The sequence below is a fragment of the Gymnodraco acuticeps genome, unplaced genomic scaffold (assembly GCF_902827175.1).
Source record: "Gymnodraco acuticeps unplaced genomic scaffold, fGymAcu1.1, whole genome shotgun sequence".
Classification (NCBI taxonomy): Eukaryota; Metazoa; Chordata; class Actinopteri; order Perciformes; family Bathydraconidae; genus Gymnodraco; species Gymnodraco acuticeps.
Window position 1 is genome coordinate 1,912,181 of NW_022990889.1, and position 60,948 is coordinate 1,973,128.

Consider the following 60,948-nt stretch of genomic DNA (forward strand, 5'->3'; position numbering starts at 1 on the left):
CAAATATCACAGATTTCGGTGGATAGGTTCAGTGTGTCTTGGGGAATAGGCACAACAAACAATGTTCATTTCGGACAATAGGGGGCCCCAAAAACACAACTAATTTATATCTCAAGAACCGATGGACTAAAAAAATATATGTTGTCATAGACATACTGGCAGGGTGAGTATAAACTGAGATTTAAAGGGTCGCAACCAATGAAAAATGTGGGCATGTCCTATTCAGTTTTTTCTAGCAATCGAAGGGTTAAAAAATGTACCGAGCCATAAGTAGGGGGAAAAATGAGTTACAGCCTTTAAATTCGGAACGCATGTCACAGCCCACAACCTTTTCCAGACTGTAGAAAATTATCGTACGTTTTAGCAGATATGGCTCAGTAGCGCCCCCTATTGTGCGGTAGTCAAATATAGTTTCTTCGAACTACCCAAAACTTGGCACAGAGATTCCTCATGGAAATGCGGACATATTTCAAAATGGCTTCCATTATCCCCGCCCCCTATTAAGTCGGCCATTTTGAAATATGTCCATTTTAAGCGCATTTTCGCATACTTCTCCTAGGAAAATGATCGTAAAAATTCCAAACCACGACAAGATCAGCCCATATCCAATGTGATGCTAAATTACGAATGAATAATCGACTGCTCAAACGGGGAGCTCGTAAGCTAACAGAACATGTACCAATTCTGACGATTTAAATGCCACAAAATCGCTAAAATGACTTTCGGACGCAAAACTTGGAACACACGTCACAACCCACGTCTTTTTCTAGACTGTACAAAAAAAACGTACATTTTTGTACACCAGCTCAGTAGCGCCCCTTGTGCGATAGTCACATATAGTTTATCCAAACTACCCCAATCTTGCCACAGACATTACTGATGGAATTGCGGACATATTTCAAAATAGCTTCCATTAGCCCCGCCCCCCAGAAAGTCGGCCATTTTGAAAAATCGGCGTTATTCATGCATTTCAGCGCATTTTCGCAAACACCTCCTCTGGAAAAGATCGGAAAAATTCCAGTCCAGGACAAGTTAAGCCCATATCCAATATCATGTTCAATTGCAAATAAAACAGTTGCTAGCTCAATCGGGGCGAACGTAAGCTAACGATTTACATGTTTTAAATGACTCCAAACTACTCGCATATAGTTTTCCAGATATTCACGAAACGCTGTATACACATTGCTATTATGATGGCACACACATTTACCAGCAACAGCTCTGCCTATTAATTTCCCACATGAACCATAAACACCCAATACATATAAAAGTCCAAAACAATGTATGGTGAAATGTTTTCCATCTTTGTTTTTCTATCTACGACTACAAACAGTCTTTCCACTACAAGCAGAACAGTAACACATCTTTCTATGCAATACAATGGGCTAGTTGCACAAGATGGCGTCTACCAACTTCCGGCGGCTGGGTGTGCGGTTGTAAACTTCCGGTCTACAGTAGAGTGGTAGAGGGAAGAGCGATAGATAGCGTATAGATAGCGAGAGAGATAGCGTATTATATAGGCACTATTTTACACTCGATGTCTCCAAGACCTACCGAAGGTTAACATCAGTGATGTACATCGGCTGGTACAAGCGACAGGCTCAGCTCCGAGGAGCAAAAGAGAAAAGGGGTTCAAGATGTAGCTACATATCCAGCTACGTCGACAATTATGAAGGTAAGTGACAAACAAAGCTGTAGTTGCTGGCTAACTTTGACAAATGTACAGTCTTGATACAGTGTAAAGCGTTTTAATGATGTAGCCTACTATTACATTTTTTTGGATAACATGAATGATATCCAATTCCCCACAGTTTCAAACAAACATCTACCTTCAGGGAGAGTGAGCATTACAGTTACAGGTCCATGAGAAAGCATGAAAAGCCTCACGATCTCAGAGTAGGGAGGAAAATAAAAAGTGTTAATCGGTTCAAAGCCTCAATCAGGTTCATGTTCTGGGGTTTTGATGTGGCAAGAGTAGGTAACCTGTGATTTAGGATTCAAATAAACCCAGCTAGCTGACGTGTTGCAACAGATTACATAGTGACAATACATTTGCTCACATCAACTGGTAGCTAGCTACACTGAACACAAATATAAACGCAACACTTTTGTTTTTGCTCCCATTTTTCATGAGATGAACTCAAAGATCTAAAACATTTTCTATATACACAAAATAACCATTTCTCTCAAATATTGTTCACAAATCTGAAAAAATCTGTGATAGTGAGCACTTCTCCTTTGCCGAGATAATCCATCCCACCTCACAGTTGTCGAGGTGTGGCAGCATATCAAGATGCTGATTAGACAGCATGATTATTGCACAGGTGTGCCTTAGGCTGGCCACAATAAAAGGCCACTCTGAAACGTGCATTTTTGCTTTATTGGGGGGGTCCGAAAACTAGTCAGTATCTGGTGTGAGGGGTAGGGTTAGGGTAATGTTGTGAATCGAGTGGCCTGTGTTCGTCGTCCATAACATACGCCTGCCCATACCATAACCCCACCACCACCATGGGCCACTCGTTTCACAACATTACCCTAACCCTAACAAGAACCAAGCTAAGTACAGTATGTGTTCACAACCAATCCACGATTTAATGAGTATTTCCTTTGTGCCAAGAGCTGATTTAGTATGTTGCATCAACGACCTTTTCAATTAAATTGACAATTATTTTGTGTAATTAATAGGGTGTGAAACCAGGCAGAGTGAGTGACATGGTGTTCATTTCCACTATGCCAAAGCAGTTTACAGTTGCTGACGGTGTAAGGTAATATATATTGTCCTAAGTAATTGTATGTAGCCTGCTACAACTTTGTGATTGTTGTCTGAGTGTAAAATTGTTCTTAAAGTCCTAATTATCATATAAACATTCAAAAACACGTGTTCAAAACACGTTACAAGGCCGTGTGGGGGGAGCTGCCACACCCAGATGTCCTCAAAGTCAGCGAGGTATACAAGGACTTCTCAGCAGACATCGCACCACGAAAAAAACACGAATGGCTCACTACTCAACTCAACGACTAACACTCTTTCAGAGGATATGTTGGAAATGCACACATTATATATATTTTTTGCATCTACTTTCTGGATATTGTACATCTGTTCATCTGTTATATAAACTAGCATTACTTAAATATGCAGACTAATTGAAATGTTTAAATATGTATTTTTCCCCCCTATATAACATCAACCTATGTTTTGTAAAAGTTTATTAAATTAATCTGTAAAATGTTATCATATTGTGGATTTATTAAATTATGTATTTTCCTTTGTTATTTGTGTGTGCGTTTGTTTTGAGGATATAATTCATTAGTACCTAAACATAGTATGGTATAACTGCTTTTTGTAATGAAATACACAATTGGTTTGGGAGCAAGAAATCTTTTAATCGTTGTTGCCCAGGCTTGCCATAATGAATGGAAACGTATCTCCCGATTATAACATTGTGTAACTTGCTGCTGTTAAATACCGTCAAACTATGTGCAATATGTGCTTTATGTGCAATATATACTTTATATACATATGCCATCTTTAATAACTGTAATATATATACCGGGCTGCTAAATCCTAAGAACTGCTACAGGATTTGATTTGTAGATTTGATTTGTTTTGTATCTGTATTTTTGAAAATTATGTAACTTTTTATCTTTTTTTTTAGCATATTGTTTATTATATTATAACTTAGTACTTTTTTAGCATATTGTTTATTATATTGTAACTTAGTACTTTTTTAGCATATTGTTTATTATATTATAACTTAGTACTTTTTAACGCATGTAAGATATTCAACACTAAGTTGTCTGTGGCTCTTTCCTGCTGTAACGCTGCAAATTTCCCCTCTGTGGGACTAATAAAGGTATTCTGATTCTGATAACGGGACGAATTTGTACAAAGGGGCACACAGCAATGTAGTGCCGACTTTCTTACACGGAAGGCCAATCGCTTTTTTTTACCCCGAAATTCTTGCTCTCAGTGTGACATAAACTGTCAAGCTCTCAAAGTTCTGTACTCAAACCGGAAGTACTCAGCCGCCGGAAGTTGATAGACCCCATCTTGTGCACAGAGCCTATAGAACACATAATTTAAACCAGCAGGATGTAAACAGAGGAGAACAGCCGGTCTGATTTAGTGTGATTATCCTGTAATGAGTAACATACACGGTGTTGATCAGCTATACAAACAGTTCATTTATTGTCTCGATACATGTGTTGTGTAAGACATTTGAATCAATTTGATACGTCAATATTAAATGTACCTTTATTTTGAAAAACGTTATTGTGAAGGACAAACCAGATGTCACATTTCCGGTATTTCCGGTTTAGAGAGAGACTTAATTCAGGTAGCTTGCCTTGGCTGTGTGTGTGCGCGGAGGTTTTGTCGTCAACAGACTCATTAAACTACCCACTTCTCGGTACATAGAAACCCTGCTCCACTTTGTCAAACGTGAGTAATATAGCAATTGGTGTGTTATACTGAAATGTGTTGACGTTGTATGCTTTTCATTGGAACACGCGGTGGGTGTGTGCATTGCTAATGCTAGTTAAGCTAATGAAGCATGTCCATGCTACCTCACGCAGATAGCAATGCCATTGAAGACCAGTTTAGACCAGACAAAGAGGAAGGTACGCTATGTTAGCCTAGCGCATAGTACCTAGCGCCACTTGTTTTGATGTACGTTTTTGTTGATAACCTCGCGAATTTGTATCTTTCAGTGTTGAGGTGGGCACCGTTATATTCTGTGTCTTTACTGTCATAAACAATGTGTTGGGTGTGGAGCTAGGATAAGTAATAAGGGAGCTAAGAGTGATTTTCGGTGCAGTAATAGGTTAGCATTTTTCGCTCGGGGCTAATTCAGAGGCTCACTGTTAGCATTGTGTGTTTTTAAAAAAAAATAAAAATGAAAAAGATCAGTTAAATGAGTTTTTCCCGTTCTATGGATATAAAATATTCATAGTTTATTCAATATGAAGGTTCCTTAGACGTTGTTTCCTGCAAATGACGCGATTTCGGGTCCGTGGGGCCTAAGAGGATAAGAGTATGTTTTTATTTTTTATTTTTATTTTTTTTACAACAGTTGTATTTGGATGGAATGAATATCTATAGTGATAATTCAAAGTAATACAATTATTTTTACAGTGAAAACGTTCAAATGGAACTGATGGTTCCCAAATTACCCAGAGGTGAGTCCGCCTGGACTTTATTTTTCTAAACCTCTCTAAAAAGGTAACATTTCACTTGTTTTGCTTCAATCTTGATACAGGGTAGTTATTATATGTTATAGTTTGGATTCCTAAAGCTTTTAGTCTACTAACCCATCATTCAAGGGTGGTTTTCACTATAAGTAATGTTTTTTTTTTAGGCGGACATTAGAATTTACATGTTTTTACTATGTTCCATCTGAATTTACTTTAAAATAAAAACATCTATATTGTACGGTGGCCCTGAAGTGCAAGACACCACAGCATTTCACAAAACACCACAGCATTTCACAAAACACCACAGCATTTCACAAAACACAACAGTATTTCAGAAAACACAACAGCATTTCAGAAAACACAACAGCATTTCAGAAAACACAACAGCATTTCACAAAACGCCACAGCATTTCACAAAACGCAACAGCATTTCACAAAACGCCACAGCATTTCACAAAACACCTAAGCATTTCACAAAACACTGCAGCATTTCACAAAACACAGCAGCATTTCACAAAACACCGCAGCATTTCACATTGGACGGAAAGGGTATTCCTTAAGGACAACACTTATTGTTTGTGATTGGACAGAGCCAGCCAGAGAAGCACTGCTGTGATTGGTTGTTTTTGCTGCCAATCAAGAAATGACTTCGTGATTGGCCCAACACATCAGCCGTTAGCTGTTAGCACACACTCAGAGCTCACAGCTCCTCATATCTGTTCAGAAACTGGACAAAAGTTAAAGATATGCAAAACACAGACTGTCTATGTCATGGCGAATACAGTCGCTGCTTTATTTATGTCTGTATGATGTTGTTGTGAGTGTGGACGGGGCAGCTACAGGTTAGTTTAGCCTGATGGATCCGATTCCGATAGGATTTACATGGAGATACGCCCCGCCCCCTCTCCAGCGTCTTTTTTGAATGACAGGAGTAAACACAGAATTAATGCTTTATTAATTCATGGTTTTTAAGGGGCTTATCTCCATGTAAATACTATGGTAGACTACCCAATATTCGCATCGCTCTAATCGCTCGAGTTTCACCGCGGCTGTCAGCTGTGTTTACTCCTGTCATTCAAACAAGACACGCTGGAGAGGGGGCGGGAAGTATCTCCATGTAAATCCTATGGGAGATACCAACTACAACAAAATGAACATATTTGACCGTGATTTAATTGTAATACACGTTTCAAAGTGATGCCGAAGTAACTACATACTGATAACGGTTAGTAAAAACCATGAATTAATGCTTTGACAAGTCTGCAGACAAGACGGCAGGTGAAAAGCTTTTAAAATGCGTGTTTTCAGAATGGAATCGGATCCATCAGGCTAAACTAACCTGTAGCTGCTCCGTCCACACTCACAACAACGTCATACAGACATAAATAAAGCAGCGACTGTATTCGCCATGACATAGACAGACTGTGGTTTGTACATGTTTAACTTTTGTCCAGTTTCTGAACAGATATGAGGAGCTGTGAGCTCTGAGTGTGTGCTAACGGCTGATGTGTTGGGAGGGACCGGTTGGGACATATTGCGCTGTCGGACGTTGACCAATCACGAAGCGTCATTTCTTCAATGGCAGCAAAAACAACCAATCACAGCAGTGCTTCTCTGGCTGGCTCTGTCCAATCATAACAAGAAGTGTTCTCCCTAAAGGAATACCCTTTCCGTCCAATGTGAAATGCTGTGGTGTTTTCTGAAATGCTGCGGCGTTTTCTGAAATGCTGTTGTGTTTTGTGAAATACTGTGGCGTTTTGTGAAATGCTGTGGCGTTTTCTGAAATGTTGTCGTGTTTTCTGAAATGCTGTAGCGTTTTCTGAAATGCTGTGGCGTTTTGTGAAATGCTATTTTAAGTCATACGCTAATATTAACCAATACACAGCTTCAATCATTACTTTACTTACCTTGACCACATAACAGCTGTATTGAAGGTTTGCTTTTTGATCAATAAACACAACAACAAAAAGCAAACTCCACTGGTATGGAACATACATGGCCTAATATCCAGAGGAGATGCGTTTATTGAGTAAACAAACGGTCAAGGGCAGAACGTCTGCACAACCCACTGCACCGCACGCCACGGTTAAGGCTCCTCCAGACAGCCTCCGCGATAATCGATCGTCGGCGAGCCTTTACAGAAAGGTGTTTTCCTTCGAGGCGGCGAGCCCACATACGTTTCCCGGTCGCTGCCGGAAGACCTGGGAGTCCGGGACCCGAACGTTTGAGAAATGACGAATGGCTAATTTCGGAGGACACGCGCGCGTCTGCTTGACGCCGGGACGACCGGCGACCTTCCCCTACAGGCGCTCGGACGCGAAGGCCCGCCCACAACTGCGTGCACGTCTGTGACCGCAGTTTTAATTACAATTGATTCAGTGATTTATACATTTTAAAATCATACTCGTGTCTGTAACTTTCCCAAATGCATATGTGACCATTATGTGTTCAGAAAACATAAACTAAAAATAATAATAAGTGCACAACTGTCACATCCAAAGAAAAAGAAAAAAGTATAATCTATATCTCATCTTTAACTTCATACATATTGTGAGACTCCTATTCGGCATTTAATGATATCGTTTTAATGAAGTGACTGTTATTTTGTATATATTGATTGTTGTGCTTTTATCTTAATGTGTGCATATGTATGAATGTGTCTGTTGATTGTGTATATATAGGATATACATATTTGTATTGTATATGTACACACAAACTGAAAGATTGACAATAAAGTTGACTTTGAGTAAGAAAATATAAGGGAACTTTTGTTGCATCCTATAACTGGTGAATAAACAGTTGTGAATGCATGTGAATGGGAGCTGGTACTCAACTATTTTATATGTATATTATAGATATGTAATAATGTAAACTTGATGTCACATTTGTATTCACATAGTTCTAAAAACGTTAAACGCCCCTGAGAATGATGACATTGAATGATGTGCATACTGTACACAGAAAAGGCATTACAATTGTTCGCAAATAAATACATGATTTAAAAGTGCTTCATCATAGTTATATCCCTCATGTACAATATGTACAATGTGTTATTAAAGGTTTATATATATACAGTACTGTATAGGAGTTATTAACATGTTAGTTAAGTTAAGTTAATGTAACAAGGTGAAAAAGCTGGTTTTCAAATGAACTGTTCAGACACTGTAAGAAGTTGTTGCCTTGACCAGTAATAGAAATCTCGTTATATAAGACTGAACACAATAAAAAAATGTAATCCTGTAGGAAATTATTGTGATGAAGAAAAAAGTATAAAGTGTTACTAGAGTGCCTAACCAAATAACAATAAAAAGTATGATATATTGTTTAAAGTATGATTGGTGATAATATTGAAACTGATACTGGCAGTGATACGGAAAAAGTATTGTACAAATAGCTCACTATGAGGCTCACCTGCTCCTCCTGCTGGACCACTAGATGGCAGCGTCAGGTCATCGGGAGCCGCTGTGTGGTCAGGATCATTATTAGCACATGATGAGGCTGCACTTCTTCAGAGAAGCAAATGCAGGCTACTGGATGAATATTTAAGAGGGATAAAGGAGACAAACTCAGTAGCAACTAATTCAACACACGTGGACATCCAAGGTCATTGTGAATAAAAAAAACAAAAACGCTCTGGGCTCAGCAGCAGCAGCCGCTTTTATATTCAACATGGATTAAATTATAGATGGTTTTAAGGTGTGTTATGAATGCTGTTCATTATAACCACATTACATCTTATATCCAAAGGAAATGTCTCTACCAGTTTGTTGTGACCCCCTTCTTAACTTCTGCAATTTCCGTTATGTCCAAATGTTTTTCAGGTGATGACACCTAAAGGGTTTGGACATGCTTAAATCACAGGACATAAAAAGCTGCAATACTGTTAGAAGTGGGTAATGATAAATAATACACATATATTTTTAAATAATCTTGCTGAAAAAAATGGTATTCCAGCTGTGCAGGTTTGACCAACACACTTGTAAAATCACCTGCTGAGATTTAAAAATGTTATTTTCTTTATACAAATACTAATAAAAATGGAGGTCACTGAGGAGAAAAAGCAGTAATCAAAAGCAGAAAGGCTTATTCAAGAAATAAAGCATGCAGCATCTGTTATGAACTGTAACAGTGCAGCAGCATTGGGTTGTTCATTTCTTTAACAAATATTGTCACATTTACTGTTCATTATCTCTTACTTTAGATAAACATGCTTGTCCAGCCAAACTAACGTTGTTGAGTGAATGATTGTTGATTATATTACACACATGATTTTGACTTTGGTTTAAACAAATAAAGGCAACCATATATCAGCAGCGCAAAATGCAAATTTGAGCTACATGCCACAGTACTGTGTGTACTGAGGCAGCCAGGAAGAGCATGTGGGGAAACCAATAAGTATACAAGTTCCTGGCAATGAGCTGGATTTTCTCCTTAATGATCATTTCCATATGACACTTTGATGACAGCAGAGGATTCATTTCCTGGTAGTTGTGACACAAATACATTAGGGGTGAAGGTGGGAAAAACACAAACAAAAACACACACCCAGAGAAATGCATTTCCACATAATACTGCAGCCAAAAAGGGAGAGAAAAGGGGGTATTAAAGATCACAACCTCAAATATCAACTCTGCACAGTGTTGCCAAGTCTTGTTGCTATGGAGATTGCATCCTACTGCAGGTGTGAGTAACGATAGAGGAAGTCAACTGTGCTTCCCTCTCTGTGTCTCTTTCTGCTGCTCTCTATCTTACATGGTCCTCACGGCATGTGTGAGCGCATGTGAGTGTGTGTGTGTGCGCGTATATGTTTGTGTTTCCACACTCAGACACGCTAATAATCAGCCTTGAGGATGAACCTTGATCATAAATTAATATGCACTTTTTAAACTTTCAATGATCTCTCTGTGTTCGACAACATGAGATAAAGGATTCATTATCTTCAAATTTGAACATATTGTCTCATTGTGACAATGGAGGACCTCTGAACTGTGCAAATGTAATTAGCCCTCAGGCAGGGTGTGCTGTAGGTTGAAACAGATGCATGCGTCCAAACACTGCTAGGGAGATCTCCAATGAACGAGAAGGCATTGCTTTGCGTCAACGCTGTTGGAATAAATCCAGTCTGAAAACCCAAAAAAGATTTGATCTGGCAATATGTCATATAAATATTTCCAAATGTTTTTATAAAATAGTTTGGCACTTGTTTTTAGGATGTTTATGTACTGAAATGCACAAAATATTTGACAGTTTATTGATTTGTTTGCAGGGATCCGTCCAGTGTATCTCTTCTCCTGCTTGAGTAATCAATGCATTAGCTGTAGATGTATTGCTTTGTTGATCAACAGAAAATTCATCAGGATTTGTTTAATATAACATTATCATAAATGTCATATTTGAAGCGAAATAAAACCAACATTCACTCAGTTTTGAAGACTGCTTAAGTGATGTATGTACTGTTTTCTTCACTGTTGATTGGACATTGAAGGCATCATAAACTTCTAAAATAATTGTGTGCATTTTTACACCATTTATTAACACTTCAAATGATTGATCAACTAATCAAAAATAACAAAGAAAAATGAATCTGTTGTCACCCTTCAACTATTCAGAATAGTCTAGTTTTAGTCATGCACAAAAACATTACATTTAAATGGAAACAGTGTTTTTTTCTCCTCAAGAATTACACCCTCACATTGAGTTGTCCAACTCTATCAGATTTGGAGCTGTTGTTATGCACTGCAGGCGGCTGCTGCTCGGCTTCCTAGTGGCTTTGTGGCTTTGAGTCTAACCGAGGCAGACTGAGAGAGGCTTATTAATCCCAGGGCTGCAGTTTCACTCTGAAGGCCACAATCAGGAGAAAAAAATCACTCACTGTGTGACATAAATAGACTTCGAATGTTGATCATCTAAATATACAGGATGAAGTGCAGACGTTAAGATCCCGCATACTTGATCCAGCATTGTTATTAATAGGGGCTGACATTTTCACAGTTCACAGCTCAATCACTTTGTGCAAGCCTTGGTGAGCCTGCACATTTGTATTACGATGCATAAAAGCTCACCCAAGTGTCCACATTTGTTCATGACTGCATTTTGAAGTACAGATACAAGCTAAAGATAACTGTCTCCAGTGAGAGAGCACAGGGAGGTTTCTGCTTCCACGATTACTGCTGCTAAAACCAAACACAAAATAATGGTTCATTTTCAGTTTTTCATCATTATGACAAAGAAATAGGTTTTAGGCCTACATGGGTGTGAAAATAAAGTGACAAATAAATGACAAACTGAACACCTTGTATCTCATTAGCAGCAGATAGGAAAGGGCATAAGTATGATAAACAAATATCAACCAGAGATGGCAGGCCAATGCTTTTGGCAGGTATCATTTTACTCAGAGGAGTTTGATGTTAGACGGTCATCACCATTTTGCTAGTTAGCTATAGTTGTAGAATCACGAAAACTAACCCCAGTCGTCTGGAGCCAGCACACTCCACAGGAAGAACACTCGAGAACGATTAATTTACATTTAGTGACCAAATAACATGACATAAATGCCTACATACATCAGATGAAAGGCTGTCTTATATATTTTAGAATTTAGTAAAACAAATGGAAAGACAAGAAAGTGCAAAGCATCTGACTTCCCCAGCCTGCACTGTACATGGCTCTCTCAGTCCTTCAACTGTACACACAAACCTTTTAAACCAGATCACAACGTTTTAATGTGCTCAGTAGTGTTCTTAAAACAGCTTGGAATACCTGTATTAATAATACACATGTAATGTTCGAGTGAGTATTTGCGGAAACAGGAAAGTCTATATGAGATTTATTCCATGGGCACAACCATGCCTAATAATCTTACCAATTACCAGATATAGTTGGAAGAATTATGCTAAAGTGATTGGTATCCCGGCATCCTAATGTGCAAAGGTGAAAATATTACAAACGGGTGAAAAGATAGAAGAAACAAAAATAAACAATAAGACAAATACTCTTTGGGATTTTAAAAAGGCCAAAATATCCTAATAATAATTCAATAACTCAGTGATAGGAGGAGACGACCTACCACGCCGGCAATGGACCACACTAAACCGTCTACGAACTGGGGTCGGTCGCTTCAAAACATCAATGAAGAAGTGGGGCCTGGCAGACAGGGATGGATGTGAGTGCGGTGACCCTGAACAGACTGCCGAACATATAATAACCACCTGCCCTTTATATAGACCACCCTCGGAAGCCAGCCTCTTCGACGTAGACAGAGATGCGGGCATGGCTACACAACACCGAGTTGGACCTCTGACGTTACACGAAAGAAGAAGTGATACTCAAAAACAAAAATACATTGACAATACAGCCAGGATACAATGTCTTGAGTCTAATGGGTATTACCTGCTCTTTAACAAAACCATGACTGACTTGGGGAACCTGTAGCCCCTCCCACCAGTCTTTACCTTTACATTAGGAAAAACAATGTAAATTGTACAAAACAAATAAAAGCGTTTACAGCCACTAAACCCCGTATAGCTACAAATAGGGGATGATTGAGTAATACAACAACAAAAAATGTTTAATTCATACAATACATTTGAACAATTATAAATAAAAAATGTTTTGCAACTCACGTGATCCTGAAATTACGCGAGAGGATCATGATGCCCCTCTGTTGCTAGACAGTTTTCATCGTCAGGTCTGTTGTTATAGTTATCGTTTTTTGTTACTCAAGAGGGTAGAGCCAAGTAAAACCAAACCCTGAACAAGACTTTTTAGGCCACTCAAACGATACAATACATTTTCATGAATTGAAACACAGTGAAGAGTTAAAGACAGTAAGGCCCCCAAAACCAAACAATGCTGTGGTGGTATCCATTAAAACATAAAGTAGCCCGGCCCCAACGTTTTCGCTTCTTTTCTGTCTATTCTACTCTAAATGGGACAATAACTACCAAAAGAAACATCATGTTGTATTAAAAATAATCGTTATCTAGCAATTGAGACTGTAAACGTTTCAGCAAAAATGTTTACAAAGTTAAAAAATCAGGTGAGAAGTGGGGTGGTTTTCTTATAGACTTCTATACAGTTTTTGCAACCAGTGGAGTCACTCCTTGCTAGACATCAGAGTTGATTCAAGTCTCAGGCATTTCAACATTGGCTTCATTTTTCAGAGCTTCAGGTTGATGCTTGGTTTTTCGATAACAATATACCTCTTTGGCACAGAGGAATGTATCAGGCATTGGCCACACAGACAATACTTTTTCCAGGATTCATTGATTTTTGGCAAGAAAAAGAAGCGAAAGATGGGATCATGATGTGTGGCGAGGCGTGATAGTGTAAAAGGAGATGTTCACCCACTGCAACAGTGAAGAATCTTCACTGAAGATGATAGTGTTTTTATTGAGAATACTCTTCAATAGTATAACCTTGCCTGGGCCTGTTGAGCACTGGACTTTGGTGTAAGTGATGGCTCTCTGCCATGACCTGACCATTAGGGCTCATTTGTCCCCATTGATAGCCCACATGATAGGCACTCTGAAAGGAGCCGGCCATGGAAATGGTCAGCGTATGGATCTTAATTTGACCTCACTAACCCGTTGCTGATCGGCAGCATCTGGAATCCTTGGATTTAATTTAACAGTGATTGGGTGTTGCGGCCACCATATTGGCAATAACCCCTGTGAGCTGCTTGATAGCCCTTGTTCCTTCTGATGAAAGTGTGCCTACCAGCTGTTATGGCACAACGGTCACCAGACGCTATCACCCATTAACACAGTTGCTTAACGATACAAATACAAGAGGTAGGTGACCTCAACTGGCCGCAGTAATTATGGCGATGGCAAAAATAGAAAGTTTGGCGACTAAGTATAAACACCTGTAAAGTCTGCTGATTTGGGTGGGTGAAATCAGAGGAACACCAACGTCATTTGTTTATATTTTCTGGGATCCGTGGATGTCCGTAAAAATGTTGCGCCAATACATCCAGTAGACGTCAAGCTATTTGAATAAGATACACTCTAGGCTGGTAGTGCAGCTAAAGAAGAAAGTAATCTTGCTGTATATATATATATATATATATATATATATATACAGTGGGGCAAAAAAGTATTTAGTCAGCCACCAATTGTTCAAGTTCTCCCACTTAAAAAGATAAGAGAGGCCTGTAATTTTCATCCTAGGTATACCTCAACTATGAGACAAAATGAGAAAAATAAATCCAGAAAATCACATTTTCAACTCCCTCCAAAGATTTTCTATGGGGTTGAGATCTGGAGACTGGCTAGGCCACTCCAGGACCTTGAAATGCTTCTTACAAAGCCACTCCTTCATTGCCCGGGTGGTGTGTTTGGGATCATTGTCATGCTGAAAGACCCAGCCACGTTTCATCTTCAATGCCCTTGCTGATGGAAGGAGGTTGTCACTCAAAATCTCACGATACATGGCCCCATTCATTCTTTCCTTTACACGGATCAGTCGTCCTGATCCCTTTGCAGAAAAACAGCCCCAAAGCATGATGTTTCCACCCCCATGTTTCACAGTAGGTATGGTGTTCTTTGGATGCAACTCAGCATTCTTTCTCCTCCAAACACGTCTAGTTGAGTTTTTACCAAAAAGTTCTATTTTGGTTTCATCTGACCATATGACATTCTCCCAATCCTCTTCTGGATCATCTAAATGCTCTCTAGCAAACTTCAGACAGGCCTGGATATGTACTGGCTTAAGCAGGGGGACACGTCTGGCACTGCAGGATTTGAGTCCCTGGCGGCGTAGTGTGTTACTGATGGTAGACTTTGTTACCAGCTCTCTGCAGGTCTTTGACTAGGTCCCCCCGTGTGGTTCTGGGATTTTTGCTCACCGTTCTTGTGATCATTTTGACCCCACGGGGTGAGATCTTGCGTGGAGCCCCAGATCGAGGGAGATTATCAGTGGTCTTGTATGTCTTCCATTTTCTAATAATTGCTCCCACCGTTGATTTATTCACACCAAGCTGCTTACCTATTGCAGATTCAGTCTTCTCTTGTCCTACTAGGGCATTGCGTTCCAAGAATGCAGGGTTGTTGGTTGTTCCTAGAGTCTCTAAAAGTACAATGGGAGCCAGAGCCTTTTCTTATCAAGCTCCACATTTGTGGAATCAGCTTCCAGTTTGTGTTCGGGCGGCAGACACCCTATCCGTTTTTAAGAGTGCGCTTAAGACCTTCCTTTTTGATAAAGCTTATAGTTAGGGCTGATTAGATTCAGCCCCTATTTTTGCTGATATAGGCTTAGTTTGTCGGGGGACATCTTACTTCTTCCTTCTCTCTGTCTATACCTGTGTACTCTCATGTTCCGATTAACCCAGCTTCCCCAAATGTCTTTCTTTTTGGTGTCTATATATGCCGGGATCCGGAGTCATGGATGATCCTGCGGTCCTGTGTCCTGGATCGCGAGCCCTGGATCTTGAGTCGTGGCTATGGTCCTGGATCATAGGTCCTGGATGGATATCCTCATGGATTTATCTTCCTATTATACACACATGCACTTCCAAACATTTGGACTACCTATGTTGCAAATGTATTATCTTTTCAATTTACACACGGCATCTATTGCACGTCTGTCCGTCCTGGGAGAGGGATCCCTCCTCTGTTGCTCTCCCTGAGGTTTCTCCCATTTTTCCCTTTAAACTGTGGGTTTTCTCTGGAAGTTTTTCCTTGTACGATGTGAAGGTCTAAGGACAGAGGATGTCGTATTGTCATACTGATATTCTGTACACACTGTGAAGTCCACTGAGACAAATGTAACATTTGTGATATTGGGCTATATAAATAAACATTGATTGATTGATTGATTGATTGATTGATTGATTGATTCCCAGCCTGGTGCAGGTCTACAATTTTGTTTCTGGTGTCCTTTGACAGCTCTTTGGTCTTGGCCATAGTGGAGTTTGGAGTGTGACTGAGGTTGTGGACAGGTGTATTTTATACTGATAACGAGTTCAAACAGTTGCCATTAATACAGTTAACAAGTGGAGGACAGAAGTTACAGGTCTGTGAGAGCCAGAAATCTTGTTTGTTTGTAGGTGACCAAATACTTATTTTACCGAGGAATTTACCAATTAATTCATTAAAAATCCTACAATGTGATTTCCTGGATTCTTTCCCCCCATTCTGTCTCTCATAGTTGAAGTGTACCTAGGATGAAAATTACAGGCCTCTCTCATCTTTTTAAGTGGGAGAATTTGCACAATTGGTGGCTGACTAAATACTTTTTTTCCCCACTGTATATATATATATATATATATATATACTTAACTAGACAACTTAAAGCACATTTCTCAACAATCCATCCAGGATTTTACATTTTGAATCACAATTTTCAACCTTTTGGTGGTGCTAGAGAAAATGCAGGGGATCACCAAAGGCTCATCCTCTGGGGACCATGATGAAGTAATGAGGCAGCTAGACATTGTTAACACCACAGGAAGTATTACATTAGACAACTTCAATGATTTTCATACTGCGCTTTAGCCAGTGAGCAGAGCGAAGACATGACAGGGAATGGGTGTGTAAAATAAGAGAAGATTCAAGGAGAAAGGGACTGATTATGTAATGGAGGGACTTGTTTACGTGTCCCCTCTGAGTTCATGTTAGCTGAAAGAAGACACCCTGCCTTTGCGACTCTTCTTGGGCTCTGCCACATTGCATTAATGTCTTTATTCATAGTGACTGGTAATTGACCTACTTTGAAGCGAGCGTTTGTGTCTCATGTAGATTGTACAGTAAGGAAAAGGGATGGAAAACGCTCTCTAAACATTGCACTTGTTTTATTAAAAATATCAGAGGAAACATGTTCTAAACCTGTAACACAAAACAAACCTGAGGACCCCAGCAACTTCAGTTCATACTGCATTCTTTTTTTTGGCAACAGATCGTATTCATGTGCATTTATGTATGTGTTCTTTGTTTTTAGAATAATCTGTATTGCTATCTTGCTTGCAAAACTGCCTTTGTGGCTGTCTTATTAGTTTTAGAATATTTCTATTCAAACAATTTTTTGTTCATAGCTAAAACACATCCTCAGAAATGCATAATTCCTAACCTTTACAGTACATTCTTCTGATTGACTGACATACATTTCACACATCAATATCTTTTTAGTTTTAACATTTTTGGTCCAAGTGAACATCATTCTGTAATGATTATCTATAGGTAAACGTGAAAGACAATTGCCACTTGTGTATGTTGCAGTGAAAGTTAATAGTATATATTTAGATTTGTAGGGTTAAAGACTCAATAAGTACTAAAATGCCAAATATCCTTTTTTATAACTGTTGTGAATGAAGAGGAAAAGTTGAGAAGGACTGTGTGACATGTTAAAAGTAGGGCTGCACGATATTGGAAAAAACTGACATTGCGATTTTCCCCCCCCTGCGATATATATTGCGATATGAAAACATACAGGAATTGAAGAAAATACCTGTTTTTTTTCCGCAAACCATCCTTTCTTGAACTTTAATGCTATACAATTGGTATTTTTGAAACTATATTTAACCGGATGAAGGATTTTAGTCACGGACGTCTGGATCTTAAGTTATCAGAGTAACAAGCTGAGCTAGCTCGGTTAGGAGCGCCGAACTGCCCTGGAGAAACACATGAAACGACTTTATTCAGTGTTTCTACCTTTAATCACCGGGTCCGTTTGCTTTGGAGATTTGATTGTGATTGGTGGTTTGCTGTGCATGCAGAGCCTGCATGTCACTCATTCAAGTACCCCTGACATGAGAGCCGCGCAAGTTTTCCTTTTGTAGCAAGCAGCAAAAATAATTGTAACATGACGTGTTTGAGTTAATTTGCCTACTTAATATCGCAAGTTATAAAAAAAAAATGTGATGTGATGTGAATATCGATGTGAATATCGATGTGAATATCGATGTGAATATCGCGCATATCGCGATTATCGTCACGACACGATATATCGTGCAGCCCTAGTTAAAAGGACACAATTTATTGTTCAAGCACATTTCGTCACACGGACAGATCCCTTCAGGCTATGTTTTCATCCCCCTAACACCCTAAACATGGCCAAACACCTTACTGCTTTACTGTATATTGATGATTTTAATGCTCGCGAGGAGGAACTACGTGTGATGAGGCGCTACCTGCAAAACCCAGTAAAGGTACAAATGTCCTGTGCAGAGTGGGACAAAAGGAGTTCCATCATGGTTAAGGCTTCAGTAACTGAACATATCACATCCAGATAAAGGCATACCTCTAGCAGGTCAAGGTCAACCCTATGAAAGTCGGAGCATAACATGAAAGTTTTCACAGTTTTCTCACTCTACTTTCTGCATTTATTTTTTCCTCAGTAGTTCAAAGTGTGTAGAGGAGCTGAGGTGCGTTCTCCCTCATCACGATCATTCTCAAGCATTTCAAGATTGCATTTACGCACCTTGCAGAAAACACAGTTAAGCTGACTGTGACATGTGTGAAATTCAATTACAGACCTGCTGCGGATGCTCTGTGTGTAACTCAGGGAGATGGGAGGTAGCGGCAGCCTGGTGGCGACCCTGCAGGCAGCGGCAAAATCACAATGGCCTGGGCCGCGGCCAGGAGCTGGTATTCTGCCATCACACGGCCCACCAACACTGCAAGAGCAGCTCATGGTCAGTCATCATCACAGACACTCTCCACGCGTCTCTCTCTCAGTGTACTCGGGTCAGTAGAAAGGGAATGCTATACACATTGTTGGCCACTTCGCTCTATAATTCATGTCCTGCTCCTAAAATAGAGTACTCGAACAGTACGCACTGTTTCATCGGTGGCGGCAAAAATAGAATCATGCATGTGGAGTGAAAAGCTGCGTGTTTTCAGATAAATGGGGATTATATTTATGTGCACATTATATGCATCATTTTGTCACATGGATTGTCTATATTGGATTTTATTATGTTAGTCTTTTCTGTACGCACAACACCTATTGCATGCCTGTCAGACTGCAGATGTTCTTCTTTAATTTGTGTCCATTTTCCTCATTTGATCGTTTTATTTGTAGTGAGGGTACAGAATGTAAAGCCTGCCACGGCAAGTGTGTGATATTGGGCAATGTCAATACTTGATATTAACAAATAAGAGATTACTCTTTATTTTTATTTAACAGTCTGACGGCTCATTGTGGTCATCTGTGTACACAACCAGACGTCAAACCAAAGTGGGATTGGCTGATGTCAGCAGGGTAAACTGTAGAGAAAAGATAAATCTTTCTGGTCGGTGAAGGCTCACCCAGGCAGACGTGAAATCTGCATGTGCGCAAGCCCAGACTTCCTACATGTGACCAAGACTCAGCGGCCCCTGGGGATCCTGGAACATCTCTGTGCGGTTACACAACGGTTGTAAAAGCGATGGGAGTGTCAGCGAACGACAAATGACCACAGCCAGCTCCGATAACAAGAGGTAAAGAAGAGTATTAGTCGTGAAAATGTGATTTATTAAACACAGGTAATTGAACAGGTTGATGCCAGGGCCAGAAGTATCACAGTACTGCCCGCACATAATGCAGCCAGTGTCTGGTGGGTCCAGTTTCTCCCACTCCCCCACTCATGAGCTGTGAGTGGCAGGCCGGCTAACCGCTCTTGACACAAGAGAATCAGCCTGAGTCGAGAGGGAGCAGCCGTGGGAGCAATGCCTGCCTGCCACATCGGAGACCGTCAGCAAGACATGTCAACCTCCATTCCTGTTAAAGTCCCCAAACCCTGTTGTACTGTACTTAAAGCTAGGCCTGTACAAAATATGAAACAAACTAGAAATAAATACAATTAGTGCATATGTTGATGGAGTAAGACACATGCATGATGTAATTCAGCCACAGATGTTATCTCTTTCAAGATTCATTGAAATTAACATTCATTCATTCAATCATTCATTCAGTGGACCACTCAAGGGGTGCTCAAGCTACCCAAGTGCTCCCAAAAGTGCCCTCTGGTTACTTCAAGTGGCACTTTGATGCGGCCTGAGGGTGATGAACCATAATAAAGCTTAAGGCTTTAATAATGTTAATAAATGATATATTAATGCTCTGGTAAATGAGCTGCATTGCTTCCCGACCAAAATGAATGTATTAGCAATAACAATTTGCAACTTCAACTTTAGAAATGATTGTTCAAATATTTGATTAGTAACATTTTTAACTGTAGCCTTGTGGGTCTATTGAAAAATGGGAGCTTACCATTTATTGGTTATTTTTATGGTAACTGCAGCACTGATGACTTGAGAATGAGCAGCAAAAGTAATTTTCTACAGAAATTAATTTCTTAATTGAACTATAACTGTTCAACTTCATGTGTTGGTAATATATAATCGGTGTAACGACTTTAAACCCTACAGTATATGAGGGAGAAATAGTGCCCCTAACCTAGTACATGAATTTTCACCTCTGCCGCTCAGAGTGTCTGTGCACTCCACTGTCCGGAGGTTTTCCCATCATGCACTGGGCAGGAGGTATAAAGCATCCTAGACAGGACTTGCATCACTGACTGGGATTCATCTTGGGAAGATCTTTCTTCTCATGCCTTATCATTCACATGGATCTATTAATTTTCTGTCGAACAAAAGCACACATGATGGTCATTTGCATACAGCCTGAATGTGACTCCATCTATTATTACCACCAGGGTATTGTGTTAAAGCGTGAACAGCACTGAGAAGAAAACGTTGGTTGCCCCCTTTGAAGAAGTTCTCTTGGCTCTGACTCTGATATTTGTCCCAACATTACTGCATTGCAGATTCCCCCCCTCACATCTCTTGTTTTATTTTATTCCTGTCTACAGGTCATCCGGATGGTTTAAAACAACATTGTGCTTTAAAAGGATTTCAGGTGTCTGTATGGTTGCTCACTTACTTTCAATCAAAAAGGCTGTGACTGCCTCAACAGCCAACTTGTTTGTTTCTACATGACAATGAGCATGATGGAGCCTGGATCAAATCCAGAAAGCTGTTTCTAAAAAAGGAAGGAGTAATTAGTAAATGTCATTTGAGAGGAGTATGGCGAATTAGAAGCCTGGTGGATCATGTAATTAGGACGGGAGCCCTTTCATGGGCGGCTCAGGGAAGGACGAGGACACCACCGCTTCTCTGCTGAACACTGACAGTATACGAGCTGTTACAGAGAACACCATTTGACACACACACACACTTTCATAATAACAGAACCACGTTACTGCACACACTCACACCAGTGCAGATCACAATGTCAACCAAGACTGACAGTGATGCATGACTGTTGTATTCTTTGTTCCTTGTTCACATATCTGACTAGATGTCTTGATTGTCAGTGGAAAACATGTGTATACATAATGAAGAAACATAACAGGCTTGAGCTTTTAGGAAATATTAAGGTTTTCCATATCTGATTTTACATATTATGTAATATTATATAACTTGTGAAAATAACATTTCTATACGTAATTGCTATTTTGGGGTTTGACCTTTTCTGCGTTTTTCTTTTTCAATAGAACAGTGCAGTGATGAGTCCAAAAACCCGGAAGTGAGTTAGCATTTTACCACTACCGGTTCCCTCGTCTCAGAGTCAATGGGATTTCTCCATAGGATTTTGGAAAATAGCTCGAAATAAGGTCTGTGGTTGACACATATTTAACCCTTGGATGCACGAGTGACTGGACCCTACACTCTTCCATAAGTGGGTCAAAAAGGACCCGTATTAGAATAATGTGTTTTTATGCCATTTTTGTCATATTGGTTAAGAAAAATCACTTATATATAATATTTAGTATTATATTTTGGTTCACACTAGAAATATTTTATATTTAATTTTTCACTATTTATAATTCTAGACATTTTTTTAACATTGAAAAAAACGTTTTCCCATAGGATTCCATAGAAAATGCATGCGGGTAATTTTTTTAAAATTATTATTATTATTAATACAACAACTACAATTTCTTAAAATTTATAAAATTTAAAATTTGAATGGCATGATATCCAAAACATGTTTTTTGAGGAAAAGCGGGAATATTTTATATGATGACAAAAAAATGTAATTACAAAGATACTTCAAGAAAACCACCTCACCGGGTCAAAAAAGACCCACTTATGCATCTAAGGGTTAAGAGACGGATCACGCTTTGTTCTACGACATTAAAAGCATCAGCAGTGGTGATTTTTGAAGAGTTTACGTGTCTGAAAAACGATGGTTGTTAACAAGTGGCTGTTGTCGAGGACGTTGTACGTCATTACGCTGAACTCGTAAACACTCCCGCTAAGTTTGTTAGCGGGAGTCCTGTTCTGTTTGAAAGCAAGTACCTGCGCTCTTGCAAACTAACTGTTAAAACAAATGCTTCAACTTGTACAATTTTGAATCTGTATTTTTGAATATGGATCTTAAGTTGGCGTGACGTTGAAGTTGTGCGTCCCTGCTGTACTCGGCTGTACTGTAGTTCGTTTATAGCATAACGTTAGCATTTTGCTTCTGGTGATTAGATTTCTGATTCGAAAATTATAAAGGTAGGGTAGACATGTGGAGATTATCCGGCTGAACAAAACGTGCATTTATCAAACAGGTTCGTTTTAAACAGAACTTATTTCGAGCTATTTTCCAAAAATCTATGGAGAAATCCCATTGCTTTTTTGTCGAGGGAACCCATGCACAGCTTACTTCTGGGTAAATACGTCATCCCTGCACCACTCTATTACGAAAGAGAACACATTTAATTAGGTTAAATAATAGCGAAATACAATCAATACAAATAACCTAGACAGTAAAACCATTTCCCATTTTAATGAATACACCCCAACAAGTGTCCAAAGGGTTTGTTTTGTCTAAAAGTCAGTTTCCCCATGTGTGTTTTTTAAAGGTTTTATTTAGTGCTGACAGGGTTAGTCCATTAATAACTTATACAATCTTCATAGCAACATATGGCAGCTACTTTACTGACTCTGCTTATTAAATGTGCTCCTCTTGTTTAACTTTACCATTTCATTAGAACACATTTCTTTAATCTGAATTGAAAACACTGTCTTCATTGCCACAATTCTTACAAATAAAAGAAACTTGATCTTCAAGACAAGTGAACAACACGGGTGTCAGCTCTTCTCATTTGAAATGAAATACAACCTTATAAATCATTATGAACCAACAACACACAGCCTCCCTCCTAACTAAATGTTTTATCAGTGTGATTTAGATCAATTTCAGACTTGTTTATTCAGTCTGCTGCCCTCTTTAGATTCAGTGATCCACAGAGCAGGATGGACTGAAAATCCCCAAATGAAGCACAGCACCCTGTTGTGTTGCACCTTGGCTCACACCGTGCAGACCAAAAATACCCACACTGTTATCAGCCTCTCACATGTGTGTCTATGCAAATGTATTACACGGCAGCCTTATTTGCCTAGTCACAGCACATGTAGCTTACATTGCATCAGTCTATAAGAAGAAGAAAAAATGTGCCAGCCTCGGTTTCACTGAACACCTGTAGTATAATTATTATTATTTGGTTATCTAACTAGAAAGTAACTAATTAAAGGAAACTGCTGCAGATTAGGGGTGTATGGAACAATAGATCAGAAAGAGCACAGATAACATCAGAGATGGTGTAATAAATAAATCTCCTCCCTGAGAAGTAGCCGAAGGACTGACAGCAGCAGATTAGAGTCTGTGCCTTTAAACAAATTGGGTGCTCAAAGAGGCATATTGGCTGTGTGCTCGAGCATGTTTTATAGTGCAGCTCTGTGACACTGAGACACACAAGTCTGTCAGTTCAAACATGTCAACATGGTGCGGTTCAAACATGCTCGCGCTGCCAATTATTTCATTGCAATTACCCTTTTTGACTAATTGACCCTCAACTGTACTACAGAAGCTGAGAGTTCAGAGCCAAAGTTAACGGTGTATGAAACCAAACCCAAATTAGTTTCTTATCAAGGAATTGATTTCAACTGCTAAATGTTTTTTAATATTATTAAATCACTATATGTTTTTTTAAATGCTTTGAATTGTAAATGGAACACTATAAACTAATCCTAACCGTATAATGTAGGTCCTATAAGTAATTGTCCTATAAGAAAGAAATGTTTAAGTAAGGTATGTTTAATGACAGAGCCATGTGTGTCATTAAATAAATTGATAAAAGAATAAACAGGAGGATTCAATTCTAGAAATGGGGTGTTTTTTTAAATCATTCTGGCTCAGTGGAACACTTTAGCAAAAGAGATACATTATTCATATTAGTAACACCTGTGATCATTCATGTGACCACAGTAGGAAAATTAATTTGAAAATCAAGACTTAGTGTTATTGTTATTTCATTTCAGTGAACACTTTCTAATTTCATCAGAGTTGTTGATTAATTGTGCAGTATAATTCTTATGATTTATTACATAATGTATAACTGAATTAAACCTTAGAACCTCATCATTGTATAAATAGTTGGCAGTAATGTAGTTATAATCTTTAGTTGGTTGTATGTAAGTGGTGTGGTCCTTAATGTTGAGTGGATAACAATTGTGTTCTTATCTTTACTTGTTTTAATCATGGAAGTTCATTCTTGACCTTGAAATGTGACTCAAAAAGAAAAAATGCAAGGTTTATGACCGGATCCGAGGTGAAAAAGGATTGTCAAATGCTGCTCAAAGCTCTGAAATTGTCAGAAAGTGATTCTAGAATTTAATGTGAGGTTGATTTAAGTTATTGTTTAAGTTGTGGACTAACAATATTGTTATCTGAGGTTGAACTGCACCAAAACAAGATGTCTCCTGAGATTTAAGAAATGTTGTGTTTTATGTAACCATCTCAAAAACTCAAAATATCTTCATTGATTGCTTAGTTTTGTCGAGAATAATGTGCTAAATGGTTAAAGAAAAATTGGTAAATCCTAAATGGCTGATTTGAATAAAAAAAGAAATGTATCTCTTGAATATTTTTCATTGCTCAGTTTTTCTCTTGTATCCTAAGTACTAAATGCTGTAAGCTTGAGAGAAACTGAACTTCCGCGGCATCTTGTTGCAACGTCCCTGTCCAAGGTCCTAAAATCTGCTTTCCCAAGCATGCGTCATGTGACTTCACCGAGCACTGCCTCGCTCAGCACCAAGCTTGCTGCTTTCTGGAGATTTCATGTGAGAAAAGGACGAACCCCGAACCCCTTTCCCTCTCATCTTGCGTTGTTTAGACTGTTTTTTTCGCCCCCCTCCTTTTCGTCTTTTTCTATCGGATAATGTGGACCTTCAAAGCCCTCGGAGTATGACAAAAGATTTTAGGATGCTGGACTTGTGCTGCTCGTTTCGTTCCTCTCTTTTTACTCAAATGCCAACACGGTGAATGCGTCGGACAGAGTGGACAAGCCTGCTACTGGTCCGCATTCAGAAAGTCAACATCTTGTCTTTCTTGATATTATTTTCCCCCTGCAGCGACTTCAGAAGGATGTAACGAGCGATCCACCTTGCGCAGCTGAAGTCGTCTCGTCAAAATGCAGAAGGGAATACGACTTAATGATGGTCATGTCACCTACCTGGGGCTTTTGGCGAAAAAGGATGGTACAAGACGAGGGTGCTTGAGCAAAAAGAGCTCAGACAACACGAAATGGCACGCGAAGTGGTTTGCTTTGTTACAGAATATGCTCTTTTATTTTGAGAACGAGTCCAGCTCGAGACCCTCGGGATTATACCTGTTGGAGGGATGCATATGCGACAGGGCGCCTTCACCGAAACCTTCACAGTCAGCTAAGGAGAGTTTGGAAAAGCAGGTATGGAGAGCGTGCGCACGCACGCACGCACACACACACACACAAACATGCACGCATACACAAACTCTCTCTCTCTCTCCCTCTCTCTCTCTCTCTCTCTCTCTCTCTCTCTCTCTCATCTCTCTCTCTCTCTCTCTCATCTCTCTCTCCTCCTCTCTCTCCTCTCTCTCTCTCCTCTCTCTCTCTCTCTCTCTCGCTCTGGTTTATTGTTTTTCAGGATTCGTGTTAAAATATTGACGAGGTGCAACACTGAGTGTAAAATTTGCTCCTGCGCCGCACACGCCTTTGAACTATTTTAGTCGCGAACAAAGCAGTTTTTTTCTCTTATGCGTATTTTCTTCTTCTATCCAATCGCATCATGACCTCAAATCCAGCGCAGCAGAATAGCACGAGGTTCCAGATTGCTGTATTGCACGTTATGTAATCCATGCATGGCATTAATGATGAGGTAACAATATTAACACCTAATTATATCCCAGCAGCCCTGGCACTGGGCTCTGCAGTAGTTTGCTCTAGGTTGCACCAAACCCGAGCCTGATCGCCTTTTTGTTTATTTCCTTCTGTTATTATTAGTGGCATAGTTTTCAGTGGTGCAGAGAATGTAAAGGGATTTCTTCTTTTACCAGGGCCTTTAATTTGCATCCTGGTCGGTCACATGTGTTGCTTTTGACTTTAAGTCATCTTTTTTTTGACGGGTGGAGAGTGATGCTCCTTCCAATAAAACATGCAACAAAATAAATAAAGAAAAGTTGTTGCCTCAGGGTTTCCATCTTGTGGCCAAGTGATGAAATTACAGCTGAAGCAGAAGAAACAGCAGGGTGCCAGTGATAAATCAGCTCTGATCTAGATGACCTGAAAAAATGAATCTGTCTTTTTCTGGAATTTTGCATTTGCGTATACATGGTAATTGTTTTACCCCTTCTTATAGGTGGTATACTTAATTAAGACTCAATCACACATAGTTGGTGTTTTGCAGATACATGTTGCAGGATACACTTAAATCATATCTGCAAATGAAGTATCCACTTGAACTTAAAATATCTCCTTTGAATGATTCTCAACTCAGCTAAAAATCAAAGTGGGGAACAGGAAGGTTGCCATGTCTGTTGACATTGTTATTGTGAATTTAACAGTCGAGGAACATACTGCTTCACTGCCACTGGCGCTCCTCTCCTCTCTCCAGGCTCTGTGCCTGACTCTGTCGGCAGGGCTGCAGTCCAAAGTGAGTCCAGGCTCTTCCTGTGAACAGCTGCCTTTGTGCTGACGAAGCAGAATGCAACACACTGGCTAATGTTCTGCTCTCACAGTTGCTTTAAAGGCTCTGAAAAAAATCTCCCTGAAATCATTTTGATTCTTTCTATTTCTTTTTTGTCAGCAGTGTTGTTTCCTCCGCATTGTGCTGTATTAAATGTGAAATCCTGATGGACTGAATTCATGACCAACTTGAGCAAAAATGCTTGATGCGCTTTGTTCTGAGAACCCTGTTAGCACAGAGCGAAAGCCCTGGGAGGTGCACGAATAATGAATGCCTAATGCGACTGATATGACAGGCTGCTGAAGAGTTACCTCTCATTGTAAACAAACCAACATCCTTAACAAGGACGAATAAGAGTAAGAAAACATCCCCTCTATCTCGTATCCCCACCTGGATTTATGATTCTGTGCAAACGTTCTAGCAATCCACCATAATCCCTACATTATATTTATCCTCAAATGCAGTTACTGTGAAAATGATAATGCCTATGAGCCCGAGGTTTCTATGGCAACTCTTATTTGCATCCTAAAGAATGATGCAGTTGAGAAAGGCGGGGTAACGGAGAGGAGAGAAGTAGTGTGTCGCATCTCTCCTATTAATGCGAGCGCTATCTGGGCTAAATGTGTTCCTTGCAGTACCTTGGAGGGGTCAGTGTCCATTTATAGAAAAACACAGCTCGCTCTCTCCGGGAAACAGCAGCTCTTTGACCAATAACATCGGAAGCTCCAGGAGCAATAGATGGTTGATTTGGTACAAATTTTACACTAAATCTAAAGATCTGACAAAGATTTACCATTAATGGCTGATGTCCTGGTGGTGTTGATATGGAAAGGTTAATGTTCAAGCTCAAGCTTCTCATAAAAGTTGAAGTAGATGCAAGAGTAATGCAAACACTTAGTTCTGCAGGGAATATATTGCATAGATTATATTTTATGATTCAACAGTCCTTTTACAGTACTGCTGCAATAAAACTGAACTGTTTTTCAGTTAGTAACAATTAAACAAGATGTAAGAATCGTACTTCTTATGTTTAATGAATTATTACCCTCTCTCTCACGTTCACTGCAAAGCCAGACTGACAAGTGGGTGTTGCATAACAAGAGAAAATAGATTTAGGGGCAAAGGACACTCATGGATCCATATGATTTTATCAATGATTTATCAATCTCATAATATCTCCTGTTAAGATCAGAAATGATTTTAAAGGTGCATGACTCAGCCATAAACATGAAGCAGGAAGCAGACAGAGAGCTTAACATCGCCTCACACCAGACACTCAGCGCACTCTTAGAGAGATCATGAGGGAAAACTACAACAACATGCATGCCTCTCTGCCAGGAATAGATTTTCTTTGACGGTAGGGTGAATACCTAATGAATGTGAAGATGGAGGAGCAGTCACCCATGAATAAGGATCAGTTGCAGGTTGATAGGCGCCTGTTGAACATCTGCAGGCCAAAGATTAGAGTCTGTTCTCCGTCAGCACGGCTCAAAGAGTCCACAGAAAGATGACATTTCACTTCTGGGAGTTTTATCAAGGCTCACTTTCTGAGTTCTTGGTTGCGTTTGAAAAGAAAATATACAGTATGCTTTATGTAGCCTTGATCTAATGCAAAATGCCTTTTTTTTATCATATAAAACCTAGAAATGTTATATTTGAAATTCAAAGTAAATTGCTTTTATGCAATTGATGCATCAATCTTTCCTTACTATCAAAGAATAACTTTCCCTATTTGTAAGATAGTTTTAGTAGCAGTTTAGACACTTATTGTTGGGTTAAACCTATACTTGCCCCATTCGCAAAAACTAAAAATCACATCACTTTAGATTTAAAGGCAATGTTTGTTTCTTTTTCAAATAGTAACTCCATTGTGTCATTTTACAGTGATAGCTTGAGTGTTGAATCTTAGAAAAAAAGAGCAATATTCTTCAAAATCAACAGTGATTACAAAAATAATCAAGTATTAACTCTAAAAGTGCTTTTTATTATCAAAAGCAAAATTATTCAGTATTTAGTAAGCTCCTTACATAAGAGGAAATTCCAAAATTATACAATTTGAAAACTGAAAATATTACCCTATCAATGTCCCATGCTTAATTTCTGAAACTTAAGTAAATGTCCTAACTAATAGAATCATTTAAAATGCTAATAATAAAAACAATAATAATACATTATTTTCAATTGAGCTTCAGTTGCTAGGAAACAGGTATTGCACAGTTATGTAATTGGCCGTGGCTCGATCCTCCACGTCTTATGGCATTTCCTCCTGGGAACCAGAGACATCCCAGGAACTGAGCTGGGGGAGGCTTCCCTCAGCGAGAGCCATCAATTGCACTGGTGGGCGAGGAAGATGTGGCTTCCCCAGGCCCTGTGTGGTTTTAAATCACTCGCTTGATGTCGGCAGCTGCGAGGCAGTGGAACAAAGACAAAAGCGGTGGAGAAGCTTCAGTTAAGCCACTATATGTATATAATAGATTTATCTAGATTCTAGAAGCTATGCAATAATGAATGCTCCTTTCTGTGCAGGACGTATAACATGTCAGGTTAAGGATAGCCCTGTTGTTTATAACACATATTCCCCTCCCCCTTGTTTGTTTCAGTACTATTTCACTGTCAGCTTCACCCATGAAAACCAAAAGGCGCTCGAGTTACGCACAGAAGACGTAAAGGACTGTGATGAATGGGTGGCTGCGATATCACACGCCAGGTAAAGGCTCTCAACAGAGAAATGTGCAGACATGGCATGTAGAAGTTTAATTAGCCAGTAGCGAGTACTGTAAGTAATCCTGGACTGCTTCGTCTAGGAGATGTTGCTATGGTTTCATAAGTGGGGTTAAAATATGAGTTATGACAGAAAAATGCATTGTTCACAAGAAAAACCTGATTGCTCTGATGTAAGATAAAACTACGTACACTGATGTATCAGGAAATGTATCACTCGTTACAATACAAAACTGTGTGTGTGTGTTCATGTGTTACAGTTACAGAAACTTGGCCAACGAGCATGAGACCCTCATGCAGAAGTATCTTCATCTGCTTCAGATTGTGGAGACGGAGAAAACAGTTGCTAAGCAACTTCGACAACAGATAGAAGATGGGGAAATAGAGATTGAAAGGCTTAAGTCAGAGGTAATACTCACTGTGATGCCTTTACGCGGAGGAATAGGGATGTAAACAAATACTAATTCATTAGTCAGTTTGAGCAGACACATCTTACACATTTTGAAGTGGTATTCAATCCCCTGTCCCTCCCCAACTGACATAATGTTTGCCAAAACATAATGGCTCTTCTTCTCAGAGTTTTGCCTTGGTTAAATAAAAAACTGTCTTGATAGATACTATTAGCTTAATTCATCCTTAACAGTGATAAGATGCCTGCTGTCCATCCCGATGTCCATATATCTGTTTAGAAATCAAAGAAAAAAGATGCTGGTAATAATTTTAGACCTTGGCTAATTATCTTACATCTTTCTTCATTATCTAGGTGATTGATGTCTGTCTAGTATGAAAAGGAATTGCTAGTCGACAAACCAGCATGATTTTCCTGATGTAGATGACTTTTCTCCATTCCTCACCATATTTATTGTGCAGTTCAGGAGGAAGCTTGACTGTTTCTTTACAGGTTTAAATGTTACCCATGATTTCTTATTGAAGCCTAAATTGAAGTGAGGGATAGTCTCAAAAGTCCATGCTAATAGGCCTGGAAAGCCTTTTAGATTTTTGTCAGTAGCTTTCTAATGTTTTATCACTTTTATTATCTTGATAATGATAAGAAATCATTTGGCCCATCAACATGTATTTTCCCTTTGTTAAACCTTCAGTGGCATTTCCAAAAGCCAGCGATTTTATTATTCAATGGGTAAAATAATATGTTATTTTGTATATTTAAATACGTATACGTATGAGAAGTAAATAGTAGTTGGAACCAGTTTAACACTGGGGTATAGATGACACTTCACCCCAAATTGCTCCTGTGGGGATTGCCCACAGTATTGAGTATGTAAGTCGCTTTAGATTAAAGCGTCTAACAAGTAACATGTAATGATAGCTAAACCGACACAGGTAGCTCTGCATTTATTTTAGCCTCAGATGGCGGACATTTTACTATTGAAATATCCAAGATTTTGTCCTCTTTGACCAAACCATAATAATCAAGAATAGCAAGATTGTTGTTCCATAGACAAATGTGCGGCAGCCTCTCACGATATCAGTCAGACCTGCTGTAAATAGACTTCCTGAACTGGCACAATAACACTAAATTACCACTTCTTCCCGCAACGCACACTCATTCCTTTCTGAAATGTATCTGTGTCCCGTTCTCACTTCTCATCCTCAACAAATAACAGCTGAACCAGTGGGGAAATGATGGATTATGCTGATTATTGTTACGTTTCTCTCGTATGTGTATAAAGTAGTGTGAGAGGACAGAAATGGAAGCAGAGAGAAACGTGTTCAGGCCAACCACACTCCACTTTGCATCTCCTCTCAGAAACAATACCTCCAATAGTGCTGTATTCTTCAGATCAAATAGTCATGTTACTTTAATGTGCAAATGTGATGCTTGAAGTTAAATGATGTGCTGAATATGCATGAACACGGCTTTATATTGCATCTCTTCTATGAAATGCAATGACAATTAACTCTCTCACGTTCTGCAAAGTAAATGGAGACATTTAGCTTCAAACAGTTCAAGGTGGCTGTAGTCTGTCTATTTTTATTGCCAGCAGCCTGCTTACCTCTTGTCAACATGCAGGACAGTTTGGTACATATTGAATTTAAATTACCAATGTAATTAAATATTGATGCTGAGGTAGCAGCCAAGTGAACACAGCTAGTTTAGTCAGGCTAATGCCTCAGTGGTGACAGTGCTCACAGGTCCTGTCCTGTTGACTCCGTCACTTTGTTTACATGCCACTACAGTAAGTGAGGAGAAGAAGAGCGTGAGTGGGAATGATTAGTCTTTCTGTTGGTTACCAGATCTCTGGACATCTCAAGGACAACGAGAAGATCAACACCAGCCCTGCAACAACCCCCACCGATGACGACTCAGAAATCAAGAAAATCAAAAAGGTACTTCACATGATTCAAACCCGTTGCTTTATTTTAAGAGCATCCTAAGATTTTGGGGGAATTAACCACTGCCTTTAAAATGTCAGGTCCAGAGCTTCCTGCGAGGCTGGATCTGCAGGAGGAAGTGGAAGACAATCATCCAAGATTACATCCGCTCACCACACGCAGAGAGCATGAGGAAGAGGAACCAGGTGGTGTTCAGCATGTTGGACTCAGAGGCCGAGTACGTCCAGCAGCTTCACATCCTGGTGAACAACTTCCTGAGGCCGCTCCGCATGGCCGCCAGCTCCAAGAAACCGCCCATCACCCATGATGATGTCAGCAGCATTTTCCTAAACAGGTCTGATCTTTTTGTCCTACAGAGCACTACAGAACAATTACAGGTTGATGCTTGCTTTGTTTATTTCTTGTGCACATCTGCTATTCCACTGATCGCCAATTGGTGGCAGTAATTTAAAAAAAACGTAACATTAGACTGTACCAACAAACAGCATGAATAGTAGACTGCTAGCTGACTAAATGGACTGATTGATATGGAAAATGTAAAGATTTTAATATAAATCCTTCAAATGTTTTATAAAGAAGGAAACACATTCAATACATAATGATTTCAAGTCTAAGTTTCTAAAGTCTACTTTATATATAAGTATAGTAACATTTAAAGGTGACATTAAGACTAAATGATGCTTACTTTATTTCAACCTCAGTATATAAACAGAATATCTACAGGTATATTGCTATAAAGACATTTCATTTCTCACCATGTAAACTGAAATTACAAGATTTGTGTTCATGGCACCAGATTGAGTTTTGTGTCCATTCAGATAAATCTTTCCAGGAACACAGATAATATAATAAAGACAGTAATCGGCACCCACCCTCATTGGCCTTTTCAAAATACACACATACACTCATCCAGGCACGCTAATTCTCAAAACCTACACACTGCCTGGTGTCAGGATTTTTCTTTATCACTGGAAGATGGTAGAACTATGAACAAACACTCTGCATTTGTTTGAGAAAAAAATTAATATCTGTTCTTTTATTTTTCAGTGAAACTATCATGTTTCTACATCAGATATTCTACCAGGGGCTGAAAGCCAGAATAGCGAGTTGGCCAACATTAGTGCTGGGTAAGAAAAGTTTAAAAGGTTTTCATTACTTTTTCTTTAATGTGACCACTGTTCGATGTTGTAACAGTTTGTCGTTATTAATCTCTCTATAGCCGACCTGTTTGACATCCTGCTGCCCATGCTGAACATCTACCAGGAGTTTGTGAGGAACCACCAGTACAGCCTGCAGATCCTCGCTCACTGCAAGCAGAACAGAGACTTTGACAAGCTGCTGAAGCAGTACGAGGCCAAACCCGACTGTGAGGAGAGGACTCTGGAGACCTTCCTCACCTACCCCATGTTCCAGGTGAGCTAATTTGTCTCACTGATATACACAAGCAATAAAGGCAGACCCATTTGTTTGCTGCAGAGCTGCAGCCTGGAGCCAGGTTCTGTCATTAATACTAAGCTCTCGCAGCCATTCTGGGCCAAGTTCTTCCCTCCATATAGTGTTACCCCCATAATGTTCCCCTTGGGCCGTATAAATCACCAACTTAGTACTAGTTTGATATAGCTATGCCAATGAAACCCAGTTGTAGATGTATTTTTAAGACCCTGTCTGTGATCCAAATGTAAATGAAAGGGAAGCCCCTCGACCAACATACAAAACGTATAACTTGATTCTGCGATGACTCCCAAAATAGCACAGGTGTTCTCGTCTACAAGTTTCAATGTATATAGCCAATTTATCCTGCTCTCTTCTGAAGTATCTTTGACTCTTAATTTATTTTCGTTTATAAACCCACTTCTCATTCAACGCCTTCATGATATATTGTATATTCACTGATGACCTGCTGATTATCCTAAATTCAGACATTGAATTGCCCGCATCTAGACCTCTATTACATCGAGTTTAATGTACCTTATCATCATTCATTTTCAGGTGTTATGTATTGCCTTAAAAGCATATCATTAAGTTATTTACCTAATTGCAATTAACTTGAGGTGCCCAACTGTAAAAAGCACAGTTAAAGCCGGTTTATTTTCTAAGGCTCAAGAAAAAAGACCCAAAGATACATCCGTAGTCCCACAGTAGATGTCATTTGCAATGTGGTTGATGAATGGTAGTGTGTTGTTTTGTAATACCCACATAGGATTAAATAATAATTGTAAACAATTTGACTAGTTTCCACTTCAAACAAAGGAATATTTTTCCGTCATGTGTGCCGGCTTCTGTTCGGCAACTATGGCACAGTCGGCACTTGGCTTCAAAGACCCACCTCCTTGTTGAGCCCTCATTGGCTCTCTGAGCGATGTCCCATATTGTAGCATCACTGATCAAGAAGAGAGACAGCAGGCATTTATCTGCTTTAGCTCCGAATACCCCTGTAATGTTTTTCATGTCTATAAAAAGCGGTTGTTTTTTGGAGCTCAGGCTTTAATAACGGCTCCTTTCTGGCAAGGCACGCAGTTTCCCGACAGTCCACTCAGCTGGGGCCTACTGCAGGCTGTGCTGTGTTGATAATACATTTAGCTGATGAGTGTAGATTGTGCTCTCCACTGATCTACTTCTCATTAGTGTACGTGCACATTGGCCCTTGTTTATTCCTGTGTGGGTATCTTTGTGTTGTTCTTACATCTATGTATGAAAATGAGCTCTTATTTTTGAGTGTGACTCCCATGTTATCTGTCTCTGTAGATTCCTCGCTACATTCTTACACTCCACGAACTCCTGGCCCACACACCCCATGAACATGTAGAAAGAACCAGTCTGGACTACGCCAAATCCAAGCTGGAGGAGCTTTCCAGGTACTTTTGTATAAAGACATTTAAATCAAGACTTCAACTGAGCGACACTTCTTTTCACAGCATACTGGTCAAATGTCAGGTTTTCTAACCAATAAGAGTGCATTTTATGTTATGCCCCACATTTGTAGATAGAACATTTACATCTAGCAAATAGTCACACAAACGGTAGTATAACCAAAATAAATATTAACTGTATAACGTAAAATTGAGTACATACAACTTGCATTACTGAAGGCAACTCGGATTACTTTATTAACTTTCTTACATATTTATTATTTTATTTATCTTGTTCAAATATTGGCAAATCCTGTAAATGCAAATCATGCTAAAGTCATAAGATTAACAGCAAGAATTCCTGTGGTTATTCTCATTTGTGTGCCTCATTTTATACTGGATTTAATACAGATTGAATGAGATTGATTCAATGTTTCTTTTCCCCAGAATCATGCACGATGAAGTGAGCGAGACCGAGAACATCAGGAAGAACCTGGCAATAGAGCGCATGATCGTAGAGGGCTGTGAGATTCTTCTTGACACCAGCCAGACGTTTGTAAGACAAGGTAACTCCTGCCTTCAAGTACTGTACTTCAGATCCCAGTGAGGAAAAGCAGGATCTCAGCAGAGGGGATTTCCTGTCCCTCCTTACCTGTCTGACAGCCTGATCTCACACCTCAGCCCTGTATTGAGGGGGAAATTCTCATTCCTACAAAAAAAAGGCTCATCCCTCTCTCTCTGGGGAAACATGTACTCCTCATGAGTCTTTAATTTCCAAGTGTAATTAGACTGTTCAGAGGCAAACTGATGATGAAACTGGGACTGTAAATGTCAAACGTCCCCAACAGGCCTCGACGGGTGAGCAGAGGGAAAACAGAAATGACATTATTTAATCCTTAGTGTCTCATGTGACTCTGCATGTATTCAAATGTAAAGGAAGCAAGACAACCAGTTTTTTTAAACCATTTTCTTCCATTTCTTGTCATTGCCTCTTTTCCACTAGCATATGTGTCTTTCTCCCTCTCTTCCTCCTGCCTCCTTCTATTTACACACACTCTTTTTTTCCCTCATACAGGGTCTCTCATCCAGGTGCCGATGAGCGAGAAGGTCAAGATCACCCGTGGGCGACTGGGCTCTCTGTCTCTGAAGAAGGAGGGGGAGAGGCAGTGCTTTCTCTTCTCCAAGCATGTAATCATCTGCACCAGAGGATCTGGGGGAAAGCTTCATCTCACCAAGGTGGGCCTGCGCTGCTGAGCTAGCAGTGGAGTTGCTCCTTATTTCAAACATCACAACCTTTAAGGCACCGCAAACAAAATTAATCTCTGAGCTAAATTGAACGGATTAACTGACAGGAGATGAAAGCTCAAGGGTTAGTGATGTCGTGGCTTTTATTAGTGGCGATGACCGCTGACGCACTCATGAGCACACACACACACATACACACACATACACACACATACACACACACACACACACACACACACACACACATTGTACACGTATGAAAGCAGCTGCTTGATGTCACTTTGATGTGTGTTATGGAGCGGTGGCGTATGATTACTCCACATTACTCAACATTACAAAGGGCGATTGATGTTTGGGGTTCAACATGAGAACAAATACAAACACCTCTCCTAAAGTCAGAACAAGAACATTCTTCTTCTGAGATGTTTTAGAAATGAAATGCAATGTCTGATTTCTCATAGACACTTGGCGGTAGTGGAATCAAGTTGTGCACAGATATTTACACAATTGATTATTGTTTTGCTAAGAATTTGAGTTTAAGTTAATGACACCTTGCAGTTTACGCTTGTTACTTTGACAGGAGTAAACTAAATTAACTTCAAATAAATACTTATAAGAAAATATATATAACATGGTTAACTTTGAATGTAAAATGCTGTTTTCACCATCACATCTGTACTTTTAATTTGAAGGACTTGGATTTATAAATCTAATTTTGACAGAAAAGCAGTGTAAAATGTTTGGTATCTTCAATGTTAAAGCATGTTCAGTTGTTGGAGTCATGCAACTAAGTATATTTTGTATGTTGTACCCAGAATGGAGTAGTCTCGCTTATAGACTGCACTCTTTTGGAGGACCCTGAGGGGACAGATGATGAGGGTGAGTGTTTTATTCATATCAATCAATCAATCAATCAATCAATCAATCAATCAATCAATCCAGTACTAGTGTACCAATATGTATTAATATTTCATAATAACTATTTAAAAAAGAAGCTCCTGCACAAAATGTAAAATTGACCATTACTTACTGTAGGTATTAGTTTATGTAGATACAATTGAAAAACACTGAAACTGTATGCTTTAAAAAAAATCCTATTATACTATTCATGAGAATGTATTTATAGAGAAATGACTTCTAGGTATGTCTTTGTATTTGTTCAAAGCCAAATCAGACAAGAGCGGCCAGGACATGGAGCACCTGGACTTCAAGATTGTGGTGGAGCCAAAGGACAGCCAGTCATTCACAGTCATCCTGGTGGCCTCCTCCAGGCAGGAGAAGTCTGCATGGACCAGTGACATCAGCCAGGCACGTCAACATGCATCAGAGTATCTAGCATTCATACGAGAGGCCGAACATGTTGGCAGAAAGGCTGCACATTGCAGAACTCACTAACATTTCCTCTGTCCTCTCTGTTTGCTTCTATTGCATCTGTCCCACAGTGCATAGACAACATCCGCTGCAATGGGCTGATGATGAACGCCTTTGAAGACAACTCCAAAGTCACAGTGCCACAGATGATCAAGTAACCCTACATTTTTGATATGCAACTCTTTGCAGCTTCTACTTTTCTCAGAATTCACTTCTAATGTTGTTGTTTTTCTGAGCAGGTCAGATTCAAGTCTGTACTGCGATGATGTAGACATTCGCTTCAGCAAGATGATGAACTCCTGCAAGGTGCTACAGATCCGCTACGCCAGCGTCGAGCGCCTGCTGGAGAGACTGACTGACCTCCGTTTCCTCTCCATCGACTTCCTGAACACCTTCCTGCACTCCTATCGCGTGTTTACCACCGCTGATGTGGTGCTAGACAAGCTTATTACCATCTACAAGAAGCCCATCAGTGCCATCCCTGCGAGGTGAGTCATGTGACATGTGGACAGATTTGAATGTTGCAAGCTTGTTGACTGCATTAACGAAAAAAGAACATCTTATTTGATATGTTTGCCATGCTTTACACTTTACAATTCTGCATTAAGATAAGATTGTCATGTCATCAACGAGAGGAAGTGCAGTAGCCAAGGAGCATAAAGGTTTAAATGCAGCTACAGAACTAGTTTCCTCCATTTATAGCAATAAGGCTGATATCTTTTTTCATGTATTCCTGTTTTACATATAGTAAGGTACATTTTTACAAAGCTTTGCATGTTCAACTGTTGAGTTTTGTTGGTAAATGGAAGCACAGAGATTGAGTAGTAGAGGAAGGTAGGCTTTAGGATGCTATACTATCACGGTGTGTGTGTGTGTGTGTATTTATGTGCTCGGTGGTCGAACGCAGTAATTGGGTCCAGTCTTTTACTGCCCGTCTGGGAGTGTCTCAACCGGGCTCTGTCGCTCTATGGCAACCAACCTCGGTGCTGCAGGACCCCACCCTCCCCTCCCTCCCTCTCTCCTTGTCTGCAAAAGATCCATATTGTGAAATATTGACAGAGTGTTCGATGGGGCCAATCTCGCCGCTCCGCAGGCCTACAGCGAGGGCCCCACTGTGGGGTTCAGATCATGGGGAGCCCCCCATGCCCACGCCCTGCAGCATGCTCTCCATGGCGCTTGTCATGTCACTGTGAGACACCTACACTTGGCTGCCTTTGTCAGCAGTGGCCATGCGCACTATCACTCGCTGTGCTATTTATGGGAACCCGTGAGGTCGCCAGGAGGGTGGCAGGGAGTGGGAGAGGTTTTCTGCAACACTGCAGCTTGTATTCTGCTCTAAACCGACGAGACGCGGCTGCAAAGAGACTTCTTGCTGCTGTGCTGACTTGGTTGGCATAAATTATTAAAGAGGTGTTGTGTATTTAGCTAAGCTCTTAAAACAGAGAATGGTTACCAACTATCAAAGAAACATATTCCTGTGTTACTAAATTCAAATGCATATATCCTCCCTTAATGCAGGTCCCTGGAGTTATTCTTTGCCAGCAGTCAGAACAGTAAACTCCTGTATGGAGAGCCTCCCAGCTCCCCCAGGGCAAGCAGGAAGTTCTCCTCCCCTCCTCCTCTCGCTATGACCAAGAATTCATCACCAAATCGCCGGCGCAAGCTGTCCCTCAACATCCCCATCATTACTGGGGGCAAAGCTCTTGACCTGGCTGCCCTCAGCTGCTCCTCAAATGGCTATGCAAGCATGTACTCAACCATGTCACCATTCAGCAAGACCACCTTAGACATCAACAAACTGTACGTGTCCAGCCCTGTCTCGAGCAAAATCCCTGATGAGGGGGAGGACAAGAAGGACAAGGTGGAGGACACCACAGTGAGCAAACAAGGTAAATCAGGAGGAGCTAATCATCAGCACATAATCCCAATTTTGACTTGCAGGAATCATGTTTTCATTGATCTGTGAAATGGTGTTATGATACAGATCTCTCTGTTCGAGAAGAAGGTGACAACGATCCGAACCAGAGTGATGACGGGGACGCAGAAGCCTCTCCCACCAAGTCACCTACCACCCCGAAAAACATCAAAGGCAAAAACTCAGGTACATTGTGTCCTAAACATGTGTGTAATGTCATATTCCACTCTTTACACAACCAATCCAATTCACCAGCCAATTGCACTCTTCTTAGAGCCATCTTCACTGTTTTGTTTGACCACAGCAACAGCCTACATTGTATGAACAAAGCTTGTATCTGAAATAGTCTTTGGTTTGTCAAAAGGCCACAAAGGATGAATATTGGAATACAAAGGTTTAAATCTCTTTTTATGGTAAAGTTCTTACAATCTCTGGTGCAAAAAAAAAATACAAAAATCTTCCAGTGTAAAGCGTTATTCATATCAGATATAAATTGGTCATCATTGGTAATGATCATGTGAGGAAATCCAATGCTTGGCTTCCGTAGGTGTAAGTGAAACTTGTGTCATAGCAACTACATCAGGAGCGTGTTTTCCTGCCGCCCCCCAGTAATGAGGCAGTTTCACTGGAGCCAAGATTATCTGTGCCTTCTAAACCTTCTGACTAAATCACACAATAGATTTTAAATGAATCTATTGAGTGAATTAAAGCATTATCTGAAAGTGTGAAGCAGTGAATGTCTCACATGGTGGAGGGTTCTTAGCTGCTTCTGATCCGCCTATGTTCCCAGGATTTAAACATAGCAGACTGCAGAGAATCTGTTGATTCCTCTGTTATGCTGATATTTGGTGGCTATATTTAGCTGCAACCATCTTGAATATCAAAGCCTCTTGTAAAGGAAAGTCTGGAGGGGAACTGGTGTGTGGGCCTGTAGTGCCCCCTAGTGGGAGATTTGAAACAAGAAACAGGTCATACTGCAGTAAACAGTCAGTTATATAGTCAGTGACATAAATAATAGTTCACCAACAGCTCTCTGTTCATTTGAGTAGACGATCATCTTTTACAACTCTCCCCAAACTGACCACCATTTTCATTTGCTTATCACCTAAATCTATATCTACCAAGTTTTCACATGGTTATTTTCTCCTTCATCTGTTCTTCCCTGTAGAGTTCTCTCTGTTTTCCTACAACAATGGCATGGTGATGTCCTCATGTCGAGAGATGGATAACAACCGCAGTGCCCTGTCTGCCGCCTCCGCCTTCGCTATTGCTACAGCTGGAGCCAATGAGGGCACACCTACCAAGGAAAAATATCGACGGATGTCCCTCGCCAGTACTGGTAAACACAACTATTTACTTTACCATTACGTCTTAGCTCCAGTTTAGTTGCAGGTTAACATAACCAGGCTCATATCAGATTAATGGATCCATATTTTGTTGCCAAATGTGCATGTATTATATTTCATAGTGATGAGAGCTTCATGTAAAATCTCACTTTATTTGTTGTATGCAGGTTTCCCAACAGACCAGAGAAATGGAGACAAAGAGTTTGTGATCAGACGAGCAGCGACCAACAGAGTCCTGAATGTCCTGAGGCACTGGGTGTCCAAACACTCTCCGGTAAAACTCCCAATCACATGAACAGCTGCTTAATAGTGAAGTATTACATAATTGTAAATACATCTCATAATTTATTTTTAGTAACTTGATTTGCAAAACTAATTTGAATTGCATACAACATTGCATTACTGCCAGTTAGATCAAATAGTACATCATATATATTGCGAACAGAGCTGCTTCTTTGAGGAATGCTGAAATGTACTTATGTTGTCAACATTGGGTAAAGAAGTAGTTAGAAAACTGAAAAAAGGATCTGAGAAAAATAATAATTGTCTCACTAAAGAGTAGAATTATTTTTTAAATAACCTCTTATAAGCAAAACATGTCACAATTTGATGATTTATGACAAATATACCGTTTTTAAGTTTACAAATGTGCTGTCTGTTCCCTCCAGGATTTTGATAATAACAATGAGCTGAAGACTAAAGCTATTGTGTTCCTGGAGGAAGTGATGCATGACCCTGAGCTGTTGACCCAGGAGAGGAAAGCAGCAGCCAACATCATCAGGTACTGTTTTGTGACTACAATTCATTATGTAAACCCTTCATTGTACTGTTCATACTTCAGAGTTTGACCTTCACTGTTATCGTCTGACAGGACTCTAACTCAGGAAGATCACGGTGACAATCAGATCACCCTTAAAGACGTAACACAACTGGTGAGTGAAGTCAGTAGCTGCTGTTGATAAATGTGGAGCCGTTTTGAGCTGCACGAGGCAAGATATGTAGTAGCACAATGTGGGGTTATGATGGAGTAGAGCACTTTCATGTTAGAGCTGCTTATTTTCATTATTGATTAACCAGATATGATTTCCTCAATAAAAAGTTAGATCTTAAATTCCCATGGGAAAACATTCCCAGTTGAGAATAAGGAAGCAGAACATCTAAGGGATTTTTTTCTTGCAAAGTTAATTCATCAACTATTTTCTGTTGCTTGGATTAAGCTCTCATCAACATTAACTAAAAGGTTGAATTGTGCAGATAAAGTAAAATTCTATGGTTTTCTGTCTAATTCTGTACTATGAAAAGTGAAAAATACAACTTTTGTGAACCGTTGCAAAGTACAATGAATATTTAAGATACAGGCTATTAGATAAGTTTGCTTCTCATTATTCTTGTTGTGCATTTAGGAAAAAAGCATCCCACATGGGCATTTTGATGTTATTTACCAACATCAAATTCATTTTTGAGCATTGTCTGTGATTCACTTGCCTGCCACTTGTGATAAATTGCTCAGTACATTTATAGTTATTTTTGGGCTGTTTTGTTTCCTCCCAGATTGGAGAAGGGAAGGTGGAGGCCATTGAGAGTCACTCTGCGTTGGAGATTGCAGAACAGCTCACTCTGCTGGACCACCTGGTGTTTAAGGTCATCCCATATGAGTGAGTGTCATCACATCTCAGTCGCACGTGTCTGTGGCCAAGAAAAACACACGGACCAATTCAGTGTTTTCCTTTTTGTTCATCTATCAACAGAGAGTTCTTTGGACAAGGCTGGATGAAGAATGACAAAAATGAGAAGACGCCGTACATCATGAGAACAACAAAGCACTTCAATGATGTATGTTACAATCAACAAGCCCCCGATACAAATCATACTCTGTAACGTTTAGTGATTGTAAACCATTTGTTTCTCTCTTTGCTCTGCAAGATAAGCAACCTAATTGCCACAGAGATCCTGCGCTGTGACGACGTGGTCACTCGGGTGGTGGTCTTAGAGAAATGGGTGGCTGTGGCGGACATCTGTCGCTGCCTCCACAACTACAACGCCGTGCTGGAGATCACCTCGTCCCTCAACCGCAGCTCTGTCTTCCGCCTCAAGAAGACCTGGCTCAAGGTTTCCAAGCAGGTGTGTATCTCCCTATGTAATGTGCCTTATGATTTTTCCTTATAATGTGCCTAATGTTCTCATTAATTGTGTTCTTGACAACCTTTTCTTTCAGACAAAAGCATTGATTGACAAGCTGCAGAAGCTGGTCTCATCAGAGGGGAGGTTCAAAAACCTGAGAGAGGCTTTAAAGAAGTGAGTGAGACACAGTGTTGTTCTGGATCAACAAAGCAAGTGTGCAGTATAAGTGTACAGTGTTTTTTTTCCTCACCAGTTGTGATCCTCCCTGTGTGCCATATCTGGGGATGTACCTCACCGACCTGGCTTTCATTGAGGAGGGAACGCCGAACTACACCGAAGACAGCTTGGTCAACTTCTCAAAGATGAGAATGGTGAGATGTCTAATCACATTAGAGACTTGGCGCAAGGGTGTGTTTTACGGTCAGAATTTCACATCCTTATTCTTGTGTTTTTTCAGATTTCTCACATCATCAGAGAAATCAGGCAGTTTCAGCAAACAGCATACAAGATTGACCTGCAACCAAAGGTAAGTCAATCCTGTTTACATGCAAGCCTTCTACACAGTTCGTAAAGACTATTGTGGCCAGTTCAACTCAAAAGAGATTTATCGTACTTAGTTTGTTTTATTTAAATACTTTTCAGAGGCCTGAAGGAATAACTCATCCCATAATTACCAAGAAAAAGGCAAACAAATGAACAGAATATGAAATCAGGAACAAATATTATAGCACACAAAATTACATTCATTTGTTCTTACTGAACCATTATTTTATTTTATTTAAAAAGCTGGGTAGTTTTATACGGAAGAGGTTTAGGGCCACATGATTATTTTTTTTGGGAGGATTTGAAAAAAAAAAGAATCTCCGAATTCTGACTTTTTTCTCAGAATTCTGACTTTGAAGTCAGATTTTTTTTTTTGTTCTGAGAAAAAAGTCAGAATTCTGAGATTAAAGTCAGAATTCTGACTTTTTTTCTCAGAACAAAAAAAAAAAATGTTTTTCAAATCCTCCCAAAAAAAAAATGAATGTGGCCCTAATCCTCTTCCGTAGTTTTCTTCCGCACTATAAAAAATATTTTAAAAAGGGGGGTAAAATGACTTATTAGTCAACCTGGTCTTTACCTTTAGACATGTGCTACTAGTGATGATATGTCATGTGTAGTCATGTTTTTTCTATTAAAGAGGTCACAAACCAACAAAAATAATAAAACCGATTGGAAAATGAACAATATTGGCTTCCTTATCTATTTTGTGATGTTTGAAAATTGGAAAGCTAAATTTCAATACAAGAATATTTCTTAAACACTTTTTTTTCTGTTGCAGGTAGCCCAGTATCTACTGGATAATAGTTTTGTTCTGGATGAAGAGAGCATGTACGAAGCCTCACTCAGAATTGAGCCCAAAGTGCCGAACTGAAGGGGAAGTTGGTCGTCCACATTATTTTCTCTGTTAATATTACACATCAGTAAACATACACATTACCTTTTGTATAGTTGTACATGTTTAAGATATTTGCTCTTCTGTACAGTAGATGTTTAAGGTTGTTTGACAACACAAAACCTTTCAGTCTATATTTTTTGTTTGTTACAGTTGCCACCTGGTTTTCATTTTATTTTAGGGTATTTTAAGCATAATAACAGAGGTCCCCTTTGGTTGCGCACAACTGTGTCTTCTTAGTGACCAATGACATTATTTTGCATCATCTCGTAATGTGTTGACTTTGCACTTTCTGAGCACTCCTGCTGCCAGCTGTTGTTCTCTTTGCTTGAGTTGTATCTATGACTGAGTTTCTCTGCAACCAATGTAGCATTGTAAAAATGTAAGTGTATCAAATCAGGTAAAAGAGCACAGAGAATACAACTGTATTTAAAGATAAGGCACAATGATCAGTGGAGATGACAGCAAGGTACCTGAAGCATTAATGTCTCTGTGCTTCCCAAACCGAAATAACAGGGATTTGTTTTCTTCATTTCTGCTCAGTACTCTAGAGTCAGAGGTTCCCAACCAATCTGTGGCACTGCGGACTGTTTTCATACTGACAGTGTCGTTGTAGACCAGTGGTTAAACCTAGATACTTATAAAAGTGAGGCTGGTAGGGATGTTTTTTTGTTTTTCATCATAACATAATGGACCAACTTATTGTTTAACTTGAGGATAGCGCTAGATGAAAAGTCAGTGGACCACCAAAGTTATTTTTAATTCATCCTAAGTAGTACATAAATACAATGTTTCCTGGCAATCCAACCAACAGTAATTGAGACTTTTCACTAGAAAACAAAAATATGTGCATTTTCTGGTGGCACCAGAAAAAAAGTCTAGTGATCACAAAAGACAGGAGCTAATAGTTAGTAAAATATCAATCAAAATGAAGTTGAAAGATATCTAAACCCATGCTACTAGCACGTCTACAAATCCATATAACGGTGGTGAGTCCATGTTGGGGAAGAAAAATGCAAAACGGATAATTTATAGTTTTTGGCAGCATCAGAACGCTTATTTGTTCCCTAGGGAAGGAATTGGGAACCTCTGCTTTAAGATACATGTCTTCACTAACCTAAAATTAACAAGTTTTTCAGTGTTTTTTTTTAAATGTGTTGTAAAGTCACACTCTCCATCTAAGCCTTTTGTCACACAAGATGCCCAAACTCACCTCAATTTATTATAATCTGTGTGACAACACACAGCGATAAGGAAAAGTTACATTTATTTTGATAGCTGTGATTAAAGGTGAAGCATTCATCATCAGAATTTAGCTTTACACTTAAAATAAACATAAAGTATACAGTACAGTGAGTTCTACCTATGCTCAAATAATTTCATGTTTCTTGGTATTTAGTTTAACTCATAAAAAAAGATCACATGCGGTGGAAAGTGTTGTACCTTCAGGTTTGGCGATACTTGTGTAGAGTAAAGGTTGTTGCTCTTCTGTAATTAAAAGACAATCTGTCCTTTTTGCTGTTCCAGTGATTGTGGGACGTGACTGTATATCACTCTGTTATATGCATTGCTGTTTAAAACTTATGATAAAAACGTATGTGAATGACCTCTGCCTGCAGCATTCAAACACTATTTTTGTAGTAGTATAAGAGAGAGTTACCTGCTCTTTATATGAACATGGGAAAGTATTTTGTACTTTGTTGTTCACCTCATTGAGATGTGATGTATATTTTGTACATGCAACCCTGCATATTTCTCAATGTGGAACCGTGTAATCCTTTCAAAAAAAGAAAGTTGTATCTCAAGCTTAAACATGATACGCTAAAACAGTGTGGTTTTGAAACCATGACTTAGAGGTAGGAGATAACTTCAAAGTGTTTTTCATTGATACTGTAATCCTGTCTATAACCATTTCTGTTAGCAGGAATATAGTAACGTAGTGCTTATTCTGTGAATATTTGTATGTATTTTTACTATGTATGTACAGTACACTTTTGAAGCTCATGTGGCAGGCATGCAACACCTTCACAGACAGAATAATACTATATACTTATACTGTATACACTTATACATGCACATACTCTTATAAGGTATATAAACAAATAAACATTTTGCTGTGAGCAATACCCAGTGGTATGAAAATTATCTTTCAACCCTCATGTTTCCACACCTTAAATATATTCAGTTTTGTACGAAAAAAAATGAAAAGACAACAAGAAAATATACATTATGATAATAACGACAAATATACACAAATATGTTTCCCAGTTACCTCTTGCTAATAAATCCATTTTATATCAGGGGCATTTTGTCTCAAGTGTTTTTGTAGATCATCTATCAGTGGAAATCATGCTTGCTCAGAATGAAATAAAAATATAATCTGAAAGTATTTATCATCACCTGCATCTCTCTGTCCAAGCCATGCTGTTGCCCACAGTGGAGGAAAGTGTGACATCTCAGCTTTATCTAGAAGGGGGAACAAAACACACAACCATAATAAGAAGTCACAATTTGTCCCATATAGTTAAACAACATAATGTTGTGTCAGATATACTTTGGACCAGTGCTGAACAAGTTACTAATAGGATAAAATGTGTCACATATACAAGGATTATCTTAATTAATTAATAAATCACTATTTTTTTTGTATGTAGGCCTATGTATTGCAGGTACAAATTCTACATCTCACAAAAAAAACAATGGTTGACTTCTTATAGAATTTATTTGATACAAAGAGGGATTGATCTGTAGACTTGATTGATCTGTGCTCTGTTCGTGTAATCAACCACCATTATGATGATTAAATGATTAGATGTGAAAGTAGGATATTTTGGTGGTGCAGAATATATGGTCACGGCAACAAACAAAAAAAGCTGTTTTAAATAAAATAGTTACCAAATTCACTAAGCACATCAATGGTCTACTGCTGGTCAGAAGTGATTTTTGTAGCACAACACGTACTGTATAACACGGAAGATTAATTTTGTTCCCCTAGTTGTCATATCAGCGGAGCACTTTGTAGAAGGTCCCTGAGCACTCTGTTTTTTACTGAAGAGTTTTTGTGGCCAAAAAACGTTCACTTTCATTATCTCAAATGGAGTTGTATCCCTTTGTTCTTGTTATTTAATTATTTGTATTTTAAACTTTTTGACTATATGCATTGTTTTCAGATGAGTTTCACTTCAAGTCATGGATGGCACAGGTAGGTACAGTTTTCGTTATACATTTGTTATGCAACGTCGTTTACAGTATGGTTAAGAGGAAGTGATTTGTAAGGACAACTTGGCTACATGATTTCAGCCATATAAGTTGACAACAATTTATTTCAATAACTAATCTTATACTGTGTAGACTAATATTGACAGCAGAAACCCCTTCCCCTTAAACAGTACAATAAAGTGTACAGCATGCAGGAATACCATGAGAAGCTCCAGATATTCACAGAGAACAAGAGGAGGATTGACAAACACAATGAAGGAAATCAAACATTCACAAGTAAGAGCGGCCTCTTATCGATTTTACTTTTTAGATTTTATTTGTACAAGGTCTATTGTGAAAAAAGTTGAGCAATGTCTCCTCTCTTCCTGTAGTGGGACTGAACCAGTTCGCAGACATGACATTTGGGGAATTTCGAAAGTATTTCCTCTTGTCAGAGCCACAGGTAACGCCAACCATAAAAGTAACAATGATTTGAAATGTTTGTATTGTTTTGTTTCAAGGAGGGCATTTTAGTATTTTATGCATACTATATTTTACAGAACTGCTCTGCCACCAAGGGGAACCATTTCAGCAGCAAAGGACCACCTCCAGACTCCATCGACTGGAGAAAGAAAGGGAACTACGTGACAGATGTGAAGAACCAGGTGGATTTTGCATGCACTTACAGCAGATTCAAAATATTTCCTGGGGATAACTGATAACTCCAAATGTAACAGTCGATTATGTTATAATCAAATGGATCCCAAGCTGAAAAACAAGCTTTCTTTCACTTCTCTATCAAAACTTCTGCTCTTGTGTAGAAACAAAAATCCAATGTCATAGTAGGATCAAGAGTATTTACTGTATTTGTTCACTCATTTTAATATATTTTAGTCAGAACAACAGCTGATTGACTGTGCCCAGGACTTCAACAACCATGGATGTGATGGGTAAGATTCATCTTATGATAATTGAACTTTAACTACGACTGTGTGGGTCACCTACACATCCTGATAACTAGATCTTATTTTGTCTTTTTTAGCAGCCTTCCTAGTCAAGCATTTGAATACATCATGTACAACAAGGGACTGATGACAGAGGAGGACTACCCATACAAAGCTATTGTAACTAAATATTTTGCAACAAATAAACTAAACTACATGATAGGTAAAACTGACATTGATGTCACATATATTTAAGGGCTTTTAATGTATTTTTTTCAATCAGGAACTTACTTGTGTGTACAAGCCAGAGCTAGCAGCTGCTTTTGTGAAAGATGTTGTGAACATAACCCAGGTGAATGAAGATCAGAGTCTTTCTCCAGATATATAGTCTCTATTAAGAGGCCTGTGAGTGATGACGCTTTTATTTTACAGTATGATGAGAAAGGAATGGTAGATGCGGTTGCTACGCTCAATCCTGTCAGCTTTGCCTTTGAGGTGACCTCCGACTTCATGCATTACTCTGGGGGAGTGTATACCAGGTGAGCAGAGGTCACGAGTTTGTGTCATGAATGCTACTGTAAATATAGAGTAACTTTCCATTTAAAACTGTTCAATAAAAATGACAATATTCCTTAAGAATAATTATTTCTTATTTAAGAGCTAAAAATCTAATTTCCCCTTTTGTATTCTCTCTAGTTAGTCCAAACATGCTGCTGAAACCAGACGTTTTAATGTTTTGTTTTAGTAACATCTTAGTTAAAATATGATGTTTACTTTAACATTAAAGTATATTTTACAATTTAAATATTACTCCCTTTTAAGACTGGGGAGAAATATGCTCTCTTATTCTCACTTCTAATAGATATGATAACACCTCGACTCAAAGCAAGATATATTGTATTTCCTGTTTTTGCTTAAGTAACAATTTCCCCCAATTATCAGTAAATGAGGGAACTATAACCATTGTAAGAAAAAGGCCTTTTTTCTTCAAGTAATTTAATTTAGTAACATGCGAACACATAAATAGTGTGTCTTTTTATTTGTGAGATCATCAACAATGCACTGCTCCTTAATTGATTAGAATAAAATACAACCAAATATTCTGAAATGCAACCAGCCAAACTATGAGTGGTGAGGAAAAAGCCACATTTACCTCCAACTATAACTGTCCCATAAATAAGGATTTGGAAATGATGTCCTGTAAATAACTACTTTAAAAACACACATTATGTCTGTGCATATGATATAAAGCACCAAAAGCATTTCCTGTCAGTTAAGATCCTGTTTGAGCGCAAAATGGTTCACTTCCTCCTTATTTATCAAAACAGTCTTTGTATTAAGATGGCTCTAACTCGCTTATCTTCCTTATTTTTAGCACTGAATGTCACCAAACCCCAGACATGGTGAATCATGCTGTGTTAGCAGTAGGGTACGGACAGCAGGCCGGCACCCCTAACTGGATAGTAAAGAACTCATGGGGATCCCGCTGGGGGATTGACGGGTAAGTATTTTATTTAATCACATGAGGTAAAATATAACTACATGTATACTAAACAGAGAATGATATCAACAATGTTCTCCTCTTACAGATATTTCCTAATTGAGCGTGAAATGAACATGTGTGCACTTGCTGCCATCTTTCCCAGTGGTGTGATTCCTGCATGAAAGCAAACTACAAAAGGGCTGAAAAGGGAGCAACATATGTTTTACAATACTTTAATAGTGTTTTAAATATCAATCACTAGCTTACTGTGTGTCCATGTACAGTGGGCAAAATGTAGTAAATATTATGCCCCAGTGAAGTACTGTGATAAATGTAATCTACAAATAAAAAATGATCACCTAAGTATCCATCATTTAATTAATTCTACTGAAATAATAAATAAAATCTCTTGCGTTTTTTTTGTTTTGAATCTTGTATGACTGTTACACCTGTGTGCAAGATGTTCAAATATGAAGACTAGTAATAAAGCAACTACAACGATGAACCGTAAAGACAACAATCTGTGATTACTCAAAACAACTCTCAAAGAGAGTGCGCACACAATTGTTTTAACACTCTGACACAAAATAATCAAACTACTGTTTTTGAGTTTCACTTCGACTTCTACTATTTGTTTCCAATAATTTAGGAATGGATTTTAGGTGCCATGTCGTAAGCCTGCATTTCCCAGAATCCTCATCTCCTGCGCGACCTCGACCAATAAGGAGTCAATTGTTGAATGGGCGCAAAATCTGTTTGTCTCTTGTCTACACGCCTGCTGTAGACAGTAAACGTAACAGTACATTTAAGCGAGAAAACGGTGTAGTTTTAATGAACGAATTACAACCAACCTGGAAGACAAACTCAGCGCGAGCGTGCTGCCACTTGTCTCACCCCGTGTCGCGAGCTATGTTGAAGAAACTAGCTGCTGCTATCTTGGTGAACTGAGCTCTGACTGCTGTGCCAGCTAACACTCGCTAGCTCAACAATGTCTAGTCTTCCACAAAATAACTTGGAGGAGCAGCTTGCGAGGCACAGCACTGCTGCTCAGAGCAAGCTGTCTATGTCTAAACCAAAACCCGGGTAAGTTTACCAGCCAACAGCTAGCTTTGAGCTGTCAGCTCTGCTAACACATAGACACTGTTATCATTAGCATGTTTTCAACACAAACACAGTGGCGTTTTGTCATAGCTCTGTTACTAATGAAAAAACTGTATATCGTTTTTTTTTTTTAAATGCTCATTAAGTTGAGGTATCCAAAATTAGTAGTTTCAATTCAAGGCATGTTTCATACAGTATTTCATTATCTTACAGATAGCGAATGGAGGATACTCAAATGGTTAACTGTGTGGAATTAGCATGTTTCTAGCAAGACATGCTGCTACAGTCCAAATATGATTTAAGTGCCTCTGTTAAACTAATATGTGTATTGCGTCCTGCAGATGCTAACTCACAGTGCAGACTAACTGAGCACCTATCAAATATAAAACCAATCAGAACATGATCATCTGTACTCACTTCTGATCTCTGATCTAAAGCCCTGTGGCTGAAGCTCCCTCAGCTGCAGTGTAAAGTAAGGACAAATCCAACATGCGAGTCTTTGGATACTCTGTCTTAATATGTCAATGCTTAAACTAATACTATTGTTGAACGGTTTTACTCTCATCTGTTATGTTTGTCAGGAATTGAGATACAAAGCAAAATTGAGAAAATTGATTTTCAAAAGTTTCCACATATAAGAAAAAGATGTGACAACTGACAACACAAAAATAGAATTTTGTCTATCCTGTTAATTTAATCTTGAGTTGATCCTTTTGGAAGTGTAAGGTGGGTGTACCGAGAATACTGTAGTAAAAAGGCACATTTTTTATTTTACTTTGCTTTATTAAATACCCATGAGTTTGTGTGCTTTAGTCTTGTCGTGTTTATACTGTCATGGTGTGTAAGTATGTGTATGGACCCCAGGAATGAAAGCTGCTGCAATGCTGTAGCTAATGGGAATCATATTAAACCAAATATGTTTTTATATTTTCATTCTGGTTTATTTTACAGGGCCTTCTCCTTCAAGAAGAAGTCTTCATCAGGTACAACCAAGGTGGAAGTGCCAACTAAGGTAATCAGCTCTAATGTGTTGGCAAACAGAAATGTCAATGTACCTGATAACAGTTTGGTGACTAAGTCTCCTTTGACATTTTCAAAAAAGCTTGAGAGACCTCAAAAATCCAAAATCAACAGCTTCTTCCCTGTAAGTTCAAAAGGCAAGTCGGACTCCATCAGCCCAACAGGCCAGACCTCTCCAGCTGGGTCTGCTTTTAAGGTGATTACAGCTCCCACTAAATCTGACAATCAGACTTGTGGCAATGGAGGAATTCCCGCAGGTCTGGATGTTTCTCTTGGATTCCCGATGGATGACTGGGATGATTTGGATGACTTCGAGACACCTGTCAAAGCAAAAAATGACTCTTTTAGTTCAGAGATGTCCGGGAAGAGCGCAAATCCACCGTCCTCCCTAAGTGAGGAAAAAAGTTTAGCGAACAAGAATGTTTTTTCCAGAAGTGAACAAACTCACATAGAAACAGATCAAATGGAGCAGAGTTTGGACCAAACTGCAGCTTCACCAGGACCCGGATCCCCAGAGACTGAATACGAGGCCCCTCCGGTTAGAGTGACCAGAAGACCACCTCAGGCTCATCGGAAGTCTGTGGTTAGTGACAATGAAGAGGACAACCAGGAAGTGCTTGAGCCCTTTAAAGGAATGTCAGGTAAGAAGCTGTGTGATGCAGCATTTGGATTTAATTTGAACATTGTGGGTCTGGAAAGCATAGAATTATACCAAACGTCTTTATCTTTTGTCTTTTAGGCGATAACAACAAATGGATTGACCATAAGGTAATAAAGATTAATGACTCAGAGCCTGAAGATGATCTTGATTATATTCCCCCGTCTCCTGATGAGATCTTTTATTCTACCTCTGCATTGGAGACCAGGTCAGTGTGTTCACTTTTTAGTTTTTTCATCGCACATAATGTTTTTACTTGTGGGTATTTTCTATAACCTTATATTATTCAAATATTCATCATAAGTGCATCATGCATTTTGGACATAGATTTAAGATGGATTTCACCTGAAAGTGAATTAACAAAAATAAATACATTATTTTATTTCACACAGGTCTAAATCAGCTGCTGCTGTAAGCAAAGACCGCCCTCTGCCATCAAAGGGACCCAGCACAACACTACTTAAACCCTCCAACACCCACTCAAAGGACAATACAAGTACGTGTTTCACATTTCTGTTGTGTCTAGACTTGTGCATATTTTGTTTAGCAAATCAACACCCTGTTCCTAATTTCCATTTATTATTTGTCTTCTATCTTTGCCTCACAGATGAGCAACTCTTCAGTATCATGCAGTCCATTTGTTCTCTGGTTGACACCATCCCTGATAATGAACTAATAGGTCTGTCCTGTGGAAGTGAGCTTCTGCTGAAGAGGGCTCAAAGGTATGTACATTTGAGTATCAACAGCTTTGTTCTTAATCGTGATATTAAATATGACTACAATCGTCTGCCTCTCTCTCACAGGAAGAGGATTATTGTAAATAGCGGTGGCAGTTCCTTGACGTTCCAGCAGCCTGACAGCACTGTGATTTCTGAACCCAGCTTTAAAGGAAGATTGTCTTTGAGCTGTGAGACGTCTAGCATTATGTCGTCCAGCAGCTCAGCGCCCGCGGACCCTCAGATGCCTTCTCAGCTCAGGAGATCCTCACTTATCTCTGGGGACTATGACTCTGATCACTCTGACAGTATTATCAACCAGAAGGCCTTGCACAGTAAAAACAGCGGGACGATAAATGTGAAAAATCAGAGTTTGTGTGACTCTCCCTCGACCTACAGCCTCGCAAGCCCAGCATTTAATTTCTCGAACAAAACGAGCACAGACCTGGATGGTTCAGATCTCTTCTTCTCTCCCAAAACCCCAGTTCAGAACAAACCTAAGACGCCAGCAGCCAGTACAGCTGCAGAAGACATGGAGCACGATGACTTCTACAATGACTACTTTGACATAGATGATTTTAACGAGTCAGATATCCCTGATTACTTTGAAGAACCTCACAACTCCAGCTCTGTGACAGCAACAGGGAAAGAGGGGGGACCCAGCAAGTCTTCATGGGACAACAAACCAACAACACCTGTTCCCACACCGAAGACTTCAAAGATCTCCTCCCCTGGTAAATCTGCACGCCATGATATCATGTACTTCAACAATGAAATGTTTTCGGTGGGAAATGAACTGCTTCCAAATTCTCCGAGAAATGCATTTTTGAATATGAGCTAGTAACGTATATCATTCTTTGTACTAGTGTTTAGGTCGAAGCATGTTTCCAACAAGCTTTATAGAAATAACTTGTAATCTTTGAATACATTTTTGCAAACTTAAAACTGCAAGAATTGATCTTCCTCTATGGTGGTTACTTTTTATTATACTCTTTATAAATCCAAGCAGGCATAAGGGCTCTTTGCTCGACTCCTAAAGAAATGACGTATACACGATGATGAAGTCCTGCCCTGATTAGCCTGATGGTTTGTGCTGCATTTGATTCACTCACTATGAATGTTTCCCCATTCAGAACCCACCTACAGAAACCCAGCCCATGATCGCTTCAGAGGGTTCAACTTCCCCCACTCACCGGAGATGATGAAGATTTTTCACAAGCGCTTTGGTCTTCATCAGTTCAGGTTCAATCAGCTAGAAGCAATTAATGCGACAATTCTCTCTGAAGACACGTTTGTTTTGATGCCCACAGGTACGTGGTGATCTGAAGTTACAAATGAAGTTTATCTCGGCAACATATTCGGGGTAAACGCAGAACGAATGTCCACATTTCTCTGTGAATGATGCGTTTTTAGGTGGGGGTAAAAGCCTGTGCTACCAGCTGCCTGCCTGCGTGTTACCAGGAGTCACTGTGGTCATCTCCCCTCTCAAATCACTCATTCTAGACCAGGTCCAGAAACTCACTACTCTTGATGTAAGTATGTTTGCTCCTGTTGATCAACTAGATCTAACTGTACTGTTGTTGAAAAAGACTAAACATTTTTTGATGAATTTTTTTAAATGAATTGTTGTTGGAAAAAGAAAAATGTATTTTTGAAGTAATAGGATTATAATTGTGTTGTTTTTTTTAAAACAGAAAATATGTACATGCAAGTTTATCTTTGTAATTTATGTGCCTTAAAACAATAAAGCGTCTAAAAATTGAAAAATTGAATTGATCAACTAGATCCATATCAAATACTCATAGTGTGTATTAAGTATTTTTTAACGTCTTGCATTTCAGATCCCAGCAACAACCCTGACTGGTTCAATAACTGACAGTGAAGCCGGAAGGATTTATATGCAGCTCTCACGGAAAGACCCCATCATTAAACTTCTCTACGTCACCCCTGAGAAGGTGAGAAATTGTTGATTTATGATCTCAATTTTGTATAATTTCTTGCTTGTTTACAATAAAGGGAGTAGTATCTCTGATGTTTACTCATGATGATTTTTCATTCCCAAAGTTGTGTGCAAGTAACAAGCTGATCTCCGCCCTGCACAACCTGTACGAGCGAGGCCTTCTGGCCCGCTTTGTCATAGACGAGGCCCACTGTGTCAGCCAGGTGTGTGTCAGCTGCCTCCTACACCATCCGCAGTATGCTTTGATCTTTGCAGCCATTGTGTATCAACCTGCGACTTTGAACATTTCAGTGGGGTCACGATTTTCGCCCGGACTACAAGAGGTTGCATGAGTTGCGTCAGAAGTACCCAAAGGTCCCGATGATGGCGCTGACGGCCACTGCCACCCCCCGAGTGCAGAAAGACATCCTCAACCAGCTGAACATGACGCGGCCGCAGGTGTACGTGCTCCTCTCTGCCTCTGTCAGACTTTTAAATGGGTTCTATCTTAATATTTGTTTTCTATGTTTTTTTAGGTTCACCATGAGTTTCAACAGAACAAACCTCAAGTACACTGTCCTTCCCAAGAAACCCAAAAAGGTTGGCGAGGAGTGCACCATGTGGATCAAGAAGAACTACCCACGTAAATAATTCAGAAGTACTTTTTGTGATCCTGGTTATTTTTAGAAAACTGACATCACTGTCCTGGTGTAAACTATCTGTCTGCGAACACACTCTGAGGTCTGTCATATCCAAGCAATGCTGAAAGGACAGTTATATAAAATGTCTTATTTTTGAGCTTGTATTAGAAATCATTTCAAATCAAACGTACAATTGCTTTGGAATAATTCTTGTAACAAATGAAGGAACATTGGTGAATATGTTGTTGTCAGTGATTGCAGACCCCCCCCTCTGTCCTTTGTTTATTAAGCTGCATTTCTGCCTGTTGCAGGAGACTCTGGCATAGTGTACTGCCTTTCCCGTAAGGACTGTGATGACATGGCTCAGAGTCTGCAGAGATCACACATATTAGCTCTGGCCTATCACGCAGGCCTGGGAGACAGCGACAGAGAATACGTGCAGTCCAAGTGGATCAACCAGGACGGCTGCCAGGTGAGTCGCCACTCGCTCACTGATACCACCTGAAGAGCACTAATGGATACAAAGCAATGAACACTTTTCAAGTCTTACAAGAGCACGATTTTAAAATGGACATGTTGTATTCTTGTGTGCCAGGTCATCTGTGCCACCATAGCCTTTGGCATGGGCATTGACAAGCCTGACGTGCGCTATGTGATCCACGCCAGTCTGCCCAAGTCAGTGGAGGGTTACTACCAGGAGTCAGGGAGAGCGGGCAGAGACGGAGACATCTCTCATTGTATTCTCTTCTACTCCTACTCCGACGTGCACCGCATCAAGAGGATTCTCACTAGTATGTTGCAAAAATATAGACTCCTCGTATTGCATGCAAAATGTATGTGGATGTTTTTTTACATGTAGAAAATAAGGTTCTTCTCCAGCCTATACAATATTTCAGGGTGTTTTCATGTTTACTTTCCAAATGACTATCTCTTTGCGGAAAAGCGCTATAAAAATCCAATTGATTATTATTGTTATTACTTATATATTAGTCATGTTGACTCATATTGCTCTTTCTTTTTTAAATCCCAGTGGACAAAGAAGGGGACAGACAGGCCAAGACGACTCATATGAACAACCTGCACAGCATGGTGCACTTCTGTGAGAACATGATGGAGTGCAGGAGAATTCAGCTGCTCGCATACTTCGGGGAGCTGAAGTTCAACCGAAGCTTCTGTAAGGAGCACCCAGACGTCAGCTGTGACAACTGCGCCAAACCCAACGTAGGAGTCATTCATTTCTTCAATTGTTACAAAGCAAATCCAAACTCAACTCAGCAGTTTTGTCTAATCCAGCAATATTGTTTGATTATGCCCATGTACAGCAATACAAAGTGAGAAATGTCTCTGATGATGTGAAGAAGATCGTGAGGTTTGTCCAGGAGAACTGCGAGAAAGTCGGACAAAGGTTTGGCCGGACCGCTCAGCAGAACAGACTAACACTGAACATGTTGGTGGACATCTTTTTAGGTAAAGTACCTGCACATGCCTGTAATGAAAGCCATTTTGCCAGTGAATCCTGCACGGAGTCTTGTGATGTTTATACTTCCTGTGGCAGGAACTGGGATTGATCTGATGCACAGAATTGTTTCTCTCCGTCAGGGTCTAAAACTGCCAAGGTGCAGACGGGAATGTTCGGGACAGGAGGAGCCTACTCCAGGCACAATGCTGACCGACTCTTCAAGAAAATGGTTCTGGACAACATCCTGATGGAGGATCTGTACATCACTCAAGGCGGCCAGGCTGTGGTGTATATCTCTGCCGGAGACAAAGCCATGAACGTGCTGTCAGGAAACATGCAGGTGATCTATAACGACCCTAGAGAGCTAGATATGTAACATTTAAACACTCAAAACACTAACCAGCACATGTCTGATCTCAGGTGGAGTTCTACGAGACGGAGAGTGCGTCGAGCATCAGGAAACACAAAGCTGCTGTGTCTAAGGACGTCTCCCAGAGAGAGCAGAAGGTGCAGGAGTGTCTGAAGGAGCTGCTGGATCTGTGCAAGCAGCTGGGGAAGGCCTTTGGCATTCACTACTACAACATCTTCTCCACCGCCACCTTGAAAAAGATATCTGGTAACTTGTGGAACAACTGTTAACACTGCTTTAAATCTGTTGTATGATACCACAAGCATTTTCTAACTTGTTGACATTTTCCAACAGAGAGGCTTTCTTCCAACCCTGAAGTCCTCCTACAAATTGATGGCGTGACGGAAGACAAACTGGAGAAGTACGGAGCCGAAGTCGTCCAGGTGCTACAGAAATACTCTGAGTGGCAGCAGACGGGTAAGAGAGCCATTTCAAGTTTTTACATTTTTAAGTTGTTTTTAACACATTTACTTTGTGACTTTCTGCACATTGATCCTACTGTCTCTGTAATAGAGGAACCGACTGACACGGCTGCAGACGGCTGGATAGACACGGCGCAAGGCCGCTCATACGGAGGGGACGAGGAGGACGCAGAGTCCTCCACCTACTTCGGCAGTCAGTCAGCTCAGGGGCAGAAGAGAAAGAAAGCGCCATTCTTCAAATATGCTAAGAAGAAAGCTTATGGCAACCCAAGTGCCGGCGCTAAAGGGTCTGTATTGTGTTTGTCTCACATTCTATCATGTAGCTGAGGATCGTATTTAGCACTAAGCTTATCTTTACAGTTGGCACTTATTTCCTCTTTTCCTCCTGTCTTGCTGTGTTGCGGATTCAGTCGTGGCAATGACGGCAATAAGGCGTGGTCATCGTCGAACTCCAGAGGGGGTTATAAAGCTGCTGCAGGCCGGGGGGGCAGAAGCTCTGCAGGAGCTGAATCAGCAGGCCGGACCCCGGGGTTTATGGCCGTCCCGACCCCTCAAGCCTACCAGAGACCCTTCCTGAAACCAGCCTTTTCACACCTGGGCTAGGCCCCTGGATCTGACGCTTTGAAACCAGTTGTTGTCAGTAATTGTTGTCAGGTATTTACCTGTTATTGATAATGCTAAGGTTGTATATGTATGCTTTGTACAGTTGTTGTCAGTGTTTGTCCAGATCTTTTATTGACTTTTGTAATTCTCATTTTGACCTGTCCACTTTGATGGAAATCCTTCTTTTTTTTAATTAAAGACTAATTTAACACTTTTTCAGATGATTTTCTTCAGTAGATAAAAAGCAAGCTGTGCTGAATTTGTGTGGGTACCACAAAGCCACAGAGCCATAATGCATTTATTTTTCAATGTTTATTTCAAGTTTGAATGGTTGAATTGAATGGCACCAGTTACAAGAGAATATTGGAGAGAAACAATATTTTATACTGACTTGTACAGGAGGTAACCTACAGTACAAACATGGGTTCGGAATGGATCGAACAAGAACTGGATTTGGCACATGGATTTATATATTTATACTGATATATATATAATGCAATTAAATGATCTACACTCAGGATAGAACAATGCAGACCACATAACACACCACCTGATCTGAATATGCATATACATTAACTGCAGTGATGTGTATGTACTGTGTGAGGGTCTACTGCGAGCTGATGGCCAAAAAGCAGATTCAGATGTCTTCAGTTATGAACACTTCCAAATGTCAACCCCTCACTTCTACATGCATCATCCACAATCTGGCAGGGATTTTGGCCAGGAGTTAAATTAAGGTAACCAATTGTGAATAAATCATTTGATTGCTCTCATATTAACTGGATTATGTTATAAAAAAAATCGACACCTTAGTAACAAAAATATTAAAGGATGACCAATGAAAACCTTCCTTTGTCATAATTGCCTATGTTGGTTTTTGAGACTTAAGATTTCACATGATTGCTATAAATACGTAGGGAGAGGCCATATAACAAAAACACCTTACAGTACAACCTTAGAAAAGCCCCGTAACATCCCTTTGACACGTCTTATGAAATGTTATAAGTAGGGTCTGTTTCTTGTTTGTTACATGATATAATGTGGGTGTTTCTGTTATTTAGTCTATCCCCTGTGTATTATATTCAAACAAGAATCAATGCATCGTCTTCAACGCACCACATTGTATTGGCAGGCTGTACCTTCACTGCTGCTTTTTTAAGAGACGGACAAGTTGTTTCTGATCTGTAAACCATGGATGACAATAACACTTCAAAAGTCAACATCTGATCAGAACTGCAGACATATCCCATGAAGTAAAATAACAGTAACATAATGTAAACATGAAACTGAAATGTAAAATGAAAGGTTTTTCAGAGGAAAAAGGACAAATTAAGACAGACAAATAGTTGCACACAGATGTGTTTCCCTCTCGACGTGGGAGATTTAAGAATGGAGCAGTCTGTAGTACAGTTGTGAAAGATGCTGTGTCTTTCATTTCTCCATTCCTTCATCTTTGTCACTTTGGTAAACTGCAGTTCGGATCCAGGCACAAGAAACACTCACTGTCACTTAACAATGAAACATCGAAGAAAACAGCAGAACAAACATCCACACAGAGGTTTTTAAGGAACATTTGTTTTTAGAAAATGTTATCCATGACCGCAACAGTAACTACGTGTCTCAGTGGTCACTTCATTGTTAGAGTCAGCACAACAGCAATTTGGTAAGTGATTTTCTAGAAACAGAAAGGACGTATTTGACTTACTAATTTTCAAACATAAATGTGTATATCCTCGTACAGCTGATTATTGCTCTTTGAATAATGCTGCCTTTTTTTTTTACACTGTTGCATGTTCAGAGGGACGACTAAAGCTACATAATGCTGATCAA

The 60,948-nt window shown here is 39.6% G+C and overlaps 3 protein-coding genes across 6 annotated transcripts; all 3 read left to right on the top strand.

The window, feature by feature from the left end:
- Positions 1 to 25,225: 25,225 nt before the first annotated feature.
- rasgrf1 (Ras protein specific guanine nucleotide releasing factor 1) lies at positions 25,226 to 46,667 on the top strand. Of its 3 annotated transcripts, none has more exons than XM_034233692.1 (27): positions 25,226 to 25,912; positions 29,768 to 29,874; positions 30,149 to 30,296; positions 32,145 to 32,237; positions 32,324 to 32,577; positions 33,291 to 33,370; positions 33,463 to 33,656; positions 34,989 to 35,098; positions 35,540 to 35,658; positions 36,168 to 36,328; positions 37,153 to 37,216; positions 37,503 to 37,645; positions 37,780 to 37,862; positions 37,948 to 38,196; positions 39,227 to 39,597; positions 39,693 to 39,809; positions 40,792 to 40,962; positions 41,137 to 41,243; positions 41,638 to 41,750; positions 41,841 to 41,901; positions 42,521 to 42,624; positions 42,718 to 42,802; positions 42,893 to 43,090; positions 43,185 to 43,264; positions 43,344 to 43,461; positions 43,548 to 43,616; positions 44,412 to 46,667. In XM_034233692.1, the coding sequence occupies exons 1-27, from the start codon at positions 25,637 to 25,639 to the stop codon at positions 44,502 to 44,504; spliced, it is 3,768 nt and encodes a 1,255-aa protein (XP_034089583.1). In that variant the 5' UTR covers positions 25,226 to 25,636; the 3' UTR covers positions 44,505 to 46,667. The 3 variants fall into 3 exon arrangements, with proteins under 3 accessions (XP_034089583.1, XP_034089584.1, XP_034089585.1); XM_034233693.1 differs by having other exon boundaries at positions 25,637 to 25,912; positions 39,711 to 39,809; XM_034233694.1 differs by lacking the exon at positions 25,226 to 25,912 and adding an exon at positions 26,284 to 26,360.
- A 1,238-nt stretch (positions 46,668 to 47,905) lies between these two features.
- ctsh (cathepsin H) lies at positions 47,906 to 50,332 on the top strand. The gene is made up of 9 exons (XM_034233589.1): positions 47,906 to 48,020; positions 48,116 to 48,186; positions 48,284 to 48,388; positions 48,618 to 48,673; positions 48,766 to 48,847; positions 48,951 to 49,019; positions 49,100 to 49,206; positions 50,043 to 50,168; positions 50,257 to 50,332. The coding sequence occupies exons 1-9, from the start codon at positions 47,933 to 47,935 to the stop codon at positions 50,330 to 50,332; spliced, it is 780 nt and encodes a 259-aa protein (XP_034089480.1). The 5' UTR covers positions 47,906 to 47,932.
- Positions 50,333 to 50,852: 520 nt separating this feature from the next.
- On the top strand, positions 50,853 to 59,332 carry blm (BLM RecQ like helicase). 2 transcript variants are annotated; one of them, XM_034233582.1, is made up of 22 exons: positions 50,853 to 51,233; positions 52,203 to 52,263; positions 52,354 to 52,912; positions 53,011 to 53,137; positions 53,322 to 53,425; positions 53,537 to 53,651; positions 53,733 to 54,379; positions 54,779 to 54,955; positions 55,059 to 55,177; positions 55,487 to 55,600; positions 55,710 to 55,808; positions 55,897 to 56,045; positions 56,121 to 56,227; positions 56,537 to 56,697; positions 56,821 to 57,016; positions 57,256 to 57,446; positions 57,548 to 57,692; positions 57,825 to 58,024; positions 58,105 to 58,300; positions 58,388 to 58,510; positions 58,607 to 58,802; positions 58,926 to 59,332. In XM_034233582.1, the coding sequence occupies exons 1-22, from the start codon at positions 51,139 to 51,141 to the stop codon at positions 59,116 to 59,118; spliced, it is 4,074 nt and encodes a 1,357-aa protein (XP_034089473.1). In that variant the 5' UTR covers positions 50,853 to 51,138; the 3' UTR covers positions 59,119 to 59,332. The 2 variants fall into 2 exon arrangements, with proteins under 2 accessions (XP_034089473.1, XP_034089472.1); XM_034233581.1 differs by having other exon boundaries at positions 52,203 to 52,912.
- Positions 59,333 to 60,948: the final 1,616 nt, after the last annotated feature.

Excerpts from the sequence above, each read along its gene's own strand:
- rasgrf1 (XM_034233692.1), top strand. The coding sequence starts at position 25,637 with ATGCAGAAGGGAATACGACTTAATGATGGTCATGTCACCTACCTGGGG. Across the intron at positions 29,875-30,148 it reads GCTGCGATATCACACGCCAG|TTACAGAAACTTGGCCAACG; the intron begins GTAAAGGCTCTC and ends CATGTGTTACAG. Across the intron at positions 40,963-41,136 it reads GATGTCCCTCGCCAGTACTG|GTTTCCCAACAGACCAGAGA; the intron begins GTAAACACAACT and ends TGTTGTATGCAG.
- ctsh (XM_034233589.1), top strand. The coding sequence starts at position 47,933 with ATGCAGGAATACCATGAGAAGCTCCAGATATTCACAGAGAACAAGAGG. Across the intron at positions 48,021-48,115 it reads AGGAAATCAAACATTCACAA|TGGGACTGAACCAGTTCGCA; the intron begins GTAAGAGCGGCC and ends CTCTTCCTGTAG. Across the intron at positions 49,020-49,099 it reads ATGTTGTGAACATAACCCAG|TATGATGAGAAAGGAATGGT; the intron begins GTGAATGAAGAT and ends TTTATTTTACAG.
- blm (XM_034233581.1), top strand. The coding sequence starts at position 51,139 with ATGTCTAGTCTTCCACAAAATAACTTGGAGGAGCAGCTTGCGAGGCAC. Across the intron at positions 54,380-54,778 it reads TTCAAAGATCTCCTCCCCTG|AACCCACCTACAGAAACCCA; the intron begins GTAAATCTGCAC and ends TTCCCCATTCAG. Across the intron at positions 55,809-55,896 it reads AGGCCCACTGTGTCAGCCAG|TGGGGTCACGATTTTCGCCC; the intron begins GTGTGTGTCAGC and ends TGAACATTTCAG.